We start from the raw sequence: 72089 nt of genomic DNA, 5'->3' as shown, positions 1-72089 counted from the left end.
TTTGTTTCCCCATTCCTTCTGTACTTGTTAAAATCATGAAGAGTGATAAAGTAATTTTAGGAAATCCTTTCCTTTGCTTACTTTACCCAATCTCTTCTATTGATGAATCTGGGATAACGACTGTTAAGATGGGAACAGAAGTTAAATTCACTTTTGCTTCCACACTTGATATTGAGCTTGATCAGCTCAATCTAGTCTCTGCTAAAACCAAACACTTGAACTCCTTGAAACAGGAACTCAAGTATAAGAGAATTGTTTAGCAACTCTCTGACAAACTGCTGCAATCCAAGATTGCTGCTTTTAATAACAAACTTGTTGATACTATTTGTTCAGACTTGCCCAATGCTTTTAGGCACCGAAAGAAGCACATCGTTGCTTTACCTTATATTAAGGACTTCTCCGAAAGGAAAGTTCTTACTAAAGCTAGGCCTATTCAAATGAATGCCGAAACTTTAGATTTTTGCCAAAAGGAAATTGCTGATTTACTTGCGAAAAATATTATTCGCAAAAGTAAGTCTCTTTGGTCTTGTACTGCTTTTTATGTTATGAAAAATGCTGAACTCGAAAGAGGTTCTCCTAGCTTAGTAATTAATTACAAACCTTTGAATGATGTTTTAGAATGGATTAGGTACCCCATTCCTAATAGGAAAGACCTAGTCAACCGCCTTAGTGAAGCCCTCTTCTTCTCTAAGTTTGATATGAAATCTAGATTTTGGCAGATCCAGATTACTGAAAAGGATAGGTATAAGACAGCCTTTACCACTCCCTTTGGACATTATGAATGGAATGTTATGCCTTTTGGACTTTAGAATGCCCCTAGTAAATTCCAAAGGATCATGAACGACATTCTTAATCCCTTTAGTCATTTTGCCATTGTTTACATTGATGATGTCCTCATCTATTCTAAATTCATTAATGAGCATTGGAAACATTTGAATTCGTTTCTAGATATCATTAAAACTAATGGACTTGTTGTTTCTGCAAAGAAAATTAAATTATTCCAGACCAAGGTTAGATTCCTTGGTTTTGACATTTCTGAAGGACAGATTCGTCCCATTGATCGAGCTATTGAATTGGCCAGCAAATTCCCTGATTTTATTACTGATAAAAATCAACTCCAAAGATTTCTTAGGTCGTAAAATTATGTTGCTGACTTCTACAAAAATTTGAGGAAATATTGCAAACCCTTGTTTGATAGATTGCAAAACAATCCTTCTCCTTGGACAGAAGTCTACACCTCTCTTGTTAAAGAGATCAAGACTCATGTTAGATCTCTCCCTTGTTTAGGAATTCCCACTGATAGTGCTTTCAAGATTGTTGAAACCAATGCCTCCGACATTGGTTACGGAAGAATTTTGAAACAGATTGTTTCACTAGAATCATCCGAACAAATTGTTTGATTCCATTCTAGATCCTGGAATAATGCACAAAAGAACTATAGTACTATTAAAAAAGAAATCCTTTATGTTGTTCTTTGCATTTCAAAGTTTCAATCTGATTTATTAAATCAAAATTTTTTATTAAGAATTGATTGCAAATCTGCAAAGTATGTTTTGAAAAAAGATGTTGAAAATATTGCTTCAAAACAGATATTTGCTCGTTGGCAAGCAATTTTAAGTGTTTTTTATTTTGATATTGAATATATTAAAGGAATTAATAATTCCATCCCTGATTTTCTCACTCGTGAATTTTTGCAGTGCCACCATGGCAAGTAAAAAGGATTGAGGAAAAGGAAAAATTGTTAACCCTCCTATTAGCATGTCCTTGGTTACCAAACCAGAGTCTTCCCCTATTGGCACTCCAGCTGCTACCCCTATTACCACTTCATTGGCCCTTACTAATCGGTTCATGACCTTCAGTCCCGAACCAAATATTACATTCAGTAGTGCCCTCGCTACTGATTTTAATCCATTTCTTGGTTCTCCCCAAAAACCAAGATTGCCATTTATTAAAGCTGAAAAATCATCAGCTTATATTCGGCTTCCTTATTTTCAACACCTGTTCTTCATTGAAATAGGAATGGCCCCCATTAAAGATCCAAGCCAATTGGCTCTTTCCTATTTCCCCCCTCGTTTTCATTGGGTTCCTGAACACCCCCTCAAAGACATCTCCTATTATACCACTATTTTGGTTGAAACAAAATCGGCCCATTTCAAATCGATTCCAGACCAAAAAACTGGTAAGACTCTTTACATGAGTGTCTATTTTGACAGGGTTCTCCTTATCAAAGATTGGGGTGATCACCCTTCCCAGCCCAGAATGCTTTCCAATTTTGAGCTGTCTTACTCGTATTACGATTACATGGACGCCTGGTTCAGATTCATGCTTTACCAAAACTCCGCTAATAACCACTCTTGGTTTATTAATTTTGATAAAAAGTTTACTGGGATCCTCCCTCTTTAGTTCTCAAAATGGTGGGGACAGTTCGGAACAATTCCAGACATTTTCCCTCTGCAGCTTGCCAAAGCCTTTAGAACCTTCAGAGACCATTACAACACTGATGTTTATGGAAAGAAATTCCCTACCATAATGCATTTTGCTATAAAATTCCAGATTTCTTGGATTTTAAAATGAAATTATGTTAAAGATGGTGATATCATTGATCGCCATTGGTTTGTTAAATGGTGGGACAAATTCCCACAAAGAGTACTTCCCCGGCAGTTACAAGGATTTCGCCAAGAAGTCTCCATCTGAAAAGAGTACTTCCCCGGCAGTTCCTACTACAGTCCCGTTAATTACTACTATTGGGCTTGTTACACCATCACACTTCCTTCCTACTCCAGAAGAAAAGAAGGTTGCTGTTGATAAGGTCCCAAATGACAAGTCTGTTACTGCCTCATCCTCTTCATCCAAGAAGAAGAAGAAGAAAGGCCCTTCCAAAAATGATATGAGAATGTTCCAACAATTTCTCAAAACATGCAAGGAAGAAAATAATGTTGAAGACAGTGGAGATGAAGAAAATTCTAACTTTTCCGGATTCTCCCGGGATAGGCTTATGCGGAGAAAACCGCCACCTATTCAGGCATGACCCGATTTGTACTCAGGATGCTTTAGATGCCCTAGATACGATTCCAGGCATAGAGGACATCCCAGAACTCAATTATTGACTCTCACGAGTCCATTACTGTTGGTTCACGCTCCAGACAGCATCATTGGCTCCACCAGAGCTCCATCGAAAGTTTGCCTATCTTTTGCGGAATTATTGGTTGCTTTTACAGCTGGCCGACAACTTTACTGACTGCTATAGTCCCAACGCATGCTGATCTACAGTCTTGTTATTTTACTATTTTACCCCTGTAATTGGCCTATTTAAAGGACCAAAGCCTTCGGGGTAAGGCAGAAGCTTTTAGAACAAGAAATTCCTTTCCTGCTATCATATTATCCACCTGTTGATCTTCCGATCTCCCATTTGTATTAATATCCATGTTAATTCTGTAAGTATTTCAATTTTATTTTGAAATAAAATTACAGTTTGCTAATTCTGTTAAATTTGATAAAATTTATTTTATCATTTTCATTATCATTATCTGCATCCCCATTGGCTGGTTCCTTACCGCCTAATCCCCTTATTCCCTCTCATACACACACACAACTCTCTCAGGTCTCTCTAGATCTGTTGCTTCCGCCCCCTTTTTGGTATTAGAGCCATAAGTGTTAAGATCTGTATCATTTTGTTAATCTTCTCTCTCAACTATTAAAACTTATGTTTTCCAAATACTTTCTCCTTAAGGTTAGGGAATATAACCACCCCCCCGTACAGGCCGCTTTTTAACACAGACTTGGTTCCCGTCCAAGCAAGGGTAGGTGTTTAGGGATTGGTCGAAAAAAGGTCTAGGGTCAGGGTATGTGTCGTGAAATAACCAACTAAGGTCAAATGCTTTGTTGATTATGTTTGTTTTAATTTTTGTTTGATTTGATTTTCAAGATGTGGAGGTCTAGCTCTTCAGTTAGCTTTAGGTCCTCTATTAATCACCCTGATAATGTGTGTAATTCTGAACATTACTATGTTGAAGGTGATTCCTCTTTTGATTTTAAAAATTGAAGTATCCCAAGACTCCCTGCTAAGGAAGTGTATAACACTTCCTGGTTTAAAAGTTCTTTTCAAACTGAATATGCCATTAAAACTGTTGAACAAACCATTCCTATTTCAAGTAGGAATGAGGATTTTGAACTTTTTGGTAAGAGATTTGTTAACCAGTCTCTTGCTAAAGGTTTTAAATATTTGCATGTTGGAGCTGTTCAAGTTGCTGTTAAACCATTAACACAACTTGGTGTTGATGCTTCTGTATTAATGTGCCTTCGTGATGCCATATTTATTAAATTTAGAACTAGCATTCTTGGCATGGTCCATACATCTTTGTACAATGGACCTGTTTATTTTGATATTTTTTCTAATATAACTCTTGCTTTGAGTGATGTTAATATTTCTAAAGCATTAACCTTGAGTGTTTTAACTTCTGGTTATCACATGATAATTGGTAGTAAACCTTTGGTTATTATCTACCTCATTTATTACAAATTGCTAAAAACCAACTTGAACCCTCAAGCTGTTATTAAAAATTCGGGAGAATCCACTATGTTAATTCAGAGTTCCACCCGAGATGCTAACATCCGAATACCTCGGATGATGAAATGGAGTGAGATCACTCTACCCAGTGAATGGCTAATTGAAAATGCTTCTCAACCAGCCAAGGTTTCTCAAGATGATGCTAATGTTGACTACATCCAACAATATCTTGATGGATCTGTCAAAATTAGTTTCGCCGATTTGAACCTTTCAAGGGTTGAAAGACCTTTGTCTATTAATGAAGGTATAAATTCCTTCTCTGTTAACCAAAGAAAAAAAATTTTTGCTGATTCAACCACTACCAAAGGTTTTCAAAAAAGAGACAAAGATATTGAAAACTTTTTGGCTAATTCTGTTTCTACTGATTACAAACTAAAAGGAATTGCTACTAGTTCCCAAGTTTGTTCTACTTTTTATTCTGCCAAACAATCGGCAGCCTCTTCCCAAGTTTCACAAATTGAAGAAGGAGATGTTTCTCCCTCTGCCTCTGATTTAAATGCTCCTATGCCTGAGCCTGTTTTTCATCATTGTAATGTTATTACTTTTGCTGAACCTAAGAAAATGGGTTTTTATGATCTTGACTGGCCTTCCTTAGAAAGAGATTTTCGTTCTGAAGAAAATCGCCAGAATAGATTTATTTATTTTAGCTTTCTCAGAAAGAGAAAGAGACTTATTAAAAGCTTCTGCCTATATATATATATATCATATCACATGCTTGATTCACATAATAAATGCATTAACAAATTCATTTATTACATTTCACACATTTAAATATTCTTTTTTCATTTCATCTTTCCGTAAGTTAAGTGTATACTCCCACTTGGCCGCTAGAGTTTCCTAAGTGTATACCCTCACTTAACCGCTGGGTTGCTACCAATTTATCTCTCTTATAACTTCGATGTGCTAAGTGTATAACCCCACTTAGCCGGTGGGTTGGCTAGTCATTTTTATTTCACCCTTACTAGTATTGGGGTGCTAAGTGATAACCTTACTTAACCGCTGGGTACTTATCTTTTACAAACTTTTCATATATTACATATAATCATATTTCATTTTCCTTTGAAACTCATTTTCCTTTAAAAATTCATTTTCTTTAAACACATGAAATACATCATATCAACATAATTTATCATAATATTCCCAAATATAATATGCAAGGTCATAATCACATTAAAAATATTGTACAATTTATGCAGTATAACATCAAGTATAGGGTCAGTAAGTTTTATACTTACTGCTTTTGCTTAATCTCTTGAAATGATCCCTTGTATATTTACTACATATTCTCCCTTGTTGAAAGAATCACTACTCCTTCCTATTCCTTTTCTCTTACTTTCTTTATTTGTTTGTGCAATGGACGAAAGAAAAGAAAAGAAATACTTTTGTTTTGTGTTTTGAAAAAGAACACTCAAAAACCAAACAAATGGTAGCCAATACAGGAAGAGGCAACGGTTACGCTTCTATTCGCGTGGGCTTACAATTATTGAACATTTTTGCTGAGATTTGTTCTTCATATATTAATTTGATCTTCTTTGGCTGCCAAACATTTAATGCAACCTACCCTTTTATTTCTCATCTTGCCTGTAGGTGGTATGCATAATTTGAATTTATCAAAACATAAACAAAGGAGGTGTATTTTATAGACAAAACGTGGAGGTAAATTAAATGAAGAGTGATGCATGCTTTATCTTTCATTTTTCTACTGACAAAATTTCCCTCTTCTTTGATAAAAGCTTTGTTATTTATTTATTTATTATACATAAAGTAAAAATTTATGTAGCTTTGAAAGCTACAAAGTAATGGAGAAAGATACCTTTTAAACAAAGTCAAAACCTCATTTTTCAATAGGAACCCATGTGAAACCTCTCTTCTCTTCTATTTGTTTTTTGTTTTTTGTTTTTTTTTTAAATAAAAAATAAAAAAATTTCTAGTATTATTTTTTAAATCACTTCAAAATATTATCTGCTATTACTAGTTCTAACTACTAGCCACTTACCTTAAACTAAATAACTAACACTTTCCTTGATTAAAATAATTAATCTAAATATTACCATAATAAATACTACTTAAATTTAATTATTACATTTCTAATAATTATTTATATTCGCAATTCTTTTATGCTGGGCGTTACAAAAGTTATTTGATGGGCCTTTAAAATGTTTTCATTTCCTTCTATTGTAGTATCATTTTGTTTTCAACTAGTACTAGCTACAATTAACTTACCTCTTTAAAAAAAACAAAAAGCTAACGCAATTTATGTGGTCATGACTTGATGAAAAGTCTCTGTCAATAATGTCAAAAGTCTACAATTTCTTGTTGGTAAGTTCTGCAAAGTTGTTGGAATTGCCTTTAATATACTAGACTTGAAAAGAGCCATATATTGATATTCGTTGACTAGAACATATTGAAAAGGGATTTGATTCATACACAACACCATCACAACAATCACACAACAACCCCTCACATGAGGGTGGGTCCCAGTATGTGGGGTCCACCATCATGTGAGAAGTTGTTGTGTGATTGTTGTGTTGGTGTTGTAAATTTAACATTTTCCTATTGAAAATGTTTTTCCCGAGAAACAAGGGTTTTTTTTTTTTTTTTTTTTCCAAAGAAAATAACATTTGTCCCCTCAATCTACAACCTATGTTGCAATGTTCCATTTAATTTGGTTAACGTATCTTATTGATTTATTATAGGAGTTGTAATTTCTCACTTTTACCCTAAAATGATTAAAATACACATAAAATTTTGAAGAAAAAAAAAAAAGCAAAAAAATTTAAATTCAGAAGAAAAAAAATATCCTACTTTTTATTTAATTTAATTGTCTTTTTTTAGAACTTTTTTATGCACGATATTTTTATTACTCCGGGGCGAAAGGGATCGATACATTACAAACTCCAATAATAGGTCAATATATATGATACAAGAACCAAATAAAAAGATGAGGAGAAAATTAAAAAATTATGACGAAAGTGAGAGTGAGTGTAACATTTGCTAAGAACATTTAGAACGAAACACGTCGTTGTCGCAAGATGACGAAAGCAATGACGTCATTTGTGCTAAACTTAGATTTTGATAAAAAAAGAGAAAATTATTTTGATGGGGCCTATGTTATTGCAGGTTCAAACACACACACATAACAGTTTTAGTTGATTTGATGTGTTCTTGCATTATTTAGGGCGGTTGATGACAACAAGTACGTATCTGATCATCATTGTATTCCCATCACATAATTTGACGAGGTGTTGTATGGTGTCGGAGAAATTAAGGTGTAGACGCGCGATGCAATTTGCCAGTCATCCATGGCCGTGATTGCAACATCCGATCCACACGTGATTCACAAAGAGCCAGCCCATTAATCAGTCTTGCAATATGGTCTTATTCTCACCCGTGAACCACGGACTGTGGATTTTTTTTTTTTTTTTTTTTTTTCATAATGAAAACATTAATTATGCATTACGCCCCAAAAAAAAATTAAAATTTTGGTCAACCTCTCTAGATTTTCACAAGATTTTAGATTATTCATTTCACATCGAAAATTGAATTTTACCAATAATATTATTGAACTCTATTCCATCTGAAAACTTTTGGTCAACGAGAAAGGTCAATAGAAATACAAACTTATGTTCTCATTATGTAGAACATTGTGCGGCAGCCAGGGTCATAGCTGGCAGCATTTTCACATATCTACCCCCTATCCCTTCCTTCAATCCAAATAGTTAGTAGGAAGGATCTACCTTTCTATTAGTTTGGATACCTTATTTATTATGCCTTTTTAATTCTGTCTTTACTTTCTGTTAAGCTTTGGTATGTCAAGGCTTTAGTTTTGTAATTCCGTTTTCAAGTATTTATTAAAAATAAAAAAAAATAAAGTTTTTTAATTCACTCTTTTTGTAAAAAAATTACTTTATAACACATGACAAATTAGTGTGACTTGTGAGAAATGGAAGTGATTGACACGGGAGCTTCTCTAAGCGTTTCAGTCGGCGGAGCGACTCTAGGACGAATTTTCAATGTGCTTGGAGAGCCTATTGACAATTCAGGTCCTATTCATATTCATAGATCTGCATCTAACTGTATAAAAAAATTACGTACATGACATTAGTTTGCCACGTGTTAAAAAGTAATTTTTAATTATATATAAAGAAAATTATATGAAATTAAAATAAAAAATAATAAAAATAATAAAAATTGTCCTAAATCGTCCTAAATAATAAAAATTGGCTCCCACCACTCCCAAATAAGAGGATAATCAAACCATCTTCAAAATCTCCAATCACCTCTGAGGAGGTGATCTCACAACCCCCTTGCTTACAAGGATTTTGATAAACTTTTTTATGAACTTCTTATAGATTTTTTTAATATGAAAAAAAAAATAAAAAAATTAACACATCATACAGACATGGAGCAAGTGACGTGGCAAACTATATAGAGGGCATTAATCTCGTTAGAGAAATTTATCGCCACGTAATCAGTTTTGAGTTGAAGGAATAAAAAAAAAAAAAAAAAACACAAAATCTAAAGATCGAGTTTAAAATTGAGTTTTAAAGTTTAGATAATAACTTAAAATAGCATGAAAACTTAAAAGATTATTTTAAAATTTCTAAAAAAAATCCTCTCTCGAACGCAAACACAAATACATACAAACGTACCCATCATCTTCCTAAACTTCCGATCCTTCTCAAAAATAAAAAAAATAATAAAATCAAAAATCAAAAATCAAAGTTTTGTCCAACAATTAGTTGGGACTCAAACCACTTTTGACATATTATGGTGCCGTCTCGCCATAGAAGCTTGGAAAAAATCCAATAAAGCAAGGACAAAAATCACGTGGACGTCCAAGCTAGGTACGATGATAGCAAATTAAAGTGTTTTATGGTCCTGATCGAGCCAAAATCTTACTCCTAACATGATTTTTTTTTTTTTATTCCATCTTAAAAGCATTTCAGCCTCCTGCCATTATTTTTGTGAGTTTTACTTTTTTTTTTTTTTGGGGGGGGGGGGGGCGGGGGGCAATGAATCCCCCTTAGGCATGGCTCACTTCATCAACCCACTTGTCGGGTAAATTTTAAATCCGTGCAAAGCACTTCATTCACACGGAACAATTAAGATATCGACTTTCTTGGTGGGCGTGGCTCCAAAAAATTATTTGCACCTAAGAGTACTATTCAAACATTTGACTTAATAAAAATGGCACAAAAACTACAGCTCTTACCACTTGAGCCAACCCCTTATGGTTGGATCAACTAAGTATTAACACTGCAATTGTTAAAGGTTAATCACTTATGCTAGCTAGTAAACCAACATATATAAGATTCAAGATTTGGGTCCCTTGACTTCCTTGTTTCTTGGATTCCTGTTATTACGTACTCATGTCCTATATTATTGGGCAGGAGGCTGCAAGAAGGAGCTTCCTGCACGACAGGAATTTCCTGTCCTAGTAGAAGACTTACTCGTCCAATCAGGAAAGGAACCAAAATTTTTTATCAACTGCATGGGGCCAAAGCGTAAATGAAAAATATGTTAAAATAGAGGAGCCAAAGCATGAATAAGCCCCGTGTAACTATTTTTCTCTTTTCAGTTGACGGTGAGCATGAATTCTCATATGCAACAACAATTTGACATATAATCTCAGCCTCCATATATTAGAGAATTACTTAACAAAAACCACCATATTATGTTCAACGTCTATATAAGTGATAGAAAACATAATTGAATGAAAAACTAAAGATAAAATGCGGAATAATAAAATAAAGAATACAAAAAATTTGACATGGTTCAGTCTATAACTTGCGTCCACAGGAAAAAGCTTAAATGACTATATTATGCTTTTATTCCTTGATTGATTTATAATACAGAATACTCCTATTTATAGGAGAATTGAGATAGGTAAGAATGGTAAACAATTTTGATTAATTTGATTACTATCAAACCTAATTACAATCACCCTTAATTATAAAAGGGAAGTACCATATAATATATTTCCTTTCAATATAAGAAATATATTAAAGGAAAATACCGTACAATATCAATATAATATATTTCTTATATTAATAAGAAATATATCCTTCTAACACTAAGTATCTAACCAATACAAATTCAATAACAACAACCACCATATTATGTTTTGTAATTGATTCCAAATAAATAAACTGTTTATAAACTTCTAATTGGAATCAGATTTTATTCCTTGAAAGAAAAAATAAATAAGAGAATATTCTAATTAAGTGTCCCTAACCTATCTTATAGTATAAACAAAGATAGAGTTAGTATATTTCATCAATATGTGCATGCATTAAATCATAATTGGGTATAAGTTAAAAGAAATCTCTCTCTAATTCTAAAATTCACTTCAGAATTTCTATTGTTGAGTTTCTGCTTCAAATCAAAAGCAAGGTAGAATAAAAAACATATATGGCTGAAAATATGTGTAAAATTATTTTTACTACACAGTATAATTCTTCGACCGAATTACACAAGGAACATAAACGGTGATCATCTTTTGACCAATAGATGAAGTTCGTTAACATAGCTTAATTTGATTAGAAGGCGATATTCCAATTTATTTTCCGTAAAAGAAGTTTAGCATGGATAAAGAGTTTAGTGTAGATATGATGTAAATCTTTTATTATAAGTTAATTTGTCGGGGATCTTATAAGGGAAAAATGCCAAACCGATTCTTAATTTATAGTAAGTTAATTTACAAATCACTCTTTGAACATGTTTTATTATAAGTTAATTTTATTATAGTTTACCTGATTTATAATTAGCTTCATGAGATATCAAAATGAACGCAAAAATCTTTGAGGTATGTCAAAAAAATAATTTACTCATTACAGTTAAATTTCATCCACCGACTTTAATAGGGCACATCTCACAATTTTATTGACTTTGACATGTCAAACTAACAAAATCTGACTATAAAAACTAAATTATTCTTTTAGCATACTTTAAGATTTTTTGAGCTCATTTAATACCACCGAAAGTTAATTACAAATCCAATAAATCATAAGGACTGATTTTACAATTTTTCAGTTCTTATTATATCGGGAGGTGGAAAAGCAATATTTGTCGTACATCACAAACAAGGATTTGTATGTCTCCAAGTGTCAGAATATGATTGAAAACCAAGCACATCAAACGCTCGGTGATTCGTCAACCGAATTAAATTACAGTGGGGACAAAAGGACGATGAAGTTTTGCTGACTATTCCTTGCTAGTTTTTGATTTTATTCTTCCGCGAGAAAAACATTCGTCGTAAAATGAATCCCGACCGTACACGTACAAACAAGCTCGTAAATGCTCTCTGCACTGTATATACCATGCATCTTGAGCATTGCCTATAAGTACTGAGCTGATCTTCTCAGCTCTTTCCACACATACTAATTGCAAGAAACTGGCCATGGCTTCCCTTCTTCAACCAAATACCAGTCATTATGGGCAAAACCAGAACCCAAAAACTCCACGTTCAGCATCTTTAGAACTGGAAACCATTGATATTGATCCGGTGTCTGCAGGTGACGGAGGAGTAAGCGCCGTTAGAAGTACTATGCCGGAGGAGGGTAGTGTTTTCCTGACATGGAACGATTTGTGGGTGACGGTTTCAAACGGAAAGAGTGGTAGCAGATCAATACTTGAGGGTGCGACTGGTTATGCACGACCAGGGGAGGTCTTGGCCATAATGGGTCCTTCTGGTTGTGGCAAGTCTACCCTCCTTGATGCTCTCGCAGGTAAAATTGTCGTTTTTGTTCTAGAATGTTTATTCAGCAAAAATTTATGGACAAATGTACATATAACTTGCATGTTATGTTGCAGGGAGATTAGGCTCAAACATAAAGCAGTCGGGGGAAATTCTCATCAATGGCCATAAACAGGCGCTGGCTTTTGGGACATCGGTAAGGAAGAAGAAGAGGAGAAAAAGAAAAAAAATCTTCATTTTATTTTTATTTATATCGTTAATTATTCTAAAAGCTTAAGTTTATAGAAAGAGTAATGCTATTTTTCACATCCTCTTATCCCAGTTGACGTGATTTATTTTAATTAACTTTAACATGTCAAAAAAGAAATGAAAACTTCTTAAAACACGTGATCACGTTAGTCGATGTAAAATAAGTGTAAAAATAATTTTATTCTTATAAAAAATAGTGAATTTAATCATTTAATTAATACATCCTCACACAAAAACTCAAATATCTCTTAATAAGTGAGACCCAATACGTGAAATATTTAATTGAAATAAAAATAAACTATCGAGTCAGGGTTCGAAGTCAAGACTTATGCTTTAATACCATATATGTTAAATCACTAATTATCTCAAAAACTTAAGTTTATATAAAATGGTTGATTTAATTATTTAATTAATATTCTAATATTTTAAATAAATAAAGAAACAAATATATTTCTTCATGATCGAATTGCAGCAAATATCACTAATTAAATCAATTCTACTTGACAATAAAACCTTGCTAATTAGTTTATTTTCACCATGGTGGCCATAGGCATACGTAACACAAGATGATACTCTGATGACAACATTAACGGTGAGAGAAGCCGTGCATTACTCAGCTCAGCTCCAACTACCGGACTCCATGTCCAAGTCAGAGAAGAAAGAGAGAGCCGATTCGACAATAATAGAAATGGGGTTGCAGGATGCCATGAACACAAGAATTGGTGGGTGGGGAGCAAAAGGCATCAGTGGTGGGCAAAAGAGAAGAGTCAGCATCTGCATAGAGATCCTCACACGCCCCAAGCTTCTCTTTCTCGACGAGCCAACGAGCGGACTCGACAGCGCAGCATCATATTATGTGATGAGCAGAATAGCAAGCCTGGATCAAATGGATGGAGTTGGAAGGACCATAATTGCTTCCATCCATCAGCCCAGCAATGAAGTCTTCCAACTTTTCCACAATCTTTGCCTTTTGTCGTCCGGGAGAACAGTATATTTTGGTCCTGCTTCTCTAGCCAACGAGGCAAGTATCTCTGCTATATATATATATATGTTAACAACAGTTTTCTAGTGCCAAATGCTGGACCAATTTACATCGGTAGAAAAGAAAGAACGTAAGCAGTAGAGCCTGCCGGTAGATGTTGGCGGAGAATAATTCCGATGTTTAAGTAAATATTGTTTGAAAGAGAGATGAATGCACTAAGTATGAGATTTGAGTTTTGAGCCAAAAGTCCCCTTAACCTTGATTGACCTTCATGTTGTGTTCCGCCCTAATCATGGGGTTATTTCCCACGATGGCCTTAGTTTAAGTATCTCACATTCCCAAAAGTGGACAAGGATCCTCTCCAGTTCAGTTGAACTGGAGAGGAACCAGTCAATACAAACATGAGGACAAAATTATCCTTTCATATTTTTTGAACAATTTTACCTTCATATTTGTACTGACCGGCTCCTCTCCAGTTCACTTGAACTAAAGAGGATCCAAATGCCCCAAAAGTAGGATTGTATCCGGCATAGTGGGGTTGATGATTATCTGGCTTGTAGCACAGTTCACTATTATTGGGCCTGATTTCCTGCTACACATGGCACAATGGAACCGGGACTCGGACTGATTTGTGGCCTATCAGATCAGTTCAGCCAGCCTGTCCGCCTAATTCCTATCAATCTATGTTTATGTGTACAAAGTATATAAAACATTTGGTGTTGGAATATGTAACTAAACTTTCCCCTGTTTCAATTTAATGTAGTTTTTCGCTTCCAATGGCTTTCCCTGCCCGACTCTCCAAAATCCATCTGATCACTTCCTGAAGACCATAAACAAGGATTTTGATAAGGTAAGGGAAATTTCAGAATATTTTCAGTCTTATTGAAGTTCTGATCTCGTATGGAAATATGTTAAGTAGCATGTTGATATGATATATCTAGAAAACAATCTCCTTAGAAATCTAAGAAATTCTTCTTTTTTTATTTGAATTACTTGCAGGATCTTGAGCAAGGTGTAGATGGAAGAACACCCACAGAGGAAGCAATTGTCACTCTTACAAAGTCATATAAATCATCTGAGGCGTACCAACAAGTTGGAAGACAAGTAGCTGAAATATGTGAACAAGTAATTAAGCTGCAGGGAATTCATTTTATAGCTTAATTTCTTTCCACAGATAAAGATAAAAAGAAATTAAAGACTGAAATTGACATCTCTGTTTCAGGATTGTGGAGCAGTGGAGAAGAAGAAGAGAAGGCACGCAGGCTTTATAACTCAGTGTCTGGTTCTTACAAGAAGATCTTTCGTGAACATGTATCGTGATCTAGGCTACTACTGGCTGCGCCTAGCTATCTATGTCACATTGGCTTTAGGCCTCGCCACCGTCTTTTACGATCTTGGTTCTACTTACGGATCAATTCAGGTGAGATATTTCTTATCCAGGACAAAAATATATATTTGGATAGCAATTCGTGTTCACATGTCAGGTTCGGATCGTGTCGGAGGACAGATATAAAACTATACAAATCAACTCTAATCTTACCCATTTAATTAAACGGGTTAGACCCGTCAACCCTAACCCACTAATTTCGTATTGGGTTTGTGTTGGGTTAACGGATAGTATCAATAATTGTTAACCCTTATGTTACATGTTGAGTTTACATCGTATCGAAACATGGATATAAAATTATATGGATCAATCATAATCTAACACAACTTATTTAATTAAATGGGTTTAACTCCTCAACCCTAACCTTTTAATTCTATATTGACTTTGTAATTTGTATCATGATTACAGGTCATATAAAAAATTGTGACCCTATTTGTACAGATGTGGCATAGAGGCCGGATTCTGTATATACAGATTAGGATCACTAAAAAAGCTAAATTAATCGTTATACGTTTTGATTTTTTCAGGCAAGAGGTTCACTGCTCATGTTTGTAGCTACATTCCTAACTTTCATGACCATTGGTGGATTCCCTTCTTTCGTGGAGGACATAAAGGTCTGTTGTGTTTTATTCATCGTTGAGCTATTAATCAATTTTAAGCACATAGATTTTATCCAAAAATTTATGGGAAATTTTACTCTCGAACTGTCAAGAGTTTTGCAATTATATTCTATAATTACTAAAATTTATAATGTCAGGCGGTTCTCAAGTTTCAACTCCTTTTAATTTCACTCATCTGTTAATTTTTTGTTAAATTCTAACTGATGATGCCAGAATACCCTAAACATACCCCTTTTTAAATATTTTTAATATTTTTTTTTTTATATATATATATATATATATTTGATGACCCACGGCCAGGTCGTTATTTATTTATTTTTGGCAAATTTGTATTTTTATAAGTTACATAAGAGTATAAAAGGCTATTACAAATAATAATAATAAAAATAATAAAAATAAAATAAAATAAATAGTACAAAAGGCATTTCACTTGTTAGCCGTTTGACTTAATGCAAAGAGGAGTTATTGTTACACTCATGCTGCACAACTTGTGCACTCACACCAGAATGTGGGTCCTACTTCCTTGTGTCTGGTGTAAGTGCACAAGTTGTGCAGGAGAAGTGTAACGACCATTTTCCTAATGGCAAAACTCTAATGTGATAGAAGTAAAATTAAAGTAGTTTGAATTATGGAAAACCGACATTGTAAATTTTGATATACGAGGTTATGATTGCAAAACCCTTACACTGTTAGGAAGTATGTTATTCTCAATATATGCACACTTATGAGCATTTGATTTAATCATATCATTGTATTTTGTATTTTTCTGAGCATATATCATTGTCAATTGTTACCAATGTTTTCTATTCTCTCAAATATCCAGGTATTTGAACGAGAAAGATTAAATGGGCATTATGGGACAAGTACATATGTAATCGGCAACACATTTTCTGCTGTTCCATACTTGTTATTGATTTCATTGATTCCCGGAGCAATTGCTTATTACCTTCCTGGACTTCAGAAAGGAGCTGAACACTTCATATACTTTGCGGCCGTGCTATTTGTTTGCATGATGCTGGTGGAGAGCCTGATGATGATTGTTGCAAGCCTCGTGCCTAATTTTCTAATGGGTATAATAACGGGTGCCGGAATTCAAGGGCTCATGGTTTTAGTCGGCGGATTCTTCCGATTGCCAAACGACATGCCCAAGCCAGTTTGGAGATATCCATTCTACTACATTGCTTTCCACAAGTATGCCTACCAAGGGATGTTCAAGAACGAGTTTGAAGGGCTAACTTTTCTGGGCAATCCCGCCGGAGGGCCACGCACAGTTACCGGTGAAGAAATTTTGAGGGATACATGGGAAATGGAAAGGGGTTACTCTAAGTGGGTGGATCTTGTTATCTTGTTGGGAATGGTAGTTTTGTATCGAATTTTGTTTCTGGTTATCGTTAAGAGCAGTGAGAAGATTAGGCCAGTTTTAAGAGCTTTCTTGTCGGTGCGTCCCAAGCAAACAGCAACGGTCATGGTAAATCCCTCTGCTACACCTTTACATGGGGAGAGTCTGTAGAAGAGTGCATTGATGAAAGAGTAATAATATTAGCAAAGAATGTTGAGGAGATGCAACTCAATATTAGAGAATAGTGTAATTTGGTTAGCAAGTGTAATATTAGAAGACAATGTATTTTGACTTCTTAAATAAGAATATGGGGATGATCACACTATAACAATGATGGATATTTTGCACTCTTTAATCTTTATGAATGGTGAAAACTTCCGTAAAGGTTATCAAGTTTGAGGAGATGCAACTCTTCAGAAGGGAAACAACTTGGCACAAGGTTGTATCCCTTCATTAACAGTAGCATCAAATCCTATAAAAAGATAATATATGGGAGGCATTAATTTAGCTCGTTTGGATATGCAATTTTTCGTTTTCTTTTTTATTGTTTTTAAGATTGTGAATACGATGAAAAAAAAGTTATAAAAAAAAAATAAAAAAAAAATTGAAGAAACATGTTTGGAAATGTGAATTAAACTGAATAGAATTCATGGATTCTCTCCTTGGTTCAATATACGTGTAGTCTCTTGGTATTCTTCTATTTCCTTCTCGTAGGTTCTTCATTACAGAGACCTTCTGTAACAGCCAAGGAGTTCATTAAATGAACTAATAATACTTTATTATGAATAATAGTTTTAAGTAGAATTAAATATATTTTGAAAATATATTTGATGTGTAATTTTATTTTATCAGTTTGAACTAAAAGTGGACACTTTGAACTAGGCGTTGATACACATTATGGATAGTTTAACATTTAAGATTTAAATGCTTTGATTTAAAATATATTAATTAAGGATAGTTTAACATTTAAGATTTAAATGTTTTGATTTAAAATATATTAATTAAAATAGTGGAAATTTTGTATGTAAAATTAATTTAAAAATAAAACAATAACAGAATTTTAAGATAGATCGAAAGTAAGTAGCCTTTTTTTTAAAAAAAAAATTAATAAAAATAAAATAAAATAGCAGAAGAGAAAGGAAAGAATATGACGAATTGGGGAGTTTATTTCAAAAAAAAAAAAAAAAAAAGACTTTGTTTGGAGGACTTTTCAAAGAGAGGAAATGAGAATGTTGACAAGTCAAACAAAGAAAACAATTTCTAGTGTTTTTAAAAGTAGGATAAAACGCAGTGTGTGAAAACGAAAACAGTTTCGGCGCCTACAATCCTGTAGCAGCACCGATTAAATCTTTATAAAAAATACCAGCTGGATCCCCAAAACTCTACCCATAAATACCCGGCCCTGCATGTAAAAATAAATTCACACTCACTTCTCTCGCTCTTTCTTACGAGCAGACAGCAGTGAAAAATGAAAAAATAAAATAAAATAAAATAGAGAAATATTTAGAATAGTGAGAAAATTTTAGAGCAGTAAAATTGCTAGGTATAAATTCTTTTATTTTTAGTTTATGTCCATTTTAGTTATTAGAATTTAAAATTATGTTGATATAATGCTTAAATTGTTGGGGAAATTAAAGTGTGATTGAATATCTCAGGAAATGATATTATATTCAATCATTCTTTTAAAATTACAAATGCGTCGTTGTGATGCCCGATTAATTTTAAGACATTTTAGATATGTCGTTATGATGCCCAAATAATATTAAAATATTTAGAAATGTCGTTATGATGCCCAAATTGAATTTATGACATTGTAAAAATAGCATTATACTGCCCAAATTTTTAGGATTTAGAATAAGGCTTAAGAATGAGAAATAAAGAATATAAGCTAATATGAAGGAACAATGTTAATGCCAAAAATTTACGAAAGCGCAAAAAGTCATTCTAAGAGAATATTAAGCCTAAACAGTAAGTTAAACTTACTGACCCTGCATTATTTTACAAAAGCATGTTATGTATGTTTTCTTGAGCCCTGTTATTTTAATTACACGTATGAATATATTTTTATATGTTTTACATATGTATTAAATGAAAATGTGTTTTCAAAAGAATAGGATTGAGTTTTGGAAGGAAAGTGTGATTTGTGAAAATGATAATATTCTATGAAAATTATGTATGAATGCATGCCAAGGCCCAGCGGTTAGGTGGGGATTATGCACCTAACACCTCGAAGCTATGAGAGGGATAAATTATTAGCACCTTGCGGTTAAGTGGGGTATCACTTGACACCTCAAATCTATGAGAGGGATAAATTATTAGCAACCTTGCAGTTAGGCGGGGTAGCACTTAGCAAACTCTTGAGGATAAATGGGAGGATAAATTCACTTATTGAGATGTTATGCAATGTTATGTGTTAAAGTATGTTAATTTTAACTGATGTTTTACTTATTATGCTATGAACTGTTTTACTGCTTCATATTATAAAATGTGGAGTTAATTATGTAGTAAGAAAATGCAAAGAAAGATTTTTATGTTTTATTATTATGTATCAAACTGTCTATCACCTGGTTTACTATTTAGCCATACTTTTATTGAAAACAACTTTGTGAAAACCCTACATAAGTGGCTGTCTAGTAAGCACTAGTGAAGAGATATTTTATAAACAAATGAGGGCTCAGATTAGAAATGGTCAATTTGCTTGAACTTGCTGAGTTGTAGACATCTCTCTTCCACCTATAAATTTTTATAGATGCAGTTGAAGAGGAGGAAGAAGAAGAAGCGGGCATGTACGATTGTTTGATTTATGATGAGAGAGGCTGACTAGAAGCCTCAGTTTCTTGTGGAAGAATTAGTGTAATTAATGTTAATAGTGGAAATATTGGTAGTTTTAGATGTGTGTATTTTAGTATGCCACTTATGGCAACTTCTGCTCTACAGTGTATTGTTAATAACTTTGTAAAGAATGTAGCTTGCTGTCTAAGGTAGTTTTGGGTAAAACTAAGTTTTTAGTTGCTGATATATATATATAATATGTGAAGATTTTAGATGCTCTGGTACAATTATACTTTTGAGGAAAACTCTGTATATATATATATTGTTATTTTATGTAGTAGTTTTACGTGTAATTCTAGATAATTACATTTACATCTTGTTTAGAAAGCCGGGGCGCTACAGGTTGGTATCAGAGCAGTTGACTTTGAGCAGGTTGGTATCCCCATGGTGTTGCAGCTTTGTTACGTTACAACGGTTTGGTCTTGGGTTCCACCAGAAATCAACGGAAGATCCGGTCATTGGGTACATATCCCGAGTGTCATAAAAATCATTCACAAATCAAACCAAAAAATTTTCAAAACCCCGTCTTTCAGTCGTAAATCATCACAATCCAAACCCAAAACAATCACAAAATGTAAATCAAACCTATGAATTTCACTTACCCAAAAAAGAAGAAGAAGATCCGTTTGGTGGTTTGAAAGGGAGTGGTGATGAGGAAGGCCGGAGGGGGTGAGAGAAAGAGAGAACCAGCTGAAAATCCACATATTCCGGCCGGATCTCTCTTTGTATCCGGCCAGAGATTTGGCCGGGCGTGGGTTTCGGCCAAATCCGGTCGGAGATCCGACTTTCCGCTTCAGATCCGACCTTAGTGATGTCACCGACTCCGTGTCCAGATCCCGTCGTCCCGTTTTCGTCGCCCGTCTTAGTTGCCGGCCACAGAGAGAGAGGGAGATGAGGTCGAGAGAGATCTTTTTTTTTTAAAGGGAGAGAGATCTAGTTCTTTCTTTAAAAAGAATAAAACAGGAAGAAAAAAAAAAAAGAAAGAAAAGAAAACAGAGGAAAAAAAATCAGACGGTTTCAATTTTTTCCAGACAGTTTTCCTTAAACCGTCTGGAAATAAAATAGGAAAAAAAAAATCAGACGGTTTAAAGAAAACCGTCTATAAATTTACAGACTGTTTTCTTAAAATTGTTTGGAAATATAAATTTTCAAACGGTTTTTCCAAACCGTCTGTAAATTTACAAACAATTTAGTTGAAACCATCGTAATTTATTATTTTATGGACAATTTTCAAAAAAGAATTTAATAAAAACTTTTTTGATCTCAGTTTGTCTATTCCCACCTCTCACTTTCTTTGTGGTTTGGATATATATATATATATATATATAAAAATTACCACATAATCCTACCCTTAGTTAAACTTACAGGATGCCATTTGTCAAAATTGTGGCACAAACGTTGCTCATCCTAAAAAGAAAAGACTTCAAATCACAGGATTTATGGGCTCTTACAAGAATTATTTTATGCCATTACGAAACTATTTGTATCATCCAAAACACATATAGCTCTAGACATGATATGCAGACTCATACTCATTAGTTGATGAGCAGGTTCTGGATTGAAACGAAAAGGCTTGATTAACATACAAATAAGCATAGCTTCTATTACTTTGATTACTAACGTACGTTGCCACTAAGAATCAATTGACATCTGCAAATGGAGTTCTCTCAAGCATAGGTGAGACTCTCAGATCCGGGATCTTGCTTTCTGTGAGAGTCCATTTCAATCTATTCTCTGAAGTTTTGTCTTCTTTGTCAATTTCAGAGGCAGGTTCTCTCATCTCCTCAATGGATGCCAAACTTGGCACTACTATAGCTCGTTTCTTGGGTGTTGTACAACTATGCTCATCGACCTGTTCATGGCAACATCAATGTTAGATAAAAGTAGTAGAAAGTAGAAAAACGAAATGCTTCAAAGGTGCGTTAAAATGTCGTTTTTCTTAAAAAATTATTTGTCTCCACTAGACAATGAGGAAACGGTTGAAATGTATTGAATGAGATATTAGTTGTAGAATTAAAAATGTTTGCTTTTGTTTCGTGTATTTCAAACAGAGATATGGTTGAAAAGCATTGAATGAGATATTTAGTTGGGTGGGAAAAGGCCGGGAAAAGGCTATGCACAACAGTTGTTTAACTGTTGTGTAGGAGCATAGAGACATGGGGTGAGTCCCACTCCATATTTCTAGAAAGTTGCACAATAATTATACAACTGTTGTGCACCAATCACTCTTCTAGAATGGTTGAAATGTTGTACAATGATTAAAATGCATTCAATGCTCGAAAATTTAAATGCAGTGAAATTTGGTTGAGATGCATTGCATTCAATGCATTGATTGACATGCTTTAAAAATATTTCGAATTACATTTGGCTGGTATTGCTGTGTGGTTGATCAATGAAATGAAATCTATTGAATGAAATGCATGAAAGATAATATAATGCAGAATATAAAGCGGAATAATAAAATAGAGACACAAAAATTATGTGCTTTGATTTATGATTTATGTTCACAAGATAAGCCCAAATAGCTACATTTTGCTCTTATTTCGTTGAGTGATATTTAAAATATAATAGACTTCTATTTATAGGAGAGTTAGATCATACAAATAGATTTCAACTACAATTAAGTAATAGTCTTCAACTGTGACTACGTGATAGACTTCAAATGTACGTAGCTAGTCTTCAAATGTACGTGATGGACTTCAACTGTACAATTTTAAAAATGTGTAGTCTTCAACTATAACTTGGATTCTTGAACTCCTGAGATACTCTAATATCCCCTAAAACTCAAGGTGGAAATTTGTGGATCTTGAGTATGATTTTTATTTTATTTTTTTGAAAACTTGCCGGAAGATTGCAACAAACGGTTGAATCTCGCCGTAAACCATCAAGGGTAGTCGGATTTTGCTACAAAACACCAAGGGACGGTCGAATCTCGTCGCAAAATACCATGGGGCAGTCGGATCTTGCTGCAAAACACCAAGGGACGGTTTAATCTGACCGCAAATACCAAGGGACGGTAGAATCTCGCCGCAAAACACAAAGGGACGGTTGGATTTCACCGTAAAATACAAAAGCCAGAAAAAAAAAAATAAATTGAAATCCACAGGATCTAAAACTGGCATTAGCCTATATTTCTGATACCGTGAAAGATTATATAATGCGAAATATAAAGCGAAATAATAAAATAGAGACAAAGAATTACATGTTCAATCTATGATCTACGTCAACAGGATAATGTCATTTTGTTCTTATTTTTTTGAGTAATGTTTACAATATACCATGCTCCTATTTATAAGAGAATTAGATAATACAAATACACTTTAACTACAATTAAGTAATAGTCTTCAACTGTATTTAGGTTACAATCTACAATTGTAATTTGGATTCTTGAATTCCTAATATATTCTAACAATGCATTGAATGAAATAGTTGAAAATGCTAATATTGTCATGTGGTTGGTCAATGAAATGCATTGATAGTTAGTTGTTTATTTAGGTATTCATAATAGTTATTGTGAATGATTAAAAAATAGTATTTATTTAAAGTGTAGAAACATTTAGAGAATTTAGAGAGTTTGTTGTTTGATACATGGTTTAAAAAAATGAGTAGCTAAGATTTTGTACTCCTCTCTGTTCTCTCTCTATGGAATTAGGGTTGAATTTTTTTCATCTGACCCCTTCTGGGTTTAGAGTATCATTCTGTTTGTTTTTCGTTCTATTCTCTCTATATCTTCGTTTCTTCTCTGTGGCTTTGTTCTTTGTGTTGGTGTTATCAACTCTCTATGGTTGTTTGGTGTTTTTGCTTGCGATTTGAGTATAGTATGGATGTTCTATCATCTATGTGTGAAAACTTTACTCTCTCGGAGAAGGAGGATGTGGAAGTCCAGATTGGGGAGGACAGTGCTGACCCTATTGCAAATAGGGGTCAATCATGCTTGGTGGGAAGATTACATGCGGACAGAGTGGTTCCGAAGGACTATATTCGGGTTCATATGTTGCGTGCATGGAAGATATTGGGAACGGTCTCATTCAAAGTTCTTGGGGACAATCTTTTCTTGTTAGATTTTGAACATGAGTGGGATAAAACTCAAGTTATGGGGGAAAGGCCTTGGCTATTTGATGGCAATCTTGTGACTATTGCGGAATTTGATGGGTTCACACCCCTTTCACAAATGGATTTTGAGAAGGCTGCATTTTGGGTGAGGATGTACAACCTTCCATTGGTGTGCATGGGTTCGGCGATAGGTCATCAGATTGGTTCCACTGTGGGTGTGGTGGAAGATGTTGAAGTTAATGATGGGGATGTGCCGTGAGGGGAATACCTTCGGGTCCGCATTGTCATTGATTTGGCAAAACCTCTTGATAGGGGTAGAAAAATCACGATTAAGAATAAATCAACCTGGGTTGCGTTTCAGTATGAGAAAATTCCTAATTTTTGCTACAATTGTGGTGTGGTTCGACATGGTAGAAAGGGATGTGTGGCTAGTGAAAGTAATGTTGAGGGTGGTTTACCAGGGGAGAGTCCATTTGGTTCCTGGCTCAAGGTCATCCATGTGTTTCGGAAATGGCGAGGTGGTGATGAGTCGAAGGGTCGTTGGCATACCAATCAAGGACAACAGTGGAGACGCGGAAGGCATTCTTGTGAGTCTCCAGCGGAGGACAGTCAAACTGGTGCCGGTGATGATTCACAGAGTCCTACTCTTAGTGATCCTCTGAACGAGAAGCAAAATTCCAGCATGATAAGTCTGATTTTTTCTGATTCAAATATTATGGGACGAGATTCTCGGCATCAGATGCGTAGCAGGATTCCTGAGGATCCCTTATCTAGTGATTTACAGGAGGTTGGCTCTGGCAAGGTGGGTGTTGTTACGGGTTTGGCGGACGGGATTTCTGTGAATCCCGCTCTAGGCATGGATAATTCAGGGATGCGGGATATGCGGGATACGAGTGTTGGGGAATTTAAAAACTCTTTGGGTTTGATTTTGAGAGATGAGATGCGGGTTACTCTAGCTAGTGGCTTTGTAGGGGCTGACTTGTCTCAAGATCAGGTTGGTGGGGGCCCATCTCGGTTTGTGGGGAGTTGGTATTCTAAGTTGGGCCAAATGCAGTGGCAAGACGTTGGGGATGGGCCGCATGAAGTCCAGCTGGATTGGGACCAAAAAGCCACGTCTTATTTTCCTTAAGTTGTCTTTAGAAAGTCTTCCTCAAAGAACTCTCCTACGAAGGACACGTGTATCTCACCTCCACCACTCTTTGTTTCTCCTCAAAGTGAAAGTGTGAGTCAACCTTTTGAAGCTTCCAGAACTCAGCAACAAGGTGCGACTTCTCATGGGTACAGGAAACGACATCCACCGAAATGGAAGAAGAAGAAGGGCAGTGGTAGTGCTTCTATCCAACAAGTTGGAAACCTCACGGTGGCCTCAACCTTTTCTCTTGGAGGTTCTGATGGTAAACGCAAGTTGAATGATAGCAGCGATTCACGCGTGGTCAAGAAGGAAAAGAAGAATGGTGCATCAATTAAGCCCACTAGGGGACTTTCGGCGATGGCTGTGGAACAACCCCACAGAGCTGTTCAGTCCCTTTGCCGGTTGGTGAAGGATAAGAAGCCTACTTTGGTTTTTCTTATGGAAACCAAAGTGACACGGAATAAGGTATGTTTTCTGCCTTCTAAATTGGGTTTGGAAAACATGTTCGTTGTGGATTGTTGAGGAAGAAGTGGTGGTTTGATCCTCCTTTGGAAGAAGTTTGCTTTGGTAGAGGTTTAGAATTTTAGCTGCAGACATATTAATGCTATAGTCCGTGACACCTCTCCTGGAGCTCAATGGAAACTTACTTGTTTTTATGGGCATCCGGATGTAGCAAAGAGGTATCAAGCTTGGATGTTGCTGTGACATTTGGTGAATTTGTCTCCGGCCCCATGGCTTTGTCTTGGGGATTTTAAAGAAATTGTGTCTTTAGGGGGAAAATCTAGTTCCTCAATTCGTCCCAGAGGCCAAATGGAAGCTTTCCAAAATACCCTGAATGACTGTAACTTATTGGATCTTGGTTTTTCGGGTCTTAAATTTACTTGGTGCAATGATTGTGCGAGCTGTGGAATTACTAGAGAATGGCTGGATAGAGCCGTTGCTAATCATGGGTGGGTCCAAAGTTATGATGTTGTTGCGGTAGATGTTCTGCCTCGTTACTATTCGGACCATCATCCTATTCTTGTTTCTTTTTCAAGGCATCAGGATACTGTATGGCAAAAAAAAAAGACAATTTCGGTATGAAAGTAGCTGGGAGAAACAAAAGGATTATGGGGCATTGATAAAGCAAGAGTGGCGGGTCAGGGAGTCCTCAGAGGCTGCTTGGGTTAAGGTGAGAAACAATCTTATGGGGTGTAAAAGGGTTCTCCAGCGGTGGATTAGGTAGGAAGGTGGTGATCTAAAAGAAAAATTGCAGTTGAAAGAACAAGATCGGTTGACTATGCAGATCCAGGATCCAATGGTAGGGAGAGAAGAAGAGTGTCAAGTTCGGGATGAAATTCATTCTTTACTTGAACAAGAGGAAGTAAAATGGAAACAACGGGCTAAAGAGAATTGGCTTATGTATGGTGATAGAAATATGAAAATTTTCAATGCCAACGCAAATCAGAAAAACAGAAGTAGCCACATTGAGCAAATTCTGGACCAAGATGGGTGGATGTGTTCTGAATAGGGGAAAATTGAAGGGGCCGTTGTTTCTTATTTTCTGACTTTATTTACGGCAGGGGAAAATTTGGAGGTGGAAACTAGTACAAGGGCTGTTCAAAGAAGGGTAACCCAGGCTATGAACAATAAACTCTTGGCTGAGTTCGCTATGGAGGATATTAGTACTGCTTTGAATCAAATGGCAGCTCTTAAGGCCCTAAGGCCCGATGGTTTTACAGCAGGTTTTTACCAACAAAATTGGGCGACTATTCACAAGGAGATTTGCATTGCTATTCTATCTTTCTTTAATACTAGTGTGCTAGATAATAGAATAAACATGACTAATATTGCTCTGATTCCTAAGCTCACCTCCCCCAGTAAGGTCATTGATTTTAGGCCTATTAATTTATGTAATGTTATTTATAAACTAATCTCTAAAGTCTTGGCTAATCGGCTTAAAGAAGTGTTGCCAGGAATTATATCCCCTTCTCAAAGTGCTTTCATCCGTGGACGGTTGATTACTGATAATGTCATAGTTGCTTATGAAACTATGCATTCTATGCAGACTCGGATGTGGAGTAAGGTCGGTTTTATGGGTTTGAAGCTTGATATGAGTAAAACTTACGATTAGGTGGATTGGGTTTTCTTGGAAGCTGTTATGAGACTGTTGGGGTTTGATGAGAGGTGGATACATTTGGTTATGAGTTGTGTCCGCTTAGTTCAATATTCAGTGGTGGTTAATGGAAATTCAGTGGGCAACATTTATCCTACTAGGGGAATTCGGCGGCAAGATGATCCTATTTCCCCTTATCTTTTCATCATTTGTGCTGATGCTTTAAGTTCTTTAATCCATCGAGTAGTGGACACGGGTATTATTACAGGTATTCCTACCTCCCCTAGTGGCCCATGGTTGAGTCATTTGTTTTTTGCAGATGACAATTTGCTTTTCTGTAAAGCAAATTTAGTTGAGTGGAGAAGATTAATGAGGAGTCTGGGAGTTTATGAAGCTGGATCAGGGCAAAAATTGAATCTTCAAAAGACTTCAATACTTTTTAGCAGGAACACAACTGATGTGAAAAAAAGGAGATTCTTATTGCTACTTGTTTTATGGAGGCTCAATGGATCGATACTTATCTTGGTTTGCCTTCTTACATCAACAAATAAAAAATCCAATCTTTTAGTAATATTAAAGATTGGGTTCAAAAGCGGTTAAATAATTGGAAGATTAAATTCATTTCTCAGGCTGGAAAGGAAATATTATTGAAGGCTGTTGCGCAAGCAATTCCAACTTACAGTATGAGTGTTTTCCAACTTCCAGCCACTTTGTGTAAAGAGTTGGAGGGCTTGATGCAGCATTTTTGGTGGAGACATATGGCAAAGGAGGCTAATGTACATTGGATGAGCTGGAAAAAAAAAATGGGAAGATCCAAATCTATTGGGGGGCTTGGTTTTTGGGATCTTATTATGTTTAATAAAGCCTTGCTTGCTAAACAAGGCTGGCGACTTATGCAAAATCGTGACTCCCTTATAGTTAAAGTTCTAAGGGCAAAATATTTCCCTCATGTTTCTTTCTTGTCATTTGCGGTGGGAACACGACCTTCTTTTGTATGGAGAAGTTTGTTGTCTGCAATAGATTTATTAAAAGAAGGTTTGGTGTGGAGGGTTGGTGATGGGAAGAGTATTCACATTTGGAACGATTGGTGGTTGCCTACACCTTCTTCTTTTATGGTATAGTCTCCCCCAATGGTGGTTTCTGTAGATTCGGCAGTCTTAGCTCTTATTGACTCAGATCAACGGGGGTGGAATACTAGCCTTATTAATGCTATTTTTAGTATGGAAGAAACAAAGGTTATTACTGCTATTCCTTTGAGTCCTACTCTTCCTTCGGATCGAATTGTGTGGCAAGGCACAAAGAATGGAGTTTTTTCAATACAAAGTGTATATAACTTAGGAATGGAAATTAATGCTCGCAGTTTGGGTGGTACATCACAGGAGGGGGGTGGATTGAAAGTCTAGTCTGTTATTTGGAATTTGAGAGTTCCAAACCCTGTAAAGCTCTTCATGTGGCGAGCGTGTAATGGTTTACTTCCCACTAAAAGCAATTTATCTAGGCGGAAAATTGTGGATTCTAATCTTTGCCCTTACTATAGCAATAACTCTGAAACAGTATTTTCATGTCCTCTGGAAATGTCTAGTTGCTCAAGATGTCTGGGGTGGGAGTTTAGTACAATTTCATAAGTGTTCTTTCATGGGAGATAATTTTGTGCAGTTGGTGGAGTACTGTATAAAGCGCTTCTCATCTGAAGATTTGGGTCTTATGGCAGTAATCTCTTGAAGAATTTGTTTACGTCGATCAATTTATTTTTGATAATATTTTCACTCCCCCTCAAACTGTTTTCAAGGAATCAATGGAATCACTTGATGAATTCTGCAGGTACAATAAAAAAGAGGAGGATTTAGTGATTTCTTGGGGGGGGTGGGGGGGGGGGGGGGGGATTTTAGTTCTCTATTATTGCTAAAGGGGTGGCAACCTCCGCCTGTTGGAATTATAAAGGTGAATTGGGATGCTTCTTTGCTAGTTAAGGAGCGTCATATTGGTATTGGGATTGTGGCTAGAGATGAATATGGTAACTTTTTAGGTGCATGGGCTAGCACGAAAATGGTTGTGACTACACCGAAAGTGGCTGAAGCTATGGCGGCCCTAGAAGCGATTTTATTTTGTAAGCATGTTGGTTTCTTCAATGTTCTCCTTGAAGGAGATGCTAAGCAAGTGGTAAATGATGTTAACCATGGTTCTCTAAACCTGTCAACGGCTGGCCATTTTATTGAGGGGATTATTTCATAAATGCAAGGGCTCAAGTATGCATCTTTGGTTTATGTGGGTAGAAAGGCTAATAATGTGGCCCATTGCTTAGCAAAGGAGGCATCTAGTAAGGTTGTTGATTTAGTTTGGCTTGAGGATAAACCTCATTGTATTTTGCATGCACTACTTAGGGACCGTTCTTGTCCTTAGATATTTTTTTGAGGATTAGTTTTATTCTATCGATGAAGAAGTTCCAACATTGTTCAAAAAAAAAAAGAAATTGAGTAGCTAAAATCCTTAAAGTAGATTGTTAGAATTAAATTTAGAGAAATTATAAAGAGACCATTGTAAAAGGTATGTTTGGGAATAAGAAGAATCTCGATTCTATTTGCTATAATGTTCGAGTTTTTTTAAAAACAAATTAAATTTCATCTCACTTTTTTTTAATTTTATCTTAGAAAGTCAAACTATTTAAACATTTTTTCAACTTTATTTGTCTTAAAATTCAACCGCTAAAATAATTAAACTCAAGTTTTAAAAAGTCGAACACCCAAACATGTTAAAAGAGTTATCTTATCCTATCCTCCAAGAGGCTATGGAGAGATTTGAAGTTCAAATCATCTGTAGAGCATCTTTGACCAGAGGAAAGGAAGGCAAATACTATTTTCTGGTCCGTAATAGCTTAGTAGTCCAACGTTTAATAGAAAAGGATAGCAAGGACTTGCAGTACTCTTACATTTGAAGTTATGTCTTTCACAGTATTTAATAGGAAAAAGAAAATCATAAAATTATAGAATAGTTCATAACGACAAATAATAATATTGGGTTGGTTCCGTAAACGATTTTGTAGTGAAATTTTGGTTTAAACAGTATTAAAAAGTGATTGATGTGATATAAAGTAGATAAATCTTGATATTTTTTCAAAAGAAAAGTAAAAAAGTTATATTTATTTTGTTCAAATAATAATAAAATGTGATTGGTGTGATGTAAAAAGTAAAAATATTTTTAATTTCACTTTTTTAAAAAAAAAAATAAAAATAAAAATTGAAATGGTTTGTTAAACGGTTCAATTGGTCTTCTAGATTATGAGACGCATGCAACGTTTGGTCCCAAAGCTATGTCTGGACTTATACTCAAGTGATGCTCAAGAATCACGAGGAAATGCCGAAATGGGAAATGACGACTCCTTTTTCCAAGTCTTTGCCGCGTTCTTTGTTTCCTTACGGCGGCATCATTCAGTCTTCTTTCCCCACACAACGAATTAATATGCATTAATAAAGAACGACCAAGACTTAGACTACGCTTATCTATAAAAAAACAAAAGAAGACTTAGACTATGCTTCAAAGACTATTGCAGTCGGATAAGATTGTATAAATTTGAGAGAATTTAAGTATGTGATTATGATATATTATTTATGGAAGTCATTTGACCGGATAAGTAGTGGGACAACACAGTTTTTATTTAGTCAAATTGGTCTCTCATAATTACCTATCTGAATTCTCAATTCGTTGCAGTCATTGCGAATACCTCGATTAACTGAAAAAAGTGAAAAGCGATGAATCTACAGGTGGGAGTGAGATTTGATGCAATATATTTTATTTGGGTGGTTCATTTTAAATGAACGGTTCACATCGTAGTCATAATTTAAAAAAATATATATATATTTATAGAATGATTTTTCCAATATAGTTTAATTTTAATCCGAAACGAACTTTCATTACATCTTTAGAAATGACCATATATTGTCATTTTTTACCGTTGAAGTCATTAACGTATTGATTGAAAAACTACGCATTTGCTTTTAGAAAAATTGTGATCGAAAGTCGCCCCGCAAAAGAAAGAGAAAACCTGTTGGGCACGTCTAATTTACTGAAAATGAAAAAAAGTGAAATGGAATAATTATTTCTATTTGATAATTTGAATGTAATATTAAAATAAAACACTCGATGTGTATTGGTCTCTTTGATAGAATCAAATTTCTTAAAACGTTCTTATACTAGTGTATTTTTAATGACAGCATTTTAAAAAAAAATTACAGTTTAGCTTCTTAAATTACCATCCGTTTTGTAACTAGCCTTAAACATTCCGACTCCAATTTTTGAAATTATTAGTTTTATTATTTTTCAACTTTTGAAGCGTAAAAGACGTTATATGTAGTAATCCTCCATTTTCTCGGGAACCAACCGAGAAACATGTTTTCCTCCTCTGTATCCGAGATTCAAACCCCGTTTGCAAATTTCTTCTCCTTTGAATTCAACGATAAATGTAGCCGCGAGGTTTTGTCTTGCCCAAATTTGTCTATTATTAGTCTACGTTCTTGTGAATTTTCCATAAAATAAAAATTAAAGTTAAAAGTAAATTAGACGGCCATTTAAGGCCACCCCCTTCCTTATCTATATATATATATATATAAAATAAAATAAAATAAAAAAAAGGCCACCCCATTCCCAAGCATTATTCTTTTTCATTTTCCTTTTTTTTTAAAAAAAAAAAATATTATAATTTTTTTAGATTAGTTTTTTTTTTTTTTAATTAATAATTGAAAAATGACACGTCGCAAGGGTATTATGGACATATTTTGTCAAAAGAGGCATTTTTCAAATGTTTTTGTAATTTGGGGGATCGGAGTCGGAATGTTAGCAGTTTATGGGGCTAGTTGCAAAACGGGTGGTAATTTAAGGAGTTAAATTGTAATTTTTTCTTTTTTCTTTGTTATGTAATAATGCCAAGAAAAATAATTCTTTAAAAAAAAAAAAAATACTCCTATTATTATTATTTTTTAATTTTAACCACCCAATTTCTTTTGTTTGTTTTTTTTCAATTTGGCCCACAAGTTGCATATGCTTGCTCTGCCGTTGGTTTGAAGGAAAACAGCCAAACAAATCCGAATCTTGAATTTGGTCCTTGAATTTTGGAAATTTTATTTTTTCGTCTTTGAGTTTCAATTCGCATCACAGATGGTACTTCAATTTTAGAAAAAGATCGAATTAATACTTCAGTTAAGTTTTTCGTCTAAAAACTAACGGTCTGCCATGTTACACATGTTGTAATATAAAAAAATAAAATAAATAAAAAAAAATAAAAAAAAATCTTTAAAAATTAATTAAAAAATTAAAAAGTTCAAAAAAATTGAAAAAAAAAAAAAGAAAAAAGAAAAAGAAGAGGGGTGACTGAGTCACCCTCACCCGGTCTGGGGGTGGTTCGGCCACCCCATGGCAGGAAAAAAAACAAATTAATAAATTAAAGGGTTTTGGTCAGTGGCGGTGGCCGAACCACCCCCAAGGGCCACGGGAGTGGTTCAGCCACCCTCGTGGCCCATGGGGGTTGGTTCGGCCACCCCCTGGTAAAAAAATAAAAATAAAAATGAAGGGCTTTATTTTTTTGTCCGTCATAGGAGCCACCTACTTTTTCTTTTTCTTTTTTAAGTTTTTAATAATTTTTTTTAGTTTTATTATTTTTTAAAGATTTTTATTTTTTATTTTAGTAATTTTTTATATTGTGACATGTGTCAACACTCAAGGCGGACCGTTAGTTTTTGAACGAAAAATTTGACTGAGATATTAATTTGATTTTTTTTTTCAAAATTGAGTTATCATCTATAATGTGAATTGAAACTTAATTATGACTAAAAAATAAAGTTTACAAAACTCAAAGACCAGAAATATATTTAATCAATTAATCATAATAATAAATGGGCTCAAAGAAGCTTCCTTTTCGTAAACTTCTGTTCGAAACTTTTTTTATTTTTTGAAATCACTTCTGTTCGAAACTTAAACCCGCGTGTTCTTCTTCTGTCCCACCTAAGCAACCACTAATAAAGACAATTTATTTTTCATCCGGAAAATTGAGTAAACAGGCTTGTATATAAGACAATAAATAAATAAAATAAAATAAAAAAACCTCAAACTACACATGTCATTAGAAAAAAAAATATACATAACTCCCTTGAACTACTGTTAGATTGTACACCTCTGTACTCATACTGTCCAATCCATCTTACGTTGATTTCTTTAAATTATTATTTTTTTCATTTATTATTTTATTTCTTTAAAAAAAATAAAAATAAACAAAGAAATCCACGTATGATGAGTTGAACAGTAGAAATACAGGGGTGTACAACCTAACATTTCTCTTATTAAAAAAAAAATAAATTTGTTTGCACACTAGTTCTCTCTCAAGCTGACCCTAAACTTCACCTCTCAGAAAGCATTTTTGAGAGAAGGATCCGCTCTCTCCTCCTCTCGCTCCTACCCTCCCATTCCATTTTGGTTTTATCTTTTGTTTGTAGGTGTTGTCCGACCATATCGACAATTTTGGCATTTCCGCTATGCATCCATTCATTTACCTCAATGTTGTGCCGTTCATCTCCTCCCTGGCCACTGCTGCTGTTTGCCAGTTGTGTTTTGAATAACAGTTTTCTTCTCTTTAGATCATGCCCTCATGAGCGATCTATAGGATGAATGTTAGTTAGGTGTGATGAGTTATCTCTCACGGCCTGGATATTTTCAGTGTGAGTGATTATCTCTCACAGTTAATTTAAATAAATTTTTTTAGGATATGCTATCATTGTCTTAGATCTAGTCTGCTCGGAGTAGATATGCTTTTTAACTATGTTTGTATATGGGTTAGCGGAAGATGAAAATCATAAATTGCACTTTATTGTAAGAATTTTATTTGTATTTATGACTTTATAACCTCATAGCATGTGTGTATGATTTTACAGAACTTTATGCTTTGTAATGTAAGAGTTTTATGCTCATGATCTTTGATCAATGAAATACTCAGATCTTTCGTTAAAAAAAAATAAATAAAGAAACTCCCTCAAACTACAGCTTCATTGTCAAGGTCTCTCTAAACTACCAATTATGTTAATGTCCTCCTAAACTACTAAAAAAGTCAATGTCTCCTCTAATGACATAAATACCTTTTATAAAATTATTAAAATTAAAAAATAAAAAAACCAAAAACTGTTTTTTTATTTTTTCTTAAATTTTTTTTTTTCGTTTTTTCTTTATTTTTTTAGTTTTGGTTTTTTTTAATTTGTTTTTTAAAAACTAGTTTTTAGTTTTAGTTTTTTTTTTCAAATTTATAAGGACATTTTTGTCTCATTGAAAAAGTCTTAAGGTCATTTTTGTCTTTTTGTTGGTCTTACAAGAAACATTGACATTTTTTTATAGTTTAAGAGAAAAAATTGACACAAATAGTAGTTCGGAGAAACATTAATGGTGCGTTTGGGTATTGAATTTTGAGAATTAGAATTGAATTCTAATTCTATTTACAAATATCGAGGTAAAAAATTGTGTTTGGATGTTGAATTTTGAGATTGAAAAATATTATATTTTAATGGTAAAAAATGATTGGAAGTTTAAAAAGTTGTGTATAATGATTGGTATTTTGAAAAATTGTGTAAAATAATAATTTAAATAATAATAATTTATTATATATTGATTATTTAATTAAAAAATAAATAAATAATTTTTTTTTTAAAAAAATAATAATAAAATTAAAAAAAAAAAAAAAAAAAACTGATGCAGGGGTGGCCGCGCGCCACCCCCGGAGGTGACCGGGGGTGGCGCGCGGCCACCCCCAGTGGCCGGGGGAGGCCGCGCGGCCACCCCCCGTGGTCGGGGGTGACCGCGCGTCGGGGGTGACCGCGCGGACACCCCCGCTGGTCGGGGGTGGCCGCGCGGCCACCCCCGCTGGTCGGGGGTGACTGCGCGGACACCCCCGCTGGCCGGGGGAGGCCCGCGCGGCCACCCCCGCTGGCCGGGGGTGACCGCGCGGCCACCCCCGCTGGTCGGGGGTGGCTGCCAACCGGCAGCCACCCCTATTGTTTTTAATTAATTTCTTTTATTTTTTTTTATTTAAATTTGTATTATTTTATTATTTATATGTGGGACCCACGCGCTTTTTGGGAGACAATTTGTCCTGCGCGTGGGGCCCAGCCAGTACTCAAATTATCAGCTTAAAATTCAAACAAAATTCGGGTCAAATTCGGATATTCGGGCGGGTGGGCGGGTTTTAAAAAAAATCCGAGTGGAATAATTATTCCACTCGGTTGCCAAACACATCATAACAATTGAGTGATAGTTTGAGAGAGATATGTATACTTTTTTCTCAAATTATTCTCAATTTCTCTCATTTAATGGGCCCTGATTTGATGGTTCCTAACTTGATAATAGACCAAACGAGATGTTGTAATAATTAAGGGAATATTTGCATAACACATTTTTTTTATTATATTTTATTATTTTTAAAATATATGTTTGAGTTGTTTTATTAAATTTGAATTCTACTCAAGTTTTATTCAAGTTTTTTTTTTTTAATTTTTATCTCAAGTTTTCTAAACCTTCCCAATATAATTTCAAAAAATAATTTTTCTTTTTGAGATATTCGCAATTTTGAATACAATAAAAAATAATAGAATATAATAAAAAAAAAATCGGACATCCAAACGTATCCTGAGAAATAATTTTTGCAGCTTAAGTTTGGAAGATCTAGTTGGAGCTTTAAGTTTGGAAGATCTAGTTGGATCTAATTTATGATGGGAGCTCATTAACACACAATACTCAATGGAGTCAATGCCAATCACCTAAAATATTATAGTATTGACAGTGCTGCAAATAATTAGTACTTCGTCCTTGCAACGACTAATTAGTAGATATACGAAATTTATACAAGTGGATAGTAATTAATTTATAGGACACATTCGAGGGGTGATTAGGTTTAAAGTAGTAACATAATAATTAGGGATGTGTCTAGTAAACATATTGGTTGTGATTTTTTTTTTTTTTTTTTTTTTTTAATTTAATTGTAATATGAAGTGATTGATGTGACATTAAGTAAAGAGAAGTTTAGAATTTTTCGTATGAAAAAAAAAAAGTTGTTAAAAAGTGATTGATGTGATATAAAAAGTTGGATGTTTTGGAGTTGATTTTTTCAGAGAAAAAATTGAGTGGTTTGCCCAACATTTTCTTAGGGTGTGTTTAGTAAAAATTGTTGAGTTAATTTTTTTTTTTTTTTTTTAAGTAGTAATAAGAAATGATTGATGTGATATAAAGTAAAAATAATTTTTATAAATGTGTGTGACTGCTTTTTTCAATCCAACTATTTTCAACAACAATTATTTCAATCATTGTTTCACACTAATTTTCATAACTCCAATCATTTCCCACCATGATTTTCCTTGAAAAAACACTCCCATACAAGTATCACCCAAACATGAATTCTAAATTCTTTATTTTGCACTCCCAAACATATCTTTCAAATATAATTAAAAAGATCTAAATTATCCAAACATCTTTTTTAAATTATTTTTTTTTGGGTATTGACACTTTTGAATACAGTAGAATATAATACCCAAAAAAAAAAAAACAAACCCAAACATGCCCTAACTATTTCTTAGAATTGACATTGGACCTTCCAGAACCAGGGGCAGTCCTACATTCAAAATTTTCTCTTAAATTTTTTTTTACCAAAAAAATAAATTAAAATTTTACTCCTTAATTTTTTAATTTTTTTAATTTTGTCCCCTCAAATTTTTTATTTTCGATTTGGCCCCTCCATTTTTTCAAGCATGGGTCCACCACTGTCCAGAACCACTAGGTTTCTCCCCTGAATTTTTGCATGCGAATTGCATCTTGAAAATGAGTCTCTCCTGCATTTTTGCGTAGAAATTGATTTGTGGATTGAATTTTGCAATGTCCTATAATTACCAAACATGAATCGTGGAAATAATTAAATAAAACAAAATTGGATTGGAATTATGTGCTTCCCAAACATGTAAATGATGTCAAATGAGTGACGTCACTTTAGAAGCTTCCAAGGAAGAGAAGAAAATTTGCCAAACTGTGAGGCCCACATCCTTTCATTCTGTCTTCCACAACACATCAGCGCGTGAGCCTTTATATATACACATACACTGATACAAGCCTTTTCCTCATCAGATCGAGATCACTGCAAAACTCTCTCTCGCACGCTCATGGCGTCTCTTTTCCATCACTCGACTCCCCAATCCGACGGCAACCCAGAAATCAACATCGCAGTAGAAATGGAAGCAGTGAATCCGGATGGTTTTAAGATGACGACGGCTCGGACTCGGTCGGAGGATGGTGTTTTCCTGACATGGGAGGATCTGTACGTGACTGTTTCCAACGGAAAAAATGGCACGAAACCGATCCTTCAGGGTCTAACGGGTCATGCCCGACCCGGGGAGCTTCTCGCCATAATGGGTCCTTCTGGTTGTGGCAAGTCCACCCTTCTTGATGCATTAGCGGGTACGTAATATAACGTGACTACACCGATCCAAAGCTTTACTTGTGTGCTTTTGCCTCAACTCTTGCTTTTTTTCTTTTTCTTTTTCTTAAAGCACGTTAGTAACCAACCAGAAACAAGATCTTTCCCGCTTACAATTGGGATGGACGGAACAGGGACATGGAAATGCTGCCTGAGTAATTTCTGGCAGCGATTCCGACGGGAGCGGAACCAAAAATACATATAACGTGAGGGGGGCAAAATAAAAAAAAAATATAAACAAACTTCACTTATTAACTTTGTCAACTTTCATTACATTTACAATTACTGTCTTCAACTTAAAAGATTCTCCATTTAATATATTAATCTTTATTTTTCAATTTCACCGATTTGTTAAAATTTAATGGAAATATTAACAAAGAGGTGTTAGAATTCTTAAAGTACTCACACGCTTGATCTTAACGTGAATTTAATATATATATATATAATTGGATGGAATTTCAAATATAGTGTAGGATATGAAACTAAAAGTTGCATTAATGGTTGATATTGCAATTTGCAGGGAGGTTGAGTTCAAACATAAGGCAAACAGGGGACATTCTGATCAACGGTCGTAAGCAAGTCCTCGCTTACGGAACATCGGTACGGAAAGAATACAGTTATATATATAAAAATCACGCTTGCTTCGTTAAGTCAATTACGTTTGGGTTTTATTATGTCTTGTCTATACAAATTTATCATTGTATTTGTTCATATATTTAATTGGTATATTTGTAAAAATAATAAGACCAAATGAATGTGTAAGAGCTCTTTTTTTTTTTTTTTTTTTTTTTGAGGAAAACTTTACTTTCTACCCTTGATATTTCATTATTTTTGTAATCACAACCTCGAACTTCAAAAAATGTAAATTTAAGGTATTTATTTTTCATTTTTTTTTTTTTAATTTCAGCTATTTGTTAAATTTTTTCGTTAAATATTGTCAAAAATTTTAAAATACTCCTATTTTTTTTTTTTTTAAATGTAAGTATTTTAGTGTTAGTTAGAATTTAACAGAATTTATAAAAATACTCATAACTGAATTTTTGAAATTTCTTATAATTTTCTTTTTTTATTTTTAAAAAAAAATAAGTATTTTTAAAATTTTGATCGAATTTAATGAAAAATTGAAATGAAATGTTAAAATTAAAAAAAAATAAAAATTAATATATTAAATTGATATTTTTTATAATTTGGGGTAATGATTGCAAAATTGAAAGATGGATGATAAACGATGTGACTTTTTGTTTTTACTTCTTTTTCAAGTGGACAGTCATATTTAATTTTGCAACAAAGTCTTGATTGTGGACTTTGTGGGTGTCTATGACTCTATTCGGGGAATCGGGGAAATGATGACCATTTTTAGTGGGCCATATTGGTAATGGGTTAATTCTGGTGCAAGCCAAGTGTAGATAACCATCCACCCATTAACATGCTTTATGCTTTATTTGACGTTGACCCATCGATCAGTTGTGTCGGAAAGCATAGACTATCCGTGCGTAAAAAGAATTACACAACATTTTTTTGTAAAATAAATTAAGAAAACTTCACTTACCATTATAATCTTTCATCTCTTTTCTAATTATACTTTTAAACTTTAAAAAATGTTAATTTAGAGTATCAATCTTTCAATTTTTTTTCAATTTCACTTATTCGTTATGATATTTCTTAAAATCCTGTCAAATATCTAAATTATTCATTTTTTTTCTTTAAAAAAATTTCAAAAATTCAAGTATAGGTATTTTTTGCAAATTCTGTTAAATCCTGACTAATTCCTTGCCTTTTTTTTTTTTTTTTTTTTTTTTTGTTTCCCTGAAAAAAGGAGGGGCATTTTTTAATTTTTTCAGTTTCACTCATATGTTAAGATTTTTCGTTAAATCCTGTCAATTTTCAAAGTACCCCTGTTATTTTTTTCTTTAAAAAATAAAAAAATTAAAGATTCAAACTTGGATATGTTTTGCAAATAATACCTTACAATTTTTTTTGTTTTGTTTTTTTTTTTTTTTCTAAAAGAAAAAATAAGAGTATTTTAAGAATTTTTACACCCATCTATAAAGATTTAATGGAAAATTCAAACGGATAAGTGAAATTGAAAAATATTAAAAGATAGATCCATTGAATTGACATTTTTTAAAGTTTATAAATATGATTGTAAAAATGATGAAAAATCAGGAGTGGTTGAATGGTTGAAGAAGAAAAATTCATGGTATAGATATTATTATTCCTTGAAATTTTAATCATTGAAATAGTCCGAAAAAGTATGACGGTTGCCATATGCAGATATTCCTTCTCCACCCTGTCTGTTTGATGCTTTGTGTATATATATATATATATATATATATATATATATATATATATATATATATATATATATATATATATATATATATATATATATATATATATATATATCTTGGTAATTTACTGGGATTCGTATTTGTATTTATATTTGTATTTAATTTGTATTTGTCTTTGTCTTTATTTGGTTAGTCTTTATATTTGCATGTAAGAGTCATAGGTCTCTTTATTTGGGTTCTCTTTATTTGTGTTTAAGTCTTATTTTCTTGTTAGTACTTATTTTCCACGTAAGGGTCACAGGTTTAATCTTATGGAAAACGTTCTCCTATGACATTTTTTATCCATCACCTTTAAAATTATCATTTAATTTGATTAAAATTAAATTTAAAAGTGATCAATCAAAAATAAATAATAAATTTAAAAATCATAGACACAAAAAGAATTTCTAATATTACTCCGATAGTTTAAGTTTTTAAAAGGAACATAAACCTTACAACACAAAGTTGATTTGAACTAATTCATCTACCAATATCTATTCCAAACTGTTCTTACATAGAGATTACAAGACCACGTTCGTATACTAAGAGTCTTGCTTGCACAAAAAGAAAGACTAGTATGGAAATAAGACCAAGGGAATTAGAGTAATGGGAGAGACGAATTATTTAATAACCTTCTTTGGAATATCAAAAAAAAAAAAAAAACCCTTAAATAATCAGTTAAGACTATCACAAGAACTATTATTAGAACATAGTATAATGACTTTATTCCAAAAGTATTAATCATACGGTTTGGGATCCATGATAATTATTTGCTTGAATTGCTAGCAGAATTAGGCAAGTAATGTGAGATACTCATATAAAACCTACTTATCCGAATAGGTTGCAGTGTAACCCATAATTTTTATGCATACGGATCTCAAATGAGATATTTTACGTTATTTGTCTAAATTGTTAGTCTTACACTGAGCACACCGCTAGTAAGATTTGGTAGGTTGGGTCAAATTTGTTATTTCTCCTAAAAGAAGTGAAAAAATTTGAACATAAACTTTGTGTGAGACACAAGATGATATTCTAATAATCTTCAATTTTGTCGAATTTAGGCATATGTAACACAAGATGATACCTTAATGACGACTCTGACAGTCAGAGAAGCCGTGTACTACTCAGCTCAGCTACAGTTACCGAACTCCATGTCAAAATCCGAGAAGAAGGAGAGAGCAGAGATGACGATGAGAGAGATGGGTTTGCAGGAATCAATGGACACAAGAATCGGCGGGTGGGGAGTCAAAGGCATCAGCGGCGGGCAAAAGAGGAGAGTCAGCATTTGCATAGAGATCTTGACACGCCCGAAGCTTCTGTTTCTCGACGAGCCGACAAGCGGGCTCGACAGCGCAGCATCGTATTATGTCATGAGCAGAATTGCACGCCTCGGCCAAAGAGATGGGGTTGGAAGAACCATTGTCGCCTCCATTCATCAGCCCAGCAGTGAAGTCTTTCAGCTCTTCCACAATCTCTGTCTCCTATCTTCAGGTAGAACCGTCTATTTTGGTCCTACTTCTGCAGCAAATGAGGTAAATAAAACCAACTTTCTTTTATTCTTTCTTTCTTTACTGTTTTACCTTTTCTGGTTTTTTTCCTTTCAAATTTTTAATTAAGAGTTAATTTAAATTTTTATAAATTTTATAAGGGTATAAAAGATATTTCACCTCTTTATTTTTAAACCTAACGGTATAGGTGATATTAAAAGGAGGTGATATCGACAATGAAAAAATTGATAATTTAAGGTTATAATTGCAAAAATGTTAATTCTTGGTGAGGGTAAGTGAAGTTTTACCAATTTTTTTTAGTATTTTTTGGAGCATATTAGATATGGAATACATAACTAATTAACCACTCTTCCAATTTTATGTATCTAGTTTTTCGCTTTAAGTGGTTTCCCCTGCCCTACTCTCCAAAATCCATCCGACCACTTCCTGAAAACCATAAACAAGGATTTCGAAAAGGTAAGGTTTTCTTCTGTCTTAGTTGAAAACCATAAACAAGTGATCAAAAGAATGTTTGTGATGATTCTAAATTTTGCTTGTTTAATTAGGATCTCGAAGGAGGTGCAATTGGAGCAATATCTGCAGAGGAAGCAATTGAAACACTTGTAAGATCGTATGATTCATCAGGCAGGCTCCAACAAGTAGCAAAGCAAGTAGCTGAAATACGTAAACAAGTAAGCAAGTAATTTATAATAGATTGCTATACGACTCACAGGAGACTAGGATGACGTGGCAGGGATAATTATTAATGTAAACCAATTGATTTTCAACGTCACATCATTTTAGTTGAATAGTAGTCATATAAGGATCTATTAAATGGCATTTTCTTTATAGTTTTATGCTATATATATATATATATATATATATATATATAAGTTGATGACTGATATTTTCTGGGGTTTCAGGACCATAGAGAATTGGACAGGAAGAGAAGCCGTGCAAGCTTCCTTAGTCAATGTCTTGTTCTAACGGAAAGATCTTTTGTGAACATGTATCGTGATCTGGGCTACTATTGGCTGCGTCTAGCAATATATATAGCATTGGCTATTGGCCTTGGTACAGTGTTTTACGAAATTGGGGATGGTGAGGGTTCAGTTCAGGTATGTGAGTGCGAAACTGAAGAAGTATAATTTGATTTTGTTCTTGCAAATTAAGGTTACATGAGGATTGAAATTGAACCAAATTTTGTGCTTTTGATCGATTCTTTCAGGCTAGAGGTTCACTGGTCACGTTTATAGCTTCATTTCTAACATTCATGGCCATTGGTGGATTTCCATCCTTTGTGGAGGATATGAAGGTATTTTCAACTTCTTTTTTGGTTGTCAGTTAATCCCAAGGATAGATTGCATATGACGATGGATAAGGATTCACTCATGCTTGAATTGCTAGTACTTTGAGTAGGTAATATGATAGACTCTATATATATAAGACCCATATGTCTGGATAGGTTTTTGGGCTGCTCGGCTACCTAATGCCAAACAAGCTCTTTCCATTTCTATCTTTGAGCTACTCAAATACCCTCAAATATTCAGTCCATTGAATATATATTAGATAGAGATACGTGTTAATTTTGTTGTCCGAATTGCTAGCAATTTGGTAAATAAGTGTAAGAGAGTCTCTACGGATTTCACCTGCCTAAATAGATTTCTGAGTCCGTCTACCTGCTCAGGTAAGAGCTCTCGCACATTTACTTCTGTCCAGATTACTTGAAATCCATATCCATATTTCTAAGATACTTCCCTGTTTGCTAGTACATACTGAAATCTTTTTAGCAAGCGCATCAGCATTTTAGGACTTCCCGTACCGAGAAATTAAACTTGCTCAAATATCATGTTAGGCAATATATATAATTTCTCCTAAACTCTTCTTCAACCTTAATCCAGATATTCGAACGAGAAAGATTAAACGGGCATTATGGTGCTACTGCATTTGTCATCAGCAACACATTCTCCGCTCTGCCATACCTAGTACTGGTTTCAGTCATTCCTGGAGCAATAGCTTATTTCCTACCCGGACTACGCAGCGGCCCACAATACTTTCTCTACTTTGTTCTTGTGATATTTGCTTGCATGATGTTGGTTGAGAGCTTGATGATGATTGTGGCAAGCATTGTGCCCAACTACCTGATGGGTATAATAACAGGCGCAGGAATTCAAGGCCTGATGATTTTAGTCGGAGGATTCTTCAGATTGCCAAATGATCTTCCAAAGCCATTGTGGAAATACCCTTTACATGAGATCGCTTTTCACAAGTATGCCTACCAAGGAATGTTCAAGAACGAGTTTGGAGGAGCAACGTTTCCTAATGACCAACCTGGAGGGCCACCCACCATTTCTGGAGATGAGATTCTGAGACATACATGGCAAGCTGAAATGGGTTACTCCAAGTGGGGTGATCTTGCCGTTTTGTTTGGGATGATAGCTTTTTATCGACTTCTTTTTCTCGGCATCATAAAGGGTACTGAAAAGATCAAGCCTTTGATTACGGCTTTCATGTCGAAGACTTCCAAAACACCTACGCAGGTTATGGTGAATCCTTCTTCTACACCCTTAGGTGGAGAGAAACTGTAGCCCATTTATGATTGCCCTTGATTATGCTAATTAAAAAACAGAATATGATTGTTCTAGTCGAAAGACATAAGACTAAGGGTTTGTTTGGTAATGCTGTAGGTTTCTTAGAGCTGCTTAATTTTGGAAAATTGCTGTGGAGAAGTTGCTGTAGATCACTAGCAGAGAAAGCTGTTTGGTATATTTTGGGAAATGTAAAAACTACTATTAGTAGAACTGCTCATCTGCTAATATCGAAGGAGACATTATCTAAAAAATGCTAAAACTTATAGTACTTCAAATATGGTTCTTTGCTACCTGACTTCTTTACGTGGCCAAGCTCGTATTTTCTCCATGTAATGTTATACAAACAAAGAAACAAATTTTTTATGATGGGGAAACAAAATCAAATCTTTCAACTTGTACTAATGCATGTTGTTAGAAAATAAATTTTAGCCTTGTTACCACGTTAAAGACAATGTAAAAACATATCTAGAACAATTTTAAACATTAATTCAATGTTTTTAACATGTTAACAATGTTTTAAACATGCCAAATCAATCAAAGAAACATTTTGTCAATGAGTATAAAGTATGCAAAACAAAATCAATATGAACACATGTTGCTGCATAATTTTGCAGCAACACTGTCTTGGTGCAAACAATTTAATCGAACTTTAAACATGCAACCAGTCTCTTGGGATTGGGATGATCAAATCAAGGTCCCAACATGTTAATAAACATTCTAAAGAACCAAGAAACATAAAAATCAAGTCACAAGAGCTGCTGGAAAAAATTTCAGCAGCTCCCTAAGCGATTGCAGAGTACAAAGCAGTATGTCTAAAGTTCTTGCAACATCAATCCAAGCCATCCTTTCCATGAAATCTAGCTCTGATACCAACTTTTGGGAATATAATATAAAGTTACAGTGAAAAACATTCTAAAAAAAAACATCATGAAAGCATAGCATCATATTATAGAAAACAAACATTTTCAAGGGAAGCATACTCACAAATATAGCATAAGTCAACTACTCTAAGAGAGAAGTGGCTTATTTGAGTTATTTTTCTCTAATCTCAATGCACACGTGTATTTAGGGTTTTGAAACTTCTAAACTTTCTCCTCAATTCTTATTAAGTGACCAAGAGTGTGGGCTTTAATGCCTAAACAAGCTCCCTTTAAATAGACTCGTGTCTCCTAGTTGAGGTAGTTTTAAGTTCCCTTGTCAAAATAGGGCCTCTGTTGAAAGTTTCATTAATAGGGCCTTTTTAAGAGGAATACTTCTCAACTAAGATTTCAGCAGCAAAAACGAAACAACCAGCCAAAACCAGCTATAGTAGCATCAACACCAACTTCTTCTTCACATATTAGAAGTGCTTACTTATGTCCATGATGGATTGCTTCCTTGTTTATTAATTTCACAATCTGAGTCAGATTAATGACAAAACATGCACATAAAACAAAATAAATAAAAAACAGACCTATGATTACACGAATATATATGGACACACAGTTTGTTTTAGAGACATGACAGAAACAGCAGGACTAAATTGGGTTCGGGTGGTGGGAAGTCTATTTCTAGGTAGGTATCTTCTATTTTTTATTTTTTTTTTAATTATTAGCCATTCAACTCAATATCTACTGGTGTTGGTAAAAGAATTGGCTTGAAATGAGAACTTTTCTAATCATGAAAACTACCCACCGGCTTTCCACGTACCCCACATAAATGAAGAGAGAAATGGGTTTACTACTGTGAAAGACCAAATATATGAAAGTAACGTTTCAATTATATTGAATACCAACATTTTGAAAAAAGGAGAAAGACGAACCAGATTGCTACGAACCAGACTTGATCATTGACAAAGAACATAAGATTGCTACGAAAATAAAGAAGTGGGTCGAATGACAAAGAATTACTTGTTTCCCAAATGATGTAAAGGATATGAGTTCCAATTACTTGATCATTGCCACCTAGCTCTATAGTGATGGCTACAGCAAAAATCATAGTGACAATCAAAGTTACCACAACCATGATAGTAACATTTGGTATTATTCTAGTGCATTACTAAAGGTTCTATCGAACATCTGATTAATCCAAGTGCATTAATCTGATCGATCGTGATATGATTGAAGGTTTGATCAAACTCCTTTAATTTTAAATCATCTTGATGCATTAGTCCGATAGATCCTGATACAATTGAAGGATATTGTATTTTGGAATGCCTTAATTTGGTCGATCGTGATACAATCAAATGATATATGAAACTTACACACACACATATACTTCATAAAATCGAGATTAAGTCTGATTAAATCAAATTATTGACTTGAAGGAAAAAATTAAGTGGACATCTATTCAAAGTCTTTATCAAAGTGTTGAGTTAGAATCTTCCACTAGCTACTTATCAAAAAAAAAAGAATCTTCCACTAGCTAGAAATGCCTTTGATTACATGGCCGACAAATAAATCTGGACCATAATGTTGAGTGGAATACATCAAAGAAAAATATATAATATAGTAGAACAAAACAAGAAATTGGTATTAAAGATGAAGCAATTGTGCCATTTGGAACCATTCAGTGGCGGAGGTATGCTAAGGACAACATGGGTCGTGGCCTCTACAATTAGTTTTAAAAAATTTATTCGATAAGAAAATTTATTAAATAATTCATTTACGCACCCACTGAGATCTTACGTCAAAATTGAAATTTCAACAAAAATGATAAATGATATAAATACATATATCCTACACTTATAACATCTCAAGTGGGTCTCTTCGAAAATAAATTTAAGCTTAAAAAAAAACCCGCAAAACAAGAAGCAGGTCTTGCTCCAAAATTCTACTGTGTAGGAAATTATATGAATATCAGAAGAAATCAAAAGAGAAAAAGGAAAAAAGAAAGAAAAAGTTACCTCTGTAGTTGATGGGTCATCGGTGCTAACGCGTTGGGAAGGGAGTTGATGGCGGAGCTCTGTCTCACATAGCCAGGCCGATCTTTTGAGGAAAAAATTTTGGCAAATAATTTAGGGTGGGTGAATCTCACTGAAGCTCATTTTGATTTTTTTTTTTGAAATTTTATATATATATATATATATAAAGGTGTCAGGCCATGTCAATTGATGGACGAAAGACGTAGTGAGGTGCTTTGTTTTGTTTTTGTTTTTTGCTTGATGACATGGCTTGTTTTTTTTTTTTTTTTTACCTTAGATCGTTTTAAATTAATATTAAAAGTAAACTTGTAATTTTATAACCATCCGTCGGAAAAATGATTGAAATTTGTACAAAATGAATTATTTGTCATTTTTTTTTTCTTCTTTTTTCCTATGTTGATTTCTTTTCTGTGTACGTACACATTATTGTAAAGTTTTTCTGGTCCTTCAAATGCACCTCACCACCAAAAAAAAAAAAAAAAAAAAAAAAAAACAACAACAACAGCAGCAACTTGCATTTAGAGACGTGTCTACGGTAACCAACTTTTTGACACGTCACTAATTAGTAAAGTGTCAAAAAGTGGCACCTTACTAAATTTTTTACTGACGTGTCAAAGATTTACTTGTCACTAAATTTTAAGTTAATATAATTTTTAAAAAATATATTGAAATTTAAATTATTAGTGACGTGTAAAATTTTACAAGTCACTAATTAGTGACATGCTAATCCAGCACGTCACAAATTTAATGACGTGCCAATTTTGCACGTCACTAATTAATAATATGTCAAACCGACATGTCACTAATTGTTAAGTGCTAAATTTAACACGTCGCTAATTAGTGGCATCCAATTGGCACGCCTACTAAAATTGTTTGAGGAACATTATTTCAAATTGTCAAGTAATTTGAAATTAAATTGATTAGTGACTTGCCAAAGTTGGCATATCACTAATTTGTTACGTGTCAAAATTAGCGCGTCACAAACATTTTTTGGAGGGAAGAAATGTCTCGCGCAGTATTCTGCGCCCCCATTTTCTCTTGAGCTGTCTCACTCTACTTTCTCTCTCTTTTGCTCTCCGCCAATATTGCAGCTTCTCTCCACCACGAGCACAGCCAGCCAACCCACGACCACGACCACGCCGGCCACGATCTCTACGGTAACTATCTCTCTTTAACTTATTCGTGGGTTTTGGTTTAATTTCATGAAAGTTGAAATTAGTTCTTTGATTTTTGATAATTCTGAGCTTGTATATGAGGTTTGTGGGTTATATTTGGTGTATCGTTCTTGAATTTTTGTGGGTATTGTAAAAATTTGGAAACCTCTCATCCCGCTGACCTTGTTGTGGCTCTCCACGTTCTTGGAAATGACGGTAATTGAAAATTGAAGAACCTTCCAGTTTCTTTGTTTCTTTTTCGAGTTCATCGTTTTTTTTTTTTTAATTTTTTTATGGGTTTCTGGGTTTTGATGGGTTGGAGTGTGGCACTAAGTGTTTGTGTTTGGAATGGAAGATTTGTGTGAAATTGTGGATCGAGATGGGAAGTCATCGCTGCTTTCGCTTGTAAAAGCCTTTGACTTTGTTCATGTTGTCTACGAAGGTTTCTGCAACCTGAAGCAGGTTGGGTTAGTTTCAAAGTTTTTCAGCTTTATTGCTTTAAGTTCCTTAATTTCTCATGGGTAATTTTTTTTTTTTTTTTTTTTTTTAAGGATAAATGCACCATTAGTCCTTGGGGTTGGTCTAAATTACAAATTACTCTATGTGGTTTACAAAGTTTATGGAAGTCTTTATGGTAAATTATAATTACAAATCAGTCTTTGAGCACGTTTTCCATCTACCAAGTTAACAGATTCTATTAATCAGCGATGTCACACTCAATAGGAAGCCGACATGTTTCCATTACAATAAAAAAATACAAAATCTAATAAAAATATAAATAAATAAAACAAAAATATTTGTTCTATTTTTTTTTAAAAAAAAAAAAAAAAAATACTGAAAGGTTGGGCAGCCTCCCCTTTGGAGGTGGCCTGGCCACCCCCAGGGCATTTACGGGTGGCCCAAGAACTTTTCATAAATTTTTTGAACCATAGAAAGTAGTTTGTAATTTTGGCCAACCCTAATAATCAATGGTGCAATTATTCTTTTTTATTTTTTTATTTATTCGTAGAAGTTTGCTATTTCCTAGCTTTGTTTTTCGTTGGTGAGAGAATTGATGTAAAACAGAGAATGAAAAGCAGAGTTGTTCTGAGACAATACAAAAGATAAATTGAACCAAGTCTAATAGTTGGACTAGGAATAAAAGAATTGTTGATTTTCAGCATTTTCTTAGCTACCAAAAATGTTATATTATTGATGAGTAGGGAGTGTTTGCTGGAAATGTTGCAGGCGGATCTCAAGCTTAACATTTGCAGAGGTACATCAGTACGGAAAATTTTAGTTCGGGAAGCAAAAGCTTACTAAAGTTCAAAGATTATTGAAAATTTTTTAAGGATTAAAAAATATATATTTTAGCCCATTGGTCTCTACTCAAAAAATTATTTGCCATTCTCAAAAAATTATGTTGCCCTTACCCAATTGATTTTTTTGCCTCAACCAAAAGAAAAAAGCCAATTTGCCTTTCCCAATTAAACCTAAAAAAGCTACCAAACTACATTCCACTGGACCACAAGCAAAAAAAAAATATCTTACCCAATTAAACCCAGAAAAAGCCTTCTTAAACCTCGCCATCTCTAATCCCACCATCGGCAGTCAGCCATTGCTTCATCCTTTAGTGCTTCCACTTCATTTTAACTTTGTAAGTTCTCAAAACTCTAATATTTTGTTATTTTTCCGATCATATGGTGAAGAAGTGAAGAAGATAACTGAAAACGTGACTTACAATTACACTACAAAAAAAAATTGCAATTCGCCACTTGCAATTTGCCATGTGTATGGGGCCCATCCACGTGGCAAACTGTTCGCCACGTGTCATTTGCAACGTGTGGGTGAATTGCAATTCGCCACTTGCAATTTGCCATGTGTAAATTGCTTATTTTTAATCAATGCTATGGACTTTATATGCAAATACTCAAATTTTTTAATGTTATTATTACTTGCAATTAATGAGACAACGATTGGTCCGTTGTCGCCTCATGGACGACAGTACTCTCCCTCACCGCTGGGCCAGCACTCTCTCATTGGGACATCATCGCCTGCTACACCGTCCCTTGCGCAACAATCGCCTACTGGCGAGTCCACGCCTAGTACAGAAATTCGTGATCCCTAAGAACAACGGCCTTCAGATTTGTAGATTTTTTGTAACTTTGTTTTGTTAATAACAATAACGTTTATTAGTACCTAATCTATGGTTGCTTTGGATTTAGAATTATTAATGCATGTGCTTAATTTGATTTTGTGTTTATAGTAAATTTCAAATATTGTCCTAATATTTTTGTGATATTTTGGGAAAAAAAAATGGATTTAGGGTTTATATATTGTGGTTTTCATTTTTTTTTTTTTTTGGGACAAAAAATTGCATTTTGCCAAGTGGCAAATGATACATGGCAAGTTTGCCACGTGTCTGAAAATCACGTGGCAGATTGTGGCCACGTGGTCTTGGACATGCGGTCAACTGTGGCCACGTGGATTATGGTCCACGTGGCCACAGTCAACTGCGTGGCTTTCAAACATGTCGTCGACAGTCGGCCACGTGTTCATTGTACACATGGCCACAATTGGCCACGTCATTTCAAACCACGTTGCCGACTGTGGCCACATGGACAATAATTCGCGTGGCTAATGTGTCACGTGGATTCGGTCCACGTGGGCCACGTGATTTAAGACGAAACTAAAAGGGAAATGAAATTTCATTTAATAAAACAATTTAAGGATTATATTCAAAATTCAAATTTTGCATTAAATTTCACTAAAATCTCTCTCAAATTTCCCTATAATCAGATAACCTTTGGTTTAACATAAATTGCATTAATTAAAGACCTAAATTGGCTAAACATAAAACTCTATTCTTCAATTGCATTAAACAAATTGCCCGGCCTGAAAATGGCATTAATATAAATAGAATCTTAGAAAATTGCATGAATTAAGGACCTAAACATAAAACATTATTCTACAATTGAATAAATCTTCTCTCCAAAAGTCGTATGGTGCCTAGGGCATTAAAATTTTGAAAAAATATCTTAATGTCTTTCAAAAATCACATTAATTAACAACTTAAATTTTATTTGAAATAAAAAAATTCAAATAAAATTGAAAATTTTATTATCAAACTCTCCTTAATTATCCTTAAACAGTATCTTAAACAAATGTCAAACTTTTAAAAATGAGAGAATAATAACGTTTAAAAATATATATTGTCATATTGGGTTGTCATCATGATTATCCTTAAATTTAAATATGAGAAATGCTATAAATTTCTGTTGCTAAATGAACGTTTGTTTTTTTAATGTTAATGCTTACATAATTTAAGCATAGAATTTAAGGAGTTGCCTTTCACTCTTAGCCTGTGAAGTGAATGTTGGCATTCATGGTTCTCATTAGATAGTACTAGTGTACGCACATGTTTACTTTAACTTATTAAGTTCCATTTTTTTTTTTTTTAAAGCTCTAAATCATTAAATCGTATACAATCCGAAGATTCCTTCAATCTTCAAAGACTTAATACAACACTGTGCATTTTAACAAAAGCCATCTATTATTACAAATATTTTCAGATGCTTTTATATACACTTGTCCAGCTGTTTAACACAACAACACTGTCTCTTCATCTGATTGCACTTCCCAAGGTTAATTAGCTTTCACACATCTCGATGCTTCACATCACGCACGCCGAACATCTCTGCCTCACTGCTCAAGACTAATTTCACAATTCTCCACATTCAAACCCGAAGTATCTCCAACATAGCTCTTCTCTGCAACTCGCTGAATGCTCCATTGCCTCCTTCTTGGCCTTTCTTCTCTACCTCTTACAAAACATCAAGCGAATGTGTTGTTCTCAGTCATTCTGTGGGCCGCCGTCTTCAGCCTTTGTAATGTTCCGGCATTGGGTATAACAAGGTTGAGAAAGAGAGATTCAAGGGGCTGAAGGGGTGGTGCTTGGTGCGTCAATGGCCATCGTGGTAGTCTTCGGCCAGAGAGCACATCAGGGAAGCCATCACACGCAGTTCTCGACCTTTGGGCGGTGGACTCGTACCGTTTAGGTGCCAGCCGTTTCTGTTACTCAAATCGATCCTAGTCGAGCCGAGTACTCGAGCTCGTGCTCGTCTAATAGGTGAGCTTGAGCTCGATCTCGTACAGGGTTTACCAATTGGCGAGCTGAGCTTGATCCCATTATCTTGACTCATCCCGAGTTCGAGTAAAACTTGAACGAGCTGATCCCGAACAACCAATACCCGCTCAGGATCGGCTCGTTTACACCCTAAAGTTGACAAACACTAGGCCATAATCGTCTATCCTGAATCCCCTGCCTCTCGTAAGGCCCGCCCAATTGCGCTTGAATAAGACGTACTGAGTCCTGTCATAGTACTCGACCTTAACTATATCGATTAACTTCCCGTAATAAGTTTTGCCTTCAACGGTTGGCACACATACGCAGCTGTTCTAAGTCCTCCTTCCCACATCATGGGCAAGCGTGCGGAACAGTTTGCCATTGACCACGCACCTATTATACTTAATTGTTGTCTCCTTCAGCCCTCTACAATGCATAACCAATTTGTTACCCAATTCCTCCTTACGTTGATCGTCCAGCCCATCGACCTATGTGTGTATTAAAAATAATATAAACCACATTGGTTAATTACGGCATATAAATCCTATCTTGAATTACATTGAACAAGCAGTATATATACTATATGATGAAATACCACTATTTCCTTACATATGCACGGTACCATTCACAGAACTACTCATGATGTTGGGCTTCAATAAGATCGTCCGTAACACGACCCCTAATGCATGATCGCCTAAGCGCGTCCATGTGCATCATACATTCAGCGGATATAATTTTGTACTAATTATTATTTAGAAATGTATTTGAATCAACATACTATGTAAACACTACTTACATCTACAAATGAAGGAACTTGTCAGAGTTGAACATAATATAACGGTGAATCTGCTTCATTGTCAGACGGTTCAGGCTAACTCGAGTTCCAGCCACTTTGAACCATCAAGATTTCTCTGAGGTCTGTTATGGAAGGTTGGTGCGTTATCTAGATACCTCGAACAGAACGTTACCAGATCGGTCGCTATACAACCCTCCGCCATGCACCCCTCGCTTTATTGCGCACATTAGACTTGAACCCCCTAAGACTCCTAGTGTACACACATGCACATCAACTTAGTTAGAGTTTGTCAAACCAATACCCATATATATATATATATATATATATATATATATATATATATATATATATATATATATATATATATATATATATATATATTCACATTTTACCTCTCTTTCGGGTACATTCACCTATACTGCACGAGTCTGCCGAGTTTGCATTTGTGCACAAGATGCATGACCAAGTAGACCATGCTAGTAAAAAAATCCGGCGGGAAATATCTGTTCTAGCTTGCACAAAGTGATATAGACATCACCCTGCAGTCGGTCCATCTCATCTTGTGTTAGCTTGGTTGAGCATATGCCTCTGAAAAATGCAAACATCTCTACAAGAGGTCTAACCACTTTATCTGGTAGTGACTGGCGTAATGTAATTGGGAGAAGTTGTTGCATCAGTACGTAGCTATCATGGCTCTTCAACCTCGAGATTGTACGTTCCTCGAGTTAAACATACCGTGAAATGTTCAAGGCGTATCCGTCCGGGACTCTCACATTTTGAAGAACCTTCAGAAAGTTTTCTTTGTCCTCCCTGACCATCGTGTGGCAAGCTGTGGGCATATATGTTTTACCATTTGCGACTGTGAACAGATGTAATTTATGTCTCAACCCCATTTCTTGCAAGTCTAGTCGAGCTGCCAAGTTGTCTTTCGTTTTCCCTTTGATGTTCAGAATAGTGCCAAGTATGTTGTTCATGACATTTTTTTCTATGTGCATGACATCAAGATTGTGCCGAAGCAAATTGTCTTTCCAGTACGGCAGTCGAAGAAAATACTTTTCTTCTTCCACACTACATCATCAGTACTTTCTTATCCCCAAAAGCAATTATGTCCAACTGTTGGAGGATCTCGTCCTCGCATGGTACATTTGGAGCACATTCTAATTCTTCAGTACCGTCAAATGTTCTTCTATTCAGCCGCCACAGATGCTCAGTTGGCAAGTATCTCCTGTCCCCCATATAGCAAAATTTCTTGTCGCTCTTCAAATATTTAGACCTTGTCCAATGCATACAGCAAGGACATGCCTTCACACCCCTGTTAGGCCACTCAGATAAATCTGCATATGCCGGAAGTCATTTATTGTCCACATCAACTGAGCTCGCATATTAAAATTATCCATCTTTGAAGCATCAAATGTCCGTACCCCTACATTCCACAGTTTTTGTAACTTATCAATCAATGGCTGGAGGTAGACATCGATATCCATACCAGGTGAGCTCGAGCTAGGGATAACCAGTTATAGGATGAACGACGTTTGTTTCATGCGCATCCAATGAGGCAAATTGTACGGTATAAGCATTACAAGCCATGTGTTGTGAAATGTGCTCATGTTCCCAAAAGGATTAAAACCATCAGATGTTAAACCAAGCCGCACATTCCTACTGTCTGCCATAAAATTCGGATGTAAGATGTCAAATGATCTCCATGCCTCACTGTTGGTAGGATGCCTCAATACGCCATCCCTAGTGTGGCCTTCTGCATGCCACCTCATATAGGGCGCAGTATGCTCCAACATGAAAAGCCTCTATAGTGGTAGGATGAGTGGAAACCACCGCAACACCTTCATTGAACGTTTTTTTCTTGATGATATGGGCTCACCATCCTCATCTAAATGTATATCAGCCTTCCACTTAGATTCTTCCGATACATGAATCTAAGTCCTTATTGTCTTTCTAGAATAACATACAGTCATTACGGTACGCCAGAATCTTCTCATACCCGAGACCCATGTCACTGAGGAACTTCTTCGCCTTGTATGAATTAACTGGCAAGGTCTCATCACAAAGAGGCAACAACTGATTCATAAGCTTAAGAATATTAGAGAAAATTGTTACTAATACCTCCAACGCACTTCAAGTTGTACATGTGTACAGTAGCATTCAATTTACTATGCTTGGTACCAGGGTGAAGTGGCTTCTTGGCAGTCCTTAGCAACTCATAGTACTTCAATGCGTCTCCTCCAGAGGTTCCTTCATTAATTGCCTGCGGTTGGCTACTGACGGCTTCCCTAACATCGTGCATACCGAAGGTGTCACGCAACATGGCGTGCATGTCACCACCTTGTTCTGGGCTTCCGCCCTATTCTGTGCCTACACCTTGTTCTGTGCTACTGGCTGCCGCATCTGTGGCCACATGACTCAAACACCGACTAAGAACAGCTCCGTTAATCGTGGTCTCACTGTGCATATACCACAAACTGTATCCCGGGGACATTCCCCCTATCCCTTGTCAAGTGGGCAAGAACGTAATATGGGGAGTGGCTCTGGTTATTTCGATAGTACTTACAGGCAGTAAATTTTACTACTGGCGACCGTACAGTTACTAATGGCAAATTCCACGAACGCTCTACACCCGTCATTATATTGTGTCGTACCCCTACGGGCTGACATCCAAGACTTGTCTATATTTGTCTGTATGTGAATCAACAGACTGAAACACATTAAGATTTTTAATTTGAGCAAATAACTATACGGCCTAAAATTTTGAGAACCCAAAAAAATAAGAAAAAATAAGAAATAAAAAACAATGGCCCAAGTCTCAAAATTTCATGTTTGTTTTAAATTGTTGTTGGACTATATAAATTTTGAATTTCCATAGTCCTATCTTATGAGATGTTTTTTCTTTTTCTTTTTTCATAGCACCTTAAAATTTTTAAAACCTTTTTACATCAACATTTAAAGTGAACAGACCAAAAAAAATAGGTAAGGATGTGGTTGTTGAACTTGTTGAGATTTCACGTTTGTTCCACAGGTTATTTTTCAATATGCATATGTAGTCCAATTTTGTCCTTATTTTATTTTGAACGAATATACTGAGATTCGTGTACGTTACTAGTACCTTTAAATTTTGTGAACCTTCTCACATCAATAGTTAAACCGAAAAAACTTAAAAAAAAAATAGGTAAGAACATGATTGCTGAACTTGTTTAAATTTCACGTTTGTTTTAAATAAATTATTGCACGGGTTATTTAAATATGCATACGTCGAAAATTTTGGTCAAATTTTTTTTTTGGTCACTTATACCGAAATTCGTCTATGTTCATAGCAGCTTAAAATTTTTAAAACCGTCTCACATCAACAATTAAACTTTAAAAAATATAACATTAAATTGATAAACACATGGTAGTTGCACTTGTTTAAATTTGATGTTTGTATTCAACTGTTTTTTTTTTTTTTTTTAATAAAAAAAAAATTGAATAAAATATAATTTTTTCAATAGTTGATTCTGCATTTTATTTTAAATATGCATATGTGGAAAATTCTTCTTATAATATTATGGTTATGTCGAAAACAATTCATTTCGTCCATGTTCATAGCCTAACCGTAACTCATGATTAACTTGCTCACAGCAACAATTAAACCTTTTTTTTTAAAAAAAAAATGTTCGAATTGTACCGAACACTTGTTTAAGATTGATGTTAGTTTTAAACTACTGAATTTTTTATATGTGGATTTAAGTATGAACCATGTGGGAAATTTAATTTAATTTAATTTTTTTTTTGTTAAAGCGAATTGTATCGAATGCTTCTCATTAATTTGTAATCTTCTTACATCAACGATTAAAGTTAAAAAGTAGTGAAAAAAGGATAATTGTCATTACTCACATTTATGACGTTCGTTTTCAAATTTTTAGTACGAATAGTATTGTAAATGGTGGACGGTAAAAGTTTTTTTTTTTTTTTTTTGTTTCGAAATTACCATTAAGATTTATGTATATTAGTAGCACAATTTTTTTTTTCTTTTGCTACAATTTATACATATTCATAACACAATTTGTTGTAACATTGCAAGGAAAAAAAAATAGAAAAAAATCTATGGAAATATATTAAATTTTTCTACGGTAGGTTGCCCAAAAAAAAAAATATCACAAAGAAATTATTAATTCATAAAATATCACAAAGAAATCAATAAAATGTACAAAGATATAGCAAAAAATTCAAGACAAAAATGAAAAAAAAAATTATTCACTGTGGATTTCATAGTGTAAGGATTTAGGGTTGTCTGTGTACTTGTATTTTTGGAGGAAAAAAAAAAATAAAATTATTTCAGAATAATATTGCATGTAAACTGAGAGAGAGAGGGAACGGAGCTGAGAGATACCGTTTGGCTCAAGAGGTCTCTGGTGTGTCGCTGTTCGGAGGTAGTTGCTGGACAGTCGGTCTCCCACGGCCGGCTTAGAGTGAGAGTGAGAAAGATAGAGTACCGGGAGAGAGAGACAGAGAGAGACAGAGAGACAGAGAGAGAGAGAGACAGAGACAGAGAGATTTTCGAAGAGAGATTTTGAGAGAGTGGGGACGGACAGTGGTGCGGCTCACCGGAGAGGATGTTGGAGGGTGGAGCTGTGAGGCGGTGAGAGAGAGAGAGAGAGAGAGAGAGAGAGAGAGTGAGCTAAGAGAGATCGACGAGAGATAGAGAGAGATAAATAGTATTGAGAGAGAGAGAATATTAAAATAGATAGCTTCCTCATTTTAATATTATTATTTTTCAATTTTTTTTTTTTGGTTTTTAATTTTTTTTTTTCAATTTTTGGGTGGCGCACAGAATGTCCCACGCGCACCACCTGGCCACTGACTGGCCACGTGAACAGTTTGCTACATGGTCAACACCACGTGGCTATTTGGGCGACGTGTATTTGATATACACGTCGTGTTTTAGCCCATTGCGTGACATGGGCTAAAAAACACGTGGCTATTGTGCCACGTGTTACTTACCCACGTCAGTATTTAATATTTTACTAAAATTAAAATATTTTATATTATATATACTATATGATATGTATTTGTAATAAATTAAGGCTGGCAATTTTGACACGACCTGACAATCCGACACGAACACGACAAGAAATTAGCGGGTTTGAGTCATAAACGAGTCGACCCGTTTATGACCCGTTTAACTCAGTCTGGCGGGGGTGACCTGCCAGACACGATTAGCTTTCCCTTTTTTTTTTTTTTTTTAATGGGATCAGTCTGATTAGATTTAGAATCTTAGATTATTATTATTAGGTTAGGGCTGAAAAGCGGCAAAGCCCTAACTTCTTCAGAGTTTTCTTTCTCCTTCAAGTTCAAGCTTCAGCACCGCCCCATTGCCCTGCCCCCTCTTCTTCTTCAGCGCCGCACCGCCGCCGCCCCCTCTTCTTCTTCTTCCTCCCGCTGGACCCACTCGACGTAGCGACGCCAACAGCTGCACACCGCTGCTTCCAGCCTTCACCACTACCGGAGAGATCGCCATCTGCCACCGACTGCCGCTATTGCACTCAGTCCAGCGACACTGTTTAGACGTTTCAGCCCTGGGCATAGCGTTACCCACTGTGACAACAATCACAAACACCCACGCACAGTGGAAATCAACTCTACCTTTGCACGACTTCTACACAGGTAATCCACTTGTCTCTAGAAAGAATTGATTGATGGTATACACTTGAGGAGTGGGAATCCCAACTGGGAGCATACTTAATTCGTTTTTGTCCTTGATGTTGCCACAACAGTGCTCAAGTTTGAGATTTAAGACCTAACTCGAATTGTTAAATGTATCTTTATATTCATTATTTTCCCTCTTTATTGTTGTTTAATGGGTATTCTAATTGATTGATCCCCAGACATCAATTTCAAGATCTTAAACACCTCCCCCCCCCCCCCGGTCCACCCAAAAAAAAAAAAAAAGATAATAAAAAAAGATTGCCCTTTGATGTCTTAATGTTTAGTTGCATCTTTATGGATTTTTTTTTCTGCAGAATGGCTAGTGCAGTAGTGCTGGAGAAGATTTTTCAGTTAAACGGGTCAAACGGGTCGTGTTGACCCGATACGACCCATTATGCTAAACGGGTTTCACGGGTCGAGTCGGGTGACCCGTGAAATTGTCATGTCGTGTCTGGAGCCCCGACCCGTTAACATAAACGGGTCGTGTTTGGGTCTAACTTAAACGGGTCGCGGGTCTTAACGGGTAGTGTCGAGTACCCGTTTTGCCAACCCTAAATAAATCCATATAAACCCTAACCCTAGGTATACTATATATAGCAATAAATACTAAACCCTAAGCCCAAAATCCAAAACCTTAAGCCCAATTTAATATATATATATATATATATGTATATAGCACTAAACTAGTTAGGATACGTAAGAGTTCATTAAATTAAATATTTAAAATAGTTTCAAACCTTTTTAACGTGAAAAATTTAAAAATGTATATATATTTATAGTACGCAAAAGTAAACCCCAACTATTAGGGCAAGTTCTATATGTTTTGGGGCCTAAGGCGATAATTATAAATGAGGCATTTTTATATAAATATAATTACTTTTAATTTTTATATTATATTTTTATAAAAAAAATAACTTTTATAACTTTGAAATTTAATATTATATTGCTAGTATCAAATCTATATAATTTATTTTGAGTTTCAGTTAATTTGTTAATTTTTTTTTTTAATTTTATTTTTTAAAGTGTTTTATATATTTAAATGCATATTTCTAACAAATATTTATAAATAAAAAAAATCATAATGACCGAGGCACAAAAAAAAAAAAAAAAAAAACACAACAAAAAAAGAAAGGAAACATGTGGACGTACACTGGATGTGGACATGTTCTTGACGATAAAAAAAAAAAAAAAAAAAACTAGTGAGCCTTTTTATAGCCGTGAATATAATTAGCCTTGTTCTAACTTCTCTCTACGTTTTCCTCTTGGAAGTCTAGAGGTGAAGTTGTTTTTCTCTAGTCCTTTTAGGGCTAGGAGTTTTTTGCCTGTCTTTGATTCCTTGGGAGTTTTTTGTTTATCACCTTTCACTTTTTCTGGTTTCTTTCTCTTCTCTCGGTGGTGATTTTTCTAATTTTCGTATGTAAGAAGACCTTTTCTCTATGTGAGGGAATTTTTCCCTTCTAGATGACGAAAAGGAAGGGATGTCATTGGATGCTGATGATTTGAACCCTTTGGTGCATAGGGGTAAATCATGTTTGGTGGGTAAGCTGTTGGTGGATCGCATTGTCCCGAAGGAGTTTTTTAAGGCTCCTCTTATTCGTGCCTGGAAACCTACGGGATCTGTTTCTTTCCGCGTCCTAGGCAATAATATGTTTTTAGCAGATTTCGAACATGATTGAGATAAAGCTCGAATTTTGGAGGGGTGGCCATGGTTGTTTGACCGAAACCTAGTGTCTCTTGTGAACTATGATGGGATTACTCTTCCATCATAGATGAACTTTGAAAAAGCTGCATTCTGGGTGAGGATGTATAATCTCCCACTTGCATGCATGGGGTAGGAAGTTGTGCACAAAATCGGAGCTTCAGTGGGAAAGGTGGAAGATGTTGATATTATAGACGATGAGGTGGGATGGGGTGAATATCTAAGGGTGAAAATTCTTCTTGATCTCTCAAAGCCTCTTGCTCGAGGTCGGCAACTTCATCTACTAGGCAAGTCAGTTTGGATCTCGTTTAAATGTGAGAAAATTCCAAAATTTTGCTTCAGTTGTGGGGTTATCCGTCATGGGCCAAAGGGTTGCACTCAGTATGTTCCTCGTCGGAGTCCCAGCGCTCAGGGAGAAAACCCTTATGGACCTTGGTTGTGGGTGAGTTTCTATTGTCGAAAATTTGGTTATGGAGAAGATAAAAATGGTGGGGTACCTGAAGGGATGAACACAGCGAATCCGGTCGTCGGTGAGTTATCTCCATTCCAACGCAAGTTTTGGGGTAGGTCTGGTGTTCCGTTAAGAGCTATCGACGGCGGGAATTCTGTTGATACAAACCCTAGCTCTGTGAGGGAGGAAGAGATGATTCCATCTATGGAAACTGGGGAGTCGTTAAGGAAAGAAGTTGGTGCGGGGGATACGTTACGCAAGAATAATTCCAAAATGTGCATATCCCCAGTTATGGATATCCGGGATTCACGTGAATTCTCAATTGTGAAAGATTTGTCTCCAAGTCAGCCAGCTGTGGGACCGGTCCTGGAAGATTCAAGCGAAGGTGTTTTGGGTAAGTTACAAACAAAGTTTGTGGGTAGTTGGGACTCGAATCTGGGTCGGATGTCGTGGCAAAAAGTGGACGTTGGGAAGAATGAGATTCAATTGGATCAATTCAGGTCAGATATTTCTTATCAAAGACAAAAATATATATTTGGATAGCAAGTCGTGTTTACGTGTTGGGTTCGGATCTTGTCGGAAGATAAATATAAGACTATACAAATCAACCCTAATCTTACTCATTTAATTAAACGGGTTAGACTCGTCAACCCTAACCCACTAATTTCGTGTTGGGTTCACGGGTAGTATCAATAATTGTTAACCCTTATGTCACATGTTGAGTTTACATCGTATCGAGGCATGAATATAAAATTATATAGATCAACCATAATCTAACACAACTTATTTAATTAACTGGGTTTGACTTCTCAACCCTAACCCGTTAATTCTATGTTGACTTTGTATCATATTTACCGGTCATGTAAAAAATTGTGACCCTACTTGTACACATGTGGCATAGAGGCCGGATTCTGTATATACAGATTAGGATCACTTAAAAAGCTAAATTAATTGTTATACGTTTTGATTTTTTTTTTTTTTCAGGCAAGAGGTTCACTGCTCATGTTTGTAGCTAAATTCCTAGCTTTCATGACCATTGGTGGATTCCCTTCTTTCGTGGAGGACATGAAGGTCTGTTGTGTTTTATTCATTGTTGAACTATTAATCAATTTTAAGGGAAATTTCACTTACTCTCGAACTGTCAAAAATTTTGCAATTATATTCTCGAATTATTAAAATTTGTAATGTCAGGCGGTTCTCAAGTTTCAACTCCTTTTAATTTCACTCTTCTGTTAATTTTCTGTTAAATTCTAACCAATGATGCCAGTATGCCCAAAACATCCCCCTTTTTAAATATTTTTAATTTTTTTAAATATATATATATATATATATATATATATATTTGATGACCCATGGCCAGGTCGTTATTTTTTTTTTATTTTTTTATTTTTAGCAAATTTATATTTTTATAAGTTACATAAGAGTATAAAAGGCTATTACAAAAAATAATAATAATAAAATAAAATAAATAGTACAAAAGTCATTTCACTTAAGTAGTTTGAATTATGGAAAACCGACATTGTAAATTTTGGTACACGAGGTTATGATTGCAAAACCATTAGACAGTTAGGAAGTATATTATTCTCAATATTTTTTTTTTTTTTGAGGAAATGTTATTCTCAGTATATGCACACTTATGAGCATTTGATTAATGTTATTCTCAATATATGCACACTTACGCACACTCATATCATTGTATTTTGTATTTTTCTGAGCATATATCATTGTCAATTGTTACCAATGTTTTCTATTCTCTCAAATATCTAGGTATTTGAACGAGAAAGATTAAATGGGCATTATGGGACAAGTACATATGTAATCGGCAACACATTTTCTGCTGTTCCATACTTGTTATTGATTTCATTGATTCCCGGAGCAATTGCTTATTACCTTCCTGGACTTCACAAAGGAGTTGAACACTTCATATACTTTGCTGCCGTGCTATTTGTTTGCATGATGCTGGTGGAGAGCCTGATGATGATTGTTGCAAGCCTCGTGCCTAATTTTCTAATGGGTATAATAATGGGTGTCGGAATTCAAGGGCTCATGCTTTTAGTCGGCGGATTCTTCCGATTGCCAAACGAGATGCCCAAGCCAGTTTGGAGATATCCATTCTACTACATTGCTTTCCACAAGTATGCCTACCAACGGATGTTCAAGAACGAGTTTGAAGGGCTAACCTTTCCTGGCAATCCCGCCGGAGGGCCACGCAGAGTTAATGGTGAAGAAATTTTGAGGGATACGTGGGAAATGGAAAGGGTTTACTTTAAGTGGGTGGATCTTGCTATCTTGTTGGGAATGGTAGTTTTGTATCGAATTTTGTTTCTGGTTATCGTTAAGAGCAGTGAGAAGATTAGGCCTGCTTTAAGAGCTTTCTTGTTGGTGCCTCCCAAGCAAACAGCAACGGTCATGGTAAATCCTTCTGCTACACCTTTACACGGGGAGAGTCTGTAGAAGAGTGCATTGATGAAAGTGTAATAATATTAGCAAATAATGTTGAGGAGATGCAACTCAATATTAGAGAATAGTGTAATATATATTAGAAAACAACGTATTTTGACTTCTTAAATAAGAATATATATATGGGGGTGATCACACTAACACTTACACTCTTTTATCTTTATGAATGGTGAAAACTTCCGTGAAGGTTATCAAGTTTGAGGAGATGCAACTCTTCATAAGGGAAACAACTTGGCACAGGGTTGTATCCCTTCATTAACAGTAGCATCAAATCCTATAAAAAGGTAATATATGGGAGGCATTAATTTAGCTCGTTTGGATATGCAATTTTTCGTATTCTTTTTTATTGTTTTTAAGATTGTGAATACGTACGATGAAAAAAAAAGTTCAAAAAAAGTTCAAAAAAAATTGAAGAAACTTGATTGGGAATGTGAATTAAATTGAATATAATTCATGGATTCTCTCTTCTGTTCAAAAGACGTGTAGTCTCTTAGTATTCTTCCCTTCCCTTCTCGCAAGTTCTTCATTACATAGACCTTCTGTAATAGCCAAAGAGTTTATTAGGTGAACTAATAATACTTTATTATGAATAATAGTTTTAAGTAGAATTAAATATAATTTGAAAATATATTTGATGTCTAATTTTATTTCATCAATTTGAACTAAAAGTGGACATTTTGAATTAGGTGTTGATACACATTATGGATAGTTTAACATTTAAGATTTGAATGCTTTGATTTAAAATATATTAATTAAAATTATGGAAAATTTGTATGTAAAATTAATTTAAAAATAAAACAATAAGAAAATTTTAAGATAGGTCAAAAGCAAGTAGCTTTTTAAAAATTAAAAAAAATAATAAAATAGCATAAGAGAAAGGTAAGACCTGTACGTGACTCAAAGAAGAAGAAAAGAAAATCAAAAGAAGAGGAGGAAAGAATCTGACGAAGTGGGGAGTTTGTTTCAAAAAAATAATAATAAAGAAATAAAGAAAGAGTCAAAGAATAAGACTTTATTTGGAGGACTTTTCAAAGAGAGGAAATGAGAGTGTTGACAAGTGAAACAAAGAAAACAATTTCTAGTATTTTTAAAAGTAGGATAAAACGCACAGTGTGAAAACGAAAACAGTTTCGGCGCCTACAATCCTGTAGCAGCACCGTTTAAATCTTTATAAAAAATACCAGCTGGATCCCCAAAACTCTACCCATAAATACCCAGCCCTGCATGTAAAAAAAAAAAAATTCACACTCACTTTCTCTCACTCTCTCTTACGAGCAGAGAGCAGTGAAAAAAAGATAAAAAAAAACAAAGAAAAAGAAAAATAGAGAAATATTTAGAATAGTGAAAAAAATTTGGAGCAGTGGAATTGCTAGGTATAAATTCTTTTATCCTTAGTTTATGTCCATTCTAATTATTAGAATTTAAAATTATGTTGATATAATGCCTAAATTGTTGGGGAAAGTATGATTAAATGTCTCAGGGAAGGATATTATATTCAATCGTTCTTTTAAAATTACAAATGCGTCGTTGTGCTACCTAAATATTTTTAAGTATTTTACAATAGCGTTGTTGTGATGCCCAATTCATTTTAAGACATTTTAGATATGTCGTTATGATACCGAAATAATTTTATGATATTTTAGATATGTCGTTATGATGCCCAAATAATATTAAAATATTTAAAAATGTCGTTTTGATGCCCAAATTGGATTTATGACATTGTAAACATGGCGTTATGCTACCCAAATTTTTAGGATTTAGAATAAGGCTTAGGAATGAGGAATAAAGAATATAGGTTAATATGGAGGTACAATGTTAATGCAAAAAATTTACGAAGGCGCAAAAAGTCATCCTAAGAGAATAAGCCTGAACAGTAAGTTCAAACTTATTGACCCTGCATTATTTTACAAAAGCATGTTATGTATGTTTTCTTGAACCCTGTTATTTTAATTACACGTATGAATATATTTTGAGATGTTTTACATATGTGTTAAATGAAAATGTATTTTCAAAAGAATAGGATTGAGTTTTGGAAGGAAAATGTGATTTGCGAAAATGATAATATTATATGAAAATTATGTATGAATGCATGCCAATGCCCAGCGGTTAGGTAGAGATTATGCGCCTAACACTTCGAAGTTATGAGAGGGATAAATTATTAGCACCATGCGGTTAAGTGGGGTATCACTTGACACCTCGAATTTATGAGAGTGATAAATTATTAGTAACCTTGCGGTTAAGTGGGATAGCACTTAGCAAACTCCTGAGGATAAGTGGGAGGATAAATTCACTTATTGAGATGTTATATTATGTTATGCAATGTTATGTGCTAAAGTATGTTAATTTTAACTGATGTTTTACTTATCATGCTATGAACTGTTTTACTGCTTCATATTATAAAATGTGGAGTTAATTATGTAGTAAGAAAATGTAAAGAAAAATTTTTATGTTTTATTATTATGTAGCAAACTGTCTATCACCTGGTTTACTATTTAGCCATACTTTTATTGAAAACAACTTTGTGAAAACCCTGCATACGTGGCTGTCTAGTAAGCACTAGTGATGAGATATTTTATAAACAACTGAGGGCTCAAATTATAAATGGTTAGTTTGCTTGAACTTATTGAGCCGTTGACTCACTTTTCAACTTATAAATTTTTATAGATGCGGTTGAAGAGGAGGAAGAAGAAGAAGCAGACCTGTACGAATGTCTGATTTATGATGAGAGAGGCTGACTAGAAGCCTCAGTTTCTTGTGGAAGAATTAGTGTACTTAAGGTTAATAGTGGAAATATTGGTAGTTTTAGATGTGTGTATTTTAGTATGTCACTTATGGCAACTTCTGTTCTACAGTGTATTGTTAATAACTTTGTAAATAATGTAGCTTGCTGTCTGAGGTAGTTTTGGGTAAACTAAGTTTTTAGTTGTTGATATATATATATAATATGTGAAGATTTTAGATGCTCTGGTACAATTATACTTCTGAGGAAAACTCTTATATATATATATATATATATATATATATATATATAGTAGTGTTACATGTAATTCTAGATAATTACATTTACGACTTGTTTATAAAGCCGGGGAGCTACTGGTTGGTATCAGAGCAGTTGACTTCGAGCAGGTTGGTATCCCTATGATGTTGCAGCTTTGTTACGTTACAACGGTTCGGTCTTGGGTTCCACTGGAAATCAACGGAAGATCCGGTCACTAGGTACATATCCCGGGTGTCAAAAAATCCTTCACAAATCAAACCCAAAAATTTTCAAAACCCCGTCCTTTAGCCGTGAATCGTCACAATCCAAACCCAAAACAATCACAAAATGAAAATCAAACCTAAGAATTTCACTTACCCAAAAAAAAAAAAAAAACAAAGATCCGTTTGGTGGTTTGGAAGAGAGTGGTGATGAGGAGGCCGGAGGGGGTGAGAGAAAGAGAGAGGAAGAGAGAACCAGTCGGAAATCCACATATTCTGGCCGGATCTCTCTCTGTATGCAGCCAGAGATCTGACCGGGCGTGGGTTTCGGCCGGATCCTGCCGGAGATCCGACTTTCTACTTCAAATCCGACCTCAGCGACGTCACCGACTCTGTGTCCAGATCTCGTCGTCCCATTCCCGTCGCCCGTCTTAGTTGTTGGCCTAAGAGAGAAGAAGAAGAGAGAGAGAGAGAGAGAGAGAGAGAGAGAGGGAGATGAGGTCGAGAGAGATCTAGTTCTTTCTTTTAAAAAGAAGAAAACAGGAAAAAAAAAAAAAAAAAGGAAACAGAGGAAAACAAAAATTCAGGCAGTTTCAATTTTTTCCAGACAATTTTCCTTAAACCGTCTGGAAATAAAACAGGAAAAAAATTCAGACGGTTTAAAGAAAACCGTCTGTAAATTTACAAACGGTTTAGTTGAAACCGTCGTAATTTATTATTTTATGGACAATTTTCAAAAAAGAATTTAGTAAAAACTTTTTTGATCTTAGTTTGTCTGTTCCCACCTCTCACTTTCTATGTGGTTTGGATATATATATATATATATATATATATATATATATATATATATATATATATATATATATATATATATATATATATATATATATATATATATATATATATATATATATAATATAAATCACCACATAATCCTACCCTTAGTTAAACTTACAGGATGCCATTTGTCAAAATTGTGGCACAGCTTCTATTACTTTGATTACTAACGTACATTTCTAGTAAAAATCAATTGACATCTGCAAAAGGAGTTCTCTCAAGCATAGGTGAGACTCTCAGATGCAGGATCGATCTTGCTTTCTGTGAGAGTCCATTTCAATCTATTCTCTGAAGTTTTGTCTTCTTTGTCAATTTCAGAGGCAGGTTCTCTCATCTCCTCAATGGATGCCAAACTTGGCACTACTATAGCTTGTTTCTTGGGTGTTGTACAACTATGCTCATCGACCTGTTCATGGCAACATCAATGTTAGATAAAAGTAATAGAAAGTAGAAAAACGAAATGCTTCAAAGGTGCGTTAAAATATCGCTTTTCTTAAGAAATTATTTGCCTCCACTAAACAATGAGGAAACGGTTGAAATGCATTGAATCAGATATTAGTTGTAGAATTAAAAATGTTTACGTTTGAGTTAGGTATTTCAAATAGAGAAATGGTTGAAAAGCATTGAATGAGATATTTAGTTGGGTGAGAAAAGGCTCCTGCATAACAGTTGTGCAGGAGCATAGAGACATGGGGTGGGTCCCATGTGGGACTCATGTGGTGAGACCCATCACATGGGTCCCACTCCATGTTTTTAGAAAGTTACACAACTGTTGTGTACCAATCACTCATCTAGAATGATTGAAATGTTGTACAATGGTTAAAATGCATTCAATGCTCGAAAATTTAAAAGCAATGAAATCTGGTTGAAATGCATTGCATTCAATGCATTGATTGACATGCTTTAAAAATATTTCGAATTACGTTTGGCTGGTATTGCCGTGTGGTTGATCAATGAAATGAAATCTATTGAATGAAATGCATGAAAGATAATATAACGCAGAATATAAAACAGAATAATAAAATAGAGACACAAAAATTATGTGGTTTGGTTTATGATTTATGTCTACAAGATAAGCTCAAATGGCTACATTTTTCTCTTATTTCATTGAGTGATATTTAAAATATAATAGACTTCTATTTATAGGAAAATTAGATAATACAAATAGATTCAACTACAATTAAGTAATAGTCTTCAATTGTGACTACGTGATAGACTTCAAATGTAACTAGTTCACAGTTTTCAACTGTACAATTTTGAACTGTGGTAGTCTTCAACTGCAACTTGGATTCTTGAACTCCTGATATACTCTAATATCCCTTAAAAATCAAGGTGGAAATTTGTGGATCTTGAGTATGATTTTTATTTTATTTTTTTGAAAACTCGCCGGAAGATTGCAACAAACGGTTGAATCTCGCTGTAAACCATCAGGGGCAGTCGGATTTTGCTGCAAAACACCAAGGGACGGTCGAATCTCGCCGCAAAATACCATGGGGCAGTCGAATCTTGCTGCAAAACACCAAGGGACGGTTTAATCTAATCGCAAATACCAAGGGACGGTTGGATTTCACCGTAAAATACAAAAGCCGGCAAAAAAATAAATTGAAATCCATAGGATCTAAAACTGGCATTAGCCTATATTTCTGATACCATGAAAGATAATATAATGCGAAATATAAAACGGAATAATAAAATAGAGACAAAGAATTACGTGTTCAGTCTATGACCTACGTCAACAGGATAATGCCATTTTGTTCTTATTTTTTTGAGTAATGTTTGCAATATACCAGGCTTCTATTTATAGGAGAATTAGATAATACAAATAGACTTTAACTACAATTAAGTAATAGTCTTCAACTGTATTTAGGTTACAATCTACAACTGTAATTTGGATTCTTGAATTCCTAATATACTTTAACAATGCATTGAATGAAATAGTTGAAAATGCTAGTATTGTCATGTGGTTGGTCAATGAAATCATTGAAATGCATTGACAGTTGGTTGTTTATTTAGGTATTAATAATAGTTATTGTGAATGATTAAAAAATAATATTTATTTAAAGTATAGAAACATTTAGAAAATTTAGAGAGTTTGTTGTTTGATACATGGTTTAAAAAATGAGTAGCTAACATTTTGTACTCCTCTCTGTTCTCTCTCCAGGGAATTAGGGTTGAAGTTTTTTCATCTGACCCCTTCTGGGTTTAGGGTATCATTCTGTTTGTTTTTCGTTCTATTCTCTCTGTATCTTCGTTTCTTCTTTGCGGCTTTTGTTCTTTGTGTTGGTGTTATCAACTCTCTGTGGTTGTTTGGTGTTTGTACTTGTGATTTGAGTATGGTATGGATGTTATATCGTCTATGTGGGGAAACTTTACTCTCTTGAAGAAGGAGGATGTGGAAGTCCAGATTAGGGAGGACAGTGCTGACCCTATTGCAAATAGGGGTCAATCATGCTTGGTGGGAAGATTACTTGCAGACAGAGTGGTTCCGAAGGACTATATTCGGGTTCATATGTTGCGTGCATGGAAGATATTGGGAACGGTCTCGTTCAAAGTTCTTTGGGACAATCTTTTCTTGTTAGATTTTGAGCAAGAGTGGGATAAAACTCACGTTATGAGGGGAAGGCCTTGGCTATTTGATGGCAATCTTGTGGCTATTGCGGAATTTGATGGGTTCACACCCCCTTCACAGATGGATTTTGAGAAGGTTGCGTTTTGGGTGAGGATGTACAACCTTCCATTGGTGTGCATGGGTTCAGCGATAGGTCATTAGATTGGTTCCACTGAGGGTGTGGTGGAAGATGTTGAAGTTAATGATGGGGTTGTGGCGTGGGGGGAATACCTTCGGGTCCGCATTGTCATTGATTTGGCAAAACCTCTTGATAGGGGTAGAAAAATCACGATTAAGAATAAATCAACCTGGGTTGCGTTTCAGTATGAGAAAATTCCTAATTTTTGCTACAATTGTGGTGTGGTTCGACATGGTAGAAAGCGATGTGTGGCTAGTGAAAGTCATGTTGAGGGTGGTTTACCAAGGGAGACTCCATTTGGTTCCTGGCTCAAGGTCATCCCTTTGTTTCGGAAATGGCGAGGTGGTGATGAGTCGAAGGGTCGTTGGCGTACCGATCAGGGACAACAGTGGAGACGCGGAAGGCATTCTTGTGAGTCTTCGGCGGAGGACAGTCAAACTGGTGGCAGCGATGATTCACAGAGTCCTACTCCTAGTGACCCTCTGAACGAGAAGCCGAATTCCAGCATGATAAGTCCAGTTTTTTCTGATTCAGATATTATGGGACGGGATTCTAGTCATTAGATGCATAGCAGGATTCCTGAGGATCCCTTATCTAGTGCTTTGCTTTTACGTGGTGATTCACAGGAGGTTGGCTCTGGCAAGGTGGGTGTTGTTGCGGGTTTGGTGGACGGGGTTTCTGTGAATCCCGCTCTAGGCATGGATAATTCAGTGATGTGGGATATGCGGGATACGAGTGTTGGGGAATTTAAAAACTCTCTGGGTTTTATTTTGAGAGATGTGATGCGGGTTACTCCAGCTGGTGGCTTTGTAGGGGCTGACTTGTCTCAAGATCAGGTTGGTGGGGGCCCATCTCGGTTTGTAGGGAGTTGAGATTCTAAGTTGGGCCAAATGCATGGTTTGCATGAAGTCCAGCTGGATTGGGACCAAAAAGCCACGTCTTATTTTCCTAAAGTTGTCTATAGCAAAGAGGTATCAAGCTTGGATGTTGCTGAGACATTTGGCGAATTTGTCCCCAGCCCCGTGGCTTTGTCTTGGGGATTTTAACGAAATTGTGTCTTTGGGGGAAAATCCTAGTTCCTCAATTCGTCCCAGAGGCCAAATGGAAGCTTTCCAAAGTACCCTGAATGACTGTAACTTATTGGATTTTGGTTTTTCGGGTCCTAAATTTACTTGGTGCAATGATCGTGCAAGCTTTGGAATTACTAGAGAACGGCTGGATAGAGCCGTTGCTAATTGTGGGTGGTGCCAAAGTTATGATGTTGTTGCGGTAGATGTTCTGCCTCGTTACTATTCGGACTATATCATCCTATTCTTGTTTCCTTTTCAAGGCATCAGGATATTGTATGGAAAAAGAGAAGACAATTTCGATATGAAAGTAGCTGGGAGAAACATAAGGATTATGGGGCGTTGATAAAGCAAGTGTGGCGAGTCAGGGAGTCCTCAAAGGCTGTTTGGGTTAAGGTGAGAAACAATCTTATGGGGTGTAAAAGGGTTCTCCAGCGGTGGATTAGCAAGGAAGGTGGTGATCTAAAAGAAAAATTGTAGTTTAAAGAACAGGAACTGTTGACTATGCAGATGCAGGATCCAATGGTAGGGAGAGAAGAAGAGTGTCAAGTTCAGGATGAAATTCATTCTTTACTTGAACAAGAGGAGTAAAATGGAAACAACGGGCTAAAGAGAATTGGCTTAAGTATGGCGATAGAAATACGAAATTTTTCATTGCTAGCGCAAATCAGAAAAACAGAAGTAGCCACATTGAGCAAATTCTGGACCAAGATGGGAGGTTGTGTTCTGAACAAAGGGAAATTAAAGGGGCCTTTGTTTCTTATTTCTGGACTTTATTTATAGCAGGGGAAAATTTGGAGGTGGAAGCTAGTACAGGGGCTGTTCAGAGAAGGGTAACCCATGCTATGGACAATAGACTCTTGGCTAAGTTTGCTATGGAGGATATTAGTACTGCTTTAAATCAAATGGCGGCTTTTAAGGCCCCGGGGCCCGATGGTTTTACAGCAAGTTTTTACCAACAAAACTGGGCGACTATTCACAAGGAGGTTTGTATTGCTATTCTATCTTTCTTTAATACTGGTGTGCTGGATAATAGAATAAACATGACCAATATTGCTTTGATTCCTAAGCTCACCTCCCCCAGTAAGGTCACGGATTTTAGGCCTATTAGTTTATGTAATGTCATTTAT

At 35.0% G+C, this 72089-nt stretch overlaps 3 protein-coding genes and 1 long non-coding RNA gene across 4 annotated transcripts; 3 read left to right on the top strand and 1 right to left on the bottom strand.

Moving 5' to 3' along the window:
* The first annotated feature begins 11961 nt into the window (after positions 1-11961).
* Positions 11962-17190, top strand: LOC133881678 (ABC transporter G family member 1-like). Its single transcript, XM_062320673.1, has 8 exons — positions 11962-12297; positions 12383-12462; positions 13066-13536; positions 14261-14347; positions 14497-14622; positions 14720-14917; positions 15412-15498; positions 16328-17190. The coding sequence occupies exons 1-8, from the start codon at positions 11970-11972 to the stop codon at positions 17012-17014; spliced, it is 2064 nt and encodes a 687-aa protein (XP_062176657.1). The 5' UTR covers positions 11962-11969; the 3' UTR covers positions 17015-17190.
* A 19884-nt stretch (positions 17191-37074) lies between these two features.
* Positions 37075-44212, top strand: LOC133881680 (ABC transporter G family member 1-like). The gene is made up of 8 exons (XM_062320675.1): positions 37075-37422; positions 37962-38041; positions 40833-41303; positions 41649-41735; positions 41825-41950; positions 42182-42376; positions 42487-42573; positions 43160-44212. The coding sequence occupies exons 1-8, from the start codon at positions 37128-37130 to the stop codon at positions 43844-43846; spliced, it is 2028 nt and encodes a 675-aa protein (XP_062176659.1). The 5' UTR covers positions 37075-37127; the 3' UTR covers positions 43847-44212.
* Positions 44213-44421: 209 nt separating this feature from the next.
* Positions 44422-46864, bottom strand: LOC133881424 (uncharacterized). Its single transcript, XR_009902508.1, has 3 exons — positions 46734-46864; positions 45739-45810; positions 44422-44712 (listed from the first exon to the last, which is right to left on the bottom strand). It is a non-coding gene; the product is annotated as an uncharacterized LOC133881424 (long non-coding RNA).
* A 14770-nt stretch (positions 46865-61634) lies between these two features.
* LOC133881682 (ABC transporter G family member 1-like) lies at positions 61635-63181 on the top strand. The gene is made up of 2 exons (XM_062320677.1): positions 61635-61721; positions 62418-63181. Exons 1-2 carry the CDS (start codon positions 61653-61655, stop codon positions 63102-63104), a joined length of 756 nt encoding a protein of 251 aa, XP_062176661.1. The 5' UTR covers positions 61635-61652; the 3' UTR covers positions 63105-63181.
* The last annotated feature ends 8908 nt before the right edge of the window (positions 63182-72089 follow it).

Source organism: Alnus glutinosa, chromosome 11 (genome assembly GCF_958979055.1).
Source record: "Alnus glutinosa chromosome 11, dhAlnGlut1.1, whole genome shotgun sequence".
NCBI classification, from domain to species: domain Eukaryota; kingdom Viridiplantae; phylum Streptophyta; class Magnoliopsida; order Fagales; family Betulaceae; genus Alnus; species Alnus glutinosa.
This window is presented reverse-complemented; position numbering and strand designations above follow the sequence as displayed.

Coding starts and splice junctions, on each gene's coding strand:
- LOC133881680 (XM_062320675.1), top strand. CDS start 37,128: ATGGCGTCTCTTTTCCATCACTCGACTCCCCAATCCGACGGCAACCCA. Junction 37,423..37,961: donor CCTTCTTGATGCATTAGCGG/GTACGTAATATA, acceptor TGCAATTTGCAG/GGAGGTTGAGTTCAAACATA. Junction 38,042..40,832: donor TCCTCGCTTACGGAACATCG/GTACGGAAAGAA, acceptor TGTCGAATTTAG/GCATATGTAACACAAGATGA.
- LOC133881678 (XM_062320673.1), top strand. CDS start 11,970: ATGGCTTCCCTTCTTCAACCAAATACCAGTCATTATGGGCAAAACCAG. Junction 13,537..14,260: donor CTGCTTCTCTAGCCAACGAG/GCAAGTATCTCT, acceptor AATTTAATGTAG/TTTTTCGCTTCCAATGGCTT. Junction 14,623..14,719: donor TAGCTGAAATATGTGAACAA/GTAATTAAGCTG, acceptor TCTCTGTTTCAG/GATTGTGGAGCAGTGGAGAA.
- LOC133881682 (XM_062320677.1), top strand. CDS start 61,653: ATGTTTGTAGCTAAATTCCTAGCTTTCATGACCATTGGTGGATTCCCT. Junction 61,722..62,417: donor CTTTCGTGGAGGACATGAAG/GTCTGTTGTGTT, acceptor TCAAATATCTAG/GTATTTGAACGAGAAAGATT.